The sequence below is a fragment of the Cupressus sempervirens genome, chromosome 2 (genome assembly GCF_028749045.1).
Source record: "Cupressus sempervirens isolate cs-2001-9-10 chromosome 2, ASM2874904v1, whole genome shotgun sequence".
In the NCBI taxonomy this organism is placed as follows: Eukaryota; Viridiplantae; Streptophyta; class Pinopsida; order Cupressales; family Cupressaceae; genus Cupressus; species Cupressus sempervirens.
This window is the reverse complement of record NC_143119.1, coordinates 367,571,396-367,643,484: the sequence shown is the minus strand read 5'-3', so window position 1 is coordinate 367,643,484 and position 72,089 is coordinate 367,571,396. Positions and strand designations below refer to the sequence as shown.

General features: G+C 33.5%; 2 protein-coding genes across 2 annotated transcripts; one reads left to right on the top strand and one right to left on the bottom strand.

The window, feature by feature from the left end:
* Positions 1 to 23,598: 23,598 nt before the first annotated feature.
* LOC149572655 (uncharacterized) lies at positions 23,599 to 24,615 on the bottom strand. The gene has a single exon (XM_089815866.1). It carries the CDS (start codon positions 24,613 to 24,615, stop codon positions 23,599 to 23,601), a length of 1,017 nt encoding a protein of 338 aa, XP_089671992.1.
* Positions 24,616 to 24,783: 168 nt separating this feature from the next.
* On the top strand, positions 24,784 to 25,800 carry LOC149572654 (uncharacterized). Its single transcript, XM_089815865.1, has one exon. It carries the CDS (start codon positions 24,784 to 24,786, stop codon positions 25,798 to 25,800), a length of 1,017 nt encoding a protein of 338 aa, XP_089671991.1.
* Positions 25,801 to 72,089: the final 46,289 nt, after the last annotated feature.

Here is a 72,089-nt window from a genome sequence, read left to right as displayed (position 1 = left end):
GAATTACATGCATCCAATCAAGTAACGGGAAGATTTAAGAGGCAAAATGGATGAATCATAGTCATTGATTCATACCTAACCCTAAGTCACCAAGGTTTTCTTGAGGACAAACCTAAAATTTTGATGAGTGTTAAAGGGAATGAATGAATGATCAAGGAGAGTTTTTCATTCACAAAATAGAGTATTCATGGTGACTAAGGAGTTATGAGTTGAAATTGCATTGTAGAATACGTTAAAGGAGAACAGAGGAAGGAAATAGTGAACAACATAGAGACATTTGATCAAGAACAATTAAGAATACATCTATTTAGAGGTGATCTGTCATCAAGCAACAAAGTGCTAACTACAGGATCAATACTGATACATTCTAACAAGTCAATTAGTTAAATATCTTAATAGATTAGTCCTACTAGGCTATACTAAAATCCTCTAACAATGTGCTTACTTTATTGTAAGTTGAAGTCCTTTAAGAAGGTACAATTTTAATAGGGTGTTGAAATCCTTTAATAGGGTAAGACCTAAGAGTCTTTGTAAGCTTTTAACATGGAAAACCTTTTATAGGATAGATCATGTTTCATGACCAAACATTGTAACCTTCATTGCATACACTTTATTACTATAGTAGTGAAGATTTGTGGGTGTCATCCCCACCTCAATTTTACCTTCTCATTAGAGGGTTTCTAGGTAATCATATATGGTGTCATATATGTGTGAATTCTTACTTGTTTACATGATTTAGATGTGCATGCTTTACATGGTATTTCAATTTACTTATTGAATGTACGAGATGGATGTGTGGTGAATATTTTATGGGTCAAAGTTTGAAGCACTGATTCACTGCCCCCCCTAAAGAAGTTTATCTTTCCTATTGTAATTCCAACAATTGGTATTACAGCCTTATTCTTTGAAAGTGAAGATTTTCAACTTTGAGGAAAGATCTTGGAAATGGAAGTCTACAAGTTGGGAAAGATCATTGAGAATTAGGAAATTAAAATACAACTCATTGTACATCAATTGAATGAAGCAAGAGAAGAATTAAAGAAATCTTTAAAGATAAGGAAGTAAATTTCTATTGAGGAGAATGACAAACATTATAGAGAGATAAACACTGCTAAGCTATTTGCTAATGGAGACTCCAAAGAATTTGATGTAGTAGTTGTAGATATAATGGAAAAGAATAGAGCCCAAGCTAAAAAAATCAGAGATCTCAAGTTAGAGAAAGAATCACAAGCCATACTACTATGTGAGGTGACTGAACAAAAAAAGAAAGATATGGAAGAAAAAGCCATGATTGAAGATTAAAAATGAGTTTTAACTGATAGACTAGAAGAGAAATCATCAGAGGTAACAAGGATTGCTAACATGCAATTGGATGCTTTGGGTCAATTCATGAATGCCAATTATGAATTGAATTTCAAGGACATTGAGATAAAAACACTTAAGTTATAGAATGAACAGTTGAGCAATGACCTAAAAAGAGAGAAGGAGCTTTTTGAAAGTTTCAATAAACCTAGTAAAGCCATCAGGTACTTTGAACAACTGATGAGATCCCCTAAACCTAACAAAGATACATCTAGACTAGGATACACAAGTACTAAGGAAGGAGAATCATCCAAAAGTGATGAAGAAAGGAGCAACAAAGGTAAGAATTCCAAACCTACTTGTCATAATTGTGGTAAGAAAGGACATACTACTAACGTGTGCATGAGAAAAAATGTAAATCAGAATGTTAAGTAGAAGGGCATGGTTCACTACCATAAGTGCAACAAACAAGGTCATCATGCACATGAATATAGAACCAAGGCCATGCACACTCAAAGATTTGAAGGATATTGTTATAACTATCAAAAGCATGGATATAGATCTTTTGAGTGCAAATTTGAACCCATGGGGTCATCAAAAAGGAAAACAAAGGTAAAGAACAATGGCAACTCTTATAATTGGGATTATAATAAAAGGTATAGTTTTCACTATTGTCAATAATATGGACATGTTCCTAAGAATTGTACTAGAAAACACTTTAGAAGTGACTAAAAAAGATAGTTGAGTCAAACCACATGTTTTAGTTGTTTGAAGATTGGTCACATTAGTCGATATCGTCCAACAAGGTGAAAGGCACCAAGTTGTGAGTTCAATAAAGGCAAAGGAAAGGAAGATATTGAAAATATCAAAAAAGAAATGAACATGACATGGAAGAAAAAGAAGGATTGTTGCACATCAAGTGGAGAAGGTATCACTTCACCCAATGGGTCAGGTGATCACAACTCATCAAATTAAGCAATCAAGAGATATGTGGGATTGATATTCAAAAGTTATATCATACATCAGTTCCAAAGGATATAGTTTTGAAAAGATTACATAAGCATGAATAAAGATACAAGGTGTTATTAGGAATCAAAGAAAAATATTTAAGATTTTCATGTTACTACCAAGCATGAAAAGTTTCCCATGATTGTCGAGTGAAACTCTAGTGAATGCCATGCTAATAAATTGGTTAGTTGTAGCCAAGTTTGTAATGGTTTCTGAATGAATAGAAATGCTAGTGGATGTCGAGTGAGTTAGAAATTAGTTGATTCCAAGCTTATAGCTATGTAAGTACACAACATTAATTATAGTATTTCAAAGGGGTATTTGATCAATTTCTTCTCATTTAGCATCATTAAAATTTGAGAGAGAAAAGAGAGCTAGAGGCAATCAGGAAATTCCATCTAGAGCATTTGCAAGAGATTTGAATAGCTATTCAACATCATTTCATCAAATTTTGCAAGGTATTTATCATGTGTTGAGCTATGCTACTTCTAATTGAGTAAACCATAGTTTTGTAAAATGGCATCTAGTTCTTTAGAGTCAAAAGATGTAGAGGGAAAAGAGGTTTTGAATATTCAATTGGTTAGCAAGGAAGTAAAACAACCTATTTTCAAAGCCATACTAGACATAACATACAAACAAGATCCCTCTAGTGCACTATTTATGATACCACTAAAAGTTCTAATGATTCAAGATGTCAAAAAGTGTTACAACTATAAGATTGGTAGTATTGGTGACATGAAAACCAGAGAAGCATATGGAAAACTAAGTGAAAATGGTGTGTTAAGGGAAGAATTCAAAATTTAACTTGTGCCTTAGATTTCCCTAATGTTTTCAAAACTGAATGGATCAGGATTATTTTGAGTAGGATTCACGATAGTTCAGTGTGGTTAGATAATGGGCTAGTCAAAATATCAAAGAGAATAATCCATAGGGTAATAAGGTAGCCAACCCCAAATCAACCAAAGACTATGAGAAGTGAATCCAAAGAAGTTATTGAAAAGAACATAGGGGTTATGTGGAATAAGAGGGTAATTACCATAGACATCATCATAAATCCTCTAATAGATTTTGTAGTAAGGGTAATTGCACATAAGTTTTATCAATCAAGAAGATTGAACTGTGTACCCTATATTGTAGTGGATATAGGTTACAAGATTATGAAGAAGGATCATACATATGATCTTGCCAAGCTACAACTACAAGAATTGATTGAAAACTTAGGAGCAATAAGGAAAATAGAGAGTGCTTAGTGTAAATTTGAATCTATTTTGATATGTATCTTCTTTTATGTTTAGAACACATTTCCTACATTTGGCATTATGGCATGGAAGACAAATATGTCTATTGTAGTTCAAATAGGAGAATTCATTAAATAGTTAGGTGAAAATTTTGAGTCAGTAATGACTAGTTACTTTGATGACTTCAAGCAATCCATGAAGAAGAGATTAAGGATTCTAGTGTCATTAGTGGAAAAACATTATGATGATATTTGTTTCCTAGTTGATGTCAATTATACATTTTTTCAAGTAGTAGCCCTAAGAGTAACATGGCTGAGGCCATTAAACTATGAAATTAATGTAGATGAGGCATCTGCAACAATAACAAAATTACTTGCAGAAGAAATAGACAAAGAAGCCAAATCATTTTTTAACTATGAGATGGCCAAGTCTAAGATTACTATGGAGTTAAAGACTACTATTGTCATCAAAAAGAAGGAGAAACTAGTAAAAAAATTGAAAGGAAAATTTGGTGAAGGTGTCAAGCAGGAAGAAAATGAAGAGGAAGAGGATGAAGATGAAGAAGACACTCAAATTAAAGCACCACTTGCATTGACACAAGGAAAGGTTGAAGATAAACAAGATGAAGAAACAAAAACTACATAAGGTGTTGAGGAAGAAAAATCTAAGGAAGAACCTATTCCTATTGATTAGAAGAAGAGAAAGGCTAAGGCACAAATAGTGATAAGACCCAAGAAGGTTATTAAACCAAGCTAGCCCAAACCTACAACACCTACCACAAGGGCTAGTGCATGTGTCACTGCATAAAAGGCTAAAGAGAAAGCCAAACCTATAGAGTAGGAAGGAGAAGCATAGAAAAGATCAAGGAGAAAATACATTTCTTAGGCTGAATCCAATGAGGAAAGATCTAAATCTGATGACAATAGCCAAATCCAAGTGGTGAGTCATAATCCATCTTTAGATCTAGACAACTTATGTAAAATGTTAGAAATAATGCATATTTATTATGATTTTCTCACATTGATTTTGAAAATCTTGGAAAAGTTAAAAAGAATCAAGTGGAGGAGGCAATATATGCCATGATGGTCAATTTGAAGAAAGCTCCTCTAGAGATTGCCAACTCCATACCTGAAAGCCTATATGAAAGAGTTGAGAAAAATCTACAATATTGTTTGAACTTAGAGAAGAAAATCAGGTAGACATCCCTTGCTCAAGTTATGCCTGAACTTAGCAAGGCACATATAACTAAAGCCATAAAGAAATATGTTGTTAGATTTGTTCCTAAATATAGAACATTCAACATATTACAGAATAACATAGAAGATGTAAGGAAGACTACATAGATGTGGAAAGTTACATATTGGATAGCTATAGTCAAATTAGGAGAACAAGAGCCTATTGAGGTTAAAGATGATGAAGATGATGACAATAATGAGGGAATAGTTGAGAGAGGTACTGAAATGAACATAGATGATTAGGCAATAGCTGAGAAAGAGAAACTACAAGAATAGAGTGAACAAGATACACATTTGCCAAATGTTGGACCTCAACAAATAACAAGTGTGAGTACTAAAACTATCATAGTAAAGGATGTTTCTAATCTGACTAATCAAAACATCAATCCTCTAATAGAGGAAGACTTGGAAAAGATACTTGATCAATCTAGACTACAAGCTAAATTGTGTGACGACCTTGTATTGGTGAATGTATATGAAATTTAGAAACCAATGACTAACACTACAAGGGAGGTGGTGAAAATACTAGAACCACCTAAAATTACCCCTCAAGTCACAAATGTAAAATCTTTAGAGAAAGTACTAGAAGTTAAACTAGAAAAGGTTGATACAATTGAAGAGGATAAAGTGGAAACTCAAGCCACTACTAAAACATAGAGTCAAACAAGTCAGATAGATTCATCTACACCTCCAACAAAAGTTCAAGGTGTAATTCAAGGTAATGTGGTAGAAAAGGACAAGCCTAAAGAGACTGAGTTGACACCTAAGTTGAAGGAGCTAGCAACAATTCAAGCACTAGTAACTTTACTAGAATTTGGCACTCCTTCCAGTCACACTCTTTAGAGGTTGAGCATAGATGCAAAACCTTTGCAATTCTTAGTGCTAAGTCCAAGTTCATCAAAGGGAGAAGTGGTAATAACATATGGAGATGTAAGCCTAAATGAAGAAATTATTTTTCCAAAATATGATTATGCAACAATGACAATTGAGTAGATTAGTATACTTCAGGAAGCCCTAGCTAGAAAGAAACATCAAGAATTGCTTAGATAGGAGCATAGGTAGAAGAATTTTTTTTTTGATATTAAAGATATCTTTTTTGGATGAATTTAGTCTACCTACTCCAAATGAAACAAAGCCACTTATTGAAAAATTGAAAAACATAGTGGAAAAGAGAAGTGATGCAGACCTCGATACTAATGTGAAATTATTAGAATGGTCTAAAAAGAAATTTCAAAGTAAAGTGAATGAGAAAATATCTAGTGATATAGTACTTAAACAAGTTGCATTGGAAACTAAGATATAAAGTGTGAAGAAGGTATTTGAGAACATTTTCTCTTTTTACACCAAACTATGTAATCCTACACTCTTCACAAAAGAGACAAGGAGTCACATTCTAAGCTTGGAAAGTCAAATAAATTCATCAAGTGCAAAATTGCTCATGACTCTAGCTCAAAGTGAGAAGCATTTTAAGACTTTATTGAAAATCTAGAGCTAGTTAGCCATATTATCTATAGAAGAAGCCAATACAAGGTCCAAATTGATAAGCATCCAAACTACATTGACTCCTCACATGGAGATTTTGCACAAAGAGTTAGGCTATCAGAAACTCTTATGAAGAAAGACCCCAATCTTTCTACATTAGATGGAATAGTTCACCTTGTTGCCGATTTGGCCATACAAATTAAATCTTTGGAGGTAGCTTGTGATAATTGGGATGCCACTCTTAAAATTATCCTTGAGGTCCATAAATCTTTCTTTGAAAAACACACTATTAGTGTATAATCCATTGACATCAGTGTCAAAAAGGGGAAGTAAGATAAGATTAGGGGGAGGAAGAGCTAAGCTAAGGGAGACTAAGAGCATGGGGGAGCAATCATGAAGTGAGAGAGTATTAGTTGAGGCACATCTACTCAGCAGGAGTAAGATTTTGAGTACAAAATAGATAAACCAACTTAGAGGGAGTTATTAGTATAAGTTGTTACAAAAGTTTAATATTCTAAAATTTTGTATAGAACCTGAATCAGAGTTTATGTTGTAGACACCTAAATTTGATTGCACTACTTTGGTAATCTAATTTAGCCATCTCTAAAGGCATCATTAATTAAATTCTTATTTAATTAATCCTTTGTCATCCCCTAGTTGATTAATTTAATTAATCATCTATAGTCCTAATTGATAAATCAAATAATCTATTATTTATCAATTAAATCCTTTTCTCCTATCTAATTCCAAAAATCCCCATTTATTAAATAAATCTATTTGATAAATGAAATCCTCAAATTCAAAAAAACCCTAACCTATCTCTAATCCTCCATTTAGCCTAATCCACCCCATCCACCCATACTAACCAAGCTTAGCCACTAACTCACCCACCCTCATTAATGCCATCCACTTGCACATCTCTAACATCCCTAATCTAATCCTAAACCCAAGCCTAATCTACCCCCTAATGTTGTCACATTCCTTAAACAAGTTTAAGACTTTCCTAATCCAAACCAAAGTCTCCCCTCAAAAAAACCCAACCACTAAGTCATGAGTGCTCTTACAAAACATAAAGACTCTTACAAGCCCACTCATGACTCTTACACCCATCTTCCACACTCTTCCCTCTTCCACACTCATTCCTCTTACATCCCTCTTACATACTCAACCCCACTCATCATGACTTTAACCAACCCTTTACCCTACCCTCTCACACTCATCCTCCTTGTGACAAGTGTCACCTTCCCATTGGTGCTAAACAAGCACAATCCATGTGCTCCCCTTTGAGTGCATCTTAGCCCTCCTTAAGCCTTCATCCATCCTTGCATCTAAGCCCTCCATCCCTCTACCCCTTAGCCTATAAATTGAATCCCATCCCAAGCCATTTCATCAACAATCTTTGAGCTAAAGTTACCATGCTATTTTGAGAACCAAAGCCATCAACCATACCCTTATAATGCCAAATTGAGAGCTCACAAAGCTACCAATTTGCCATTACCCATCTCCATTGAAGCAACTTTTGAGCATCTTGAGCATACATCCACAGCAAAAGGACACATCTACAGAATCAAGAAAGCATGGAGTGTTTTCTCTCGTGAGGTTTGCACTTCTTATTTTCTTTCTTAGTCTAAGCATATATATGAATTTAGTTTTTGGTTTGTGAATGTTTACTTTATTTTTTAATGTTCTTTGCATATTGATTCTAGTTCTACATATGTTATTCTCATAAGAATAAGGATATTAATGCATGACCAAGTGTTTTGACACTCATGTCAAAGGATGAGATTGTCAATCTTAGATTGCTTTTGACTAGTGAGTGTCTATACACTTAAGCCATTTACTTAGTTCATGCCAAAAAAGTAGTATATGTTGAGCACAACATGTATAAGATAGTGCATGCTGATTCAATAGTGAGTTATGAGTCACTCAAGTATCAAGCATACTATATATGTTGAGTGATTCAAGAGCTAAGCAAGTACTGCATACCAAGTCATTCAGATGTTGAGTAATATAGTTTTTTCATAGTTGTTTGAATTGACACAAACTACTATCTAAACTATTTTTGAGCCAACTTACAGATTAAATTATGATATTTTTAGTGATAAGGATGAATCTTAAGTTAGAATCCCTATGAATTACATGCCTCCAATCAAGTAAAGGGAATGTTTAAGTGGCAAAGTGGATAAATCATAGCTATTGATTCATACCTAACCCTAAGTCACCTAGGTCTTCTTAAGGAGACAAATCCTAAACTTCTAATAGGAATGAAAGGGAATGAATGCATGATCAAGGAGATTTTTACATGTGCAAACCAAAGTATTCATTGTAACTAAGGAGTTATGATCTTAAATTGCATTGTAGAATTAGTTAAAGGAGAATAGAGGAAGGAAATAGTAAACAATAGAGAGACATCTAATCAAGAATACATTAGTTCAGAGGTGATCTTTCATCAAGAAACAAAGTGCTAACTACAGGATCAATGTTGAGACATTCTAATAGGTCAATCAGTTAAATCTCTTAATAGAGTAGTCCTAACAGGTTGTACTAAAATCCTCTGACAAGGTGCTTACTTTATTGTGAGATGAATTCCTTTAACAAGGCACATTTTTAATAGGGTGTCCAAATTCTTTAACAAGGTAAAATCTAACAATCCTTGTAAGCTTTTTATTGGGCAAACCTTTCACAGGGTAGATCATGTTTCACAATCAAACATTGTAACCTTCATTGGATACACTTTATTACTGTAGTATTGTACATTTTTACATGTCATCCCCACCCCAATTTTACCTTCTCATTAGAGGGCTTCTAGTTAATAATATCTAGTGTCATATATGTGTGAATGCTTACTAATTTACATGATTTAGATGTACATGCTTTACATGATATTTTAGTTTACTTATTGAATGTATGAGACGGATGTGTGGTGAATATTTTATGGTTCAAAGTTTGAAGCATTGATTCACCACCACAAGAAGTTTACCTTTCCTATTGTAATTCCAACAATATCAGCCTATCAATTAAGGCTCAGTGTCATATCATGAGTATTCATGGATTTATTGCAGATTTTTAGTGCATAATTTTGGTATAAAAATATCAAGCTTGCCATTAAAGGCCTAAACATGCCTAGACAATACCTAAAGAATCGATAGGTGTGTACTTGTGCAAAGCCAAGCCTCTAGATCAAAAGTTGAGGAGTCTAAAAAGTGGTTAAAATAGAAAATTGGAGCAATGGTTCGAAATCTATGGCCTTTTGATATTGGGCCAATAGAAACATCCAAAATAAATGTTGTAGGTGTCTTTGGCTGACACTATATGTATTGTTAGGGTCTGTTGGCCCTAGGTATTAAGTTTGAGTGTGCAGACCCATCTTGGGTGGTGTAAAATTGCCTATCTAATAAATTCCCATACATTGTCTTGGATGACTCTTGGTTATAGTTTATAGCTCTATCTTGTATATTACTATGTTGAAGGTGCTACATAGGTTACCATATTGTAATTCTAAATTTTGTAATCCTACATTTGTGGCTATAATGAGAAGCCCATATTTTGTTCTCGCAAATTGTTGTTATTTATTTTTTTATGTTGTTTTTAATGTATTAAGGGGTGCACCTTCCATCAAGTGGTATTGGAGAAGGTTTTCATAACTATGTAAATAGATTGCCAATTATGAGGCAGTTGCACTAGGACTGCAGTTTGGAATGAGCATGTAGATAGATCATTGATTGTAAGGCATTTTTCCCTAGGGTTTTAGTGGAAGTGCAAAAATGCCTCCACAAAAATAGCATGGTGGAAGAGTTGTAGGTATTAAACTTGAGTGTTTTATAGCCCTCTAGAGGAATATGCAAGTATTAGAAGAACAAATGCATAGAGGAATAAATCTTTCCAATAGAGATGAAAGTCATGATGAGGATAAAGAAGAAAATGCTAAAGTAGATGTAGTTCTGAACCCAGAGGAAGAGAGGATTTTTAAGGCCATCTCCAAGATTGGAAAAAGACCTAAGTTTGAGTTTCCCACATTTTTAGGAAACCTTAACCTAGTGGAGTTGATCAATTGAATAAATGAATCAGAGGAATACTTTGAGTATGAAGATATCAAGGATCATCATAGGGTCAAGTTTGCAAAGAAAAAATGTAAGGGACACACAAGGATCTAGTGCTAGGAGATTCAGTTGCAAGGATATAAAAGAGGAAATGACAAAATCACAAGATGGAATTGGATGATAGATAAATTGAAGAGACAATTCATTCTCCTAGATTATGAGTTTGATATACTAAAGAAAATTTAGGGTTGAAGCAAGTAAGAAGATCTATTCAATTGTATACGAAAGAGTTCTACCAAGTTCTCATTAGAACTAGGCATGTTGAAGCTACTAAGAAGACATTTGCTCATTATTTTAAGGGGTTTAGGCAAAGAATTTAGGAGGAGCTGAGTCTAGTTTGAATGACTAGTATTGAGGAGGCATACCAATTTTTCCTAAGAGTTGAGGAGAATCTAAGCCAAAATTTTGATAACAAGAATAGTGGAAGAGGTCACAGTGGAAGATTTGGTGGCACTCTTATGGAGGTTGAAATGATGATAAAAAGAACAATCATGAGGTAAGTAGCAGAAGTCAAAAACAAAGGGGAAATAATTCTAATCATTTTCATGATAAAAATAATAGAGATTAGAGAGGAAGAGGTAGAGGTAAAGGGTCTAGAAGAGGAGGTTTCCATGGTAAATTCTTTCATTATGGAGAAGAAGGGCATAGAGTTTTGAAAATTGGATTATGAAGATATGTAATTATTTTCACTTATAGAAACACATGATGTAAATGCTTATAGGAAACCTCAGAAATAAAGATATTTAGCTTTTGGTACTTAGAAAATTGTCTAAGTATGAATTTGGTATACAATAGTGTATTGTTTTGTATGTAACTTGTTATTGACATCATATTATGACTACTAAAGTTAGATGGAGATTGTATACATGTTGATGGTGACGTGTATAACCTTAGAAGTCAGTACAGACTATATGGAAAAGAGATATTCATGTTTCACTAGTAAAACAAGACAATAAAATTAAAGGAAAGGAAACAAAATGTTTACAAAATAATTACTTGACCAATTAGGGTCAACATCATAGATGCTTACTCTGAGTTGGAAAAGTATATTGTGGTCTTAGTTGGCCTAGAAAAAAATTGTGAGAAGGCATCGTATTTATGAAAATGACATCTTGTGAATGAATAATGTAATTGTGGTGTAAGTTGTGTGAGTATTGTGATATGTAAACTTATTATGAAAGTGATATATGCGAAGTTTTGTAAAGCTTTTTTTTTTTAATCTAAGATCAAGCTATAGATCAGAGATTAGATGAAAAAGAAGTTATAGTGCCTATATTCTAGAAGTTTGATTACTTGTTTAGGTAGTGAGGTCTTCTTGTAATTGGAAGTGCATGTTTGAGAAGTGGGATCGTCTCACATCTATTGTACTACAACTCCCAATAGGGTTGGAATCTCCTAACAGGGATTCAGAGTCTCCTAGCAAGGACTCTCTATACTGAATTTTCTCATTGACTCCTAGCAAGGTCCATCTTCTAACAAGGAACTTATTTATTAGTATATTATCTAGTGGGTATCATCCCCACCAGGGTTTTCCCTTGGCTAGGGTTTCCCTAGTTAAAAAAATATGGTGTTATGAGTTATCTTTGTGCATGGTTACTATTACTACTCATCATTACTTTACTATTTTGTTATGTATGGCTTAAAGTAACAAATAATATCCAATTGGTGACTAAAGTTTGTAGATTACTAATTCACCCCCTTTCTTAGTAATTCCTACTTCTAACAATTGTATTAGAGCCTAGTTTCTCTGAAGAGGCTTAACAACTTGAGTAAGATCCCTATGGATATGGAACAGTTGATGAAGAACCTTGAAGAGGCACTTGAAAAAATTGATCTCATTACTAAAGAAAGAGATATGCTGAAGGATAGACATAAAGACTCCAAAGTATACATTGGACAATTAAATGAAAAGATTGAGCATCTCGAATCCAAGCTTGAATCTACTAAATCTAAAACTAGTGATGATGATTATTAAAAGATGAAGACAAAGTACAAAATCTTGAAGCATGAATTGAAGATTACAAATCTGAAGTTAACTTTGAGGAGTAATCCTAGCAAACCTAAAACTAATTTGAAGACTGAGAATGCAGATCTTAGAGCAAGTCTAGCAAAGAAGACATCTAAGCTTGAAACATTCAAAGAAGATCATGAAGAACTTTAGAATTACAATACTATTCTAAAATGTGAATTAACTTAGTGCAAGAAAAAACTTGAGAAGATTTATTCTAGCAAAGAAAATCTTGATGATTCAATGTCAATACAAAGACCTATTTATGATAAGACTAGTCTTGGTTATCTATTTAACATGTCTGCAAAGAAACTTAAGATTAGATCAGATCTGAAAGAAAAGGATATATCTAATGATAAGATTGAATCTAAGAAATCTTTTCATAAACCTAAAGAAGTTGCACAACACAAGAAAGTTGAGATATTGGATGAACCAAAACAACTGGAATCTCCTAAGGAAACTAGCTATGAATTTAGAGGTAAGTATTTTTCATGTAATGAAATAGGTCATATGAAAAGAGATTGTACATATAAGTTATTTAATCATGTTAAGTACTTTTATTGTCATAATTGTCATGGTATGGGTCATAAATAAATTGATTGTAGGAAACCAAAATATGATAATGATAGAAGAAATAGTAGAATATCTGGAAATACTAACCCTACAGATAGAAGAAGATCTAATGAAAGGACATTGAGAGAAGGAAGACCTCATGAATATAGATGACTAGATCATGTGTTATAAGTGCAACAACTTTGGACACATTGCTCAGAATTGTCATGCACCTGATGATCAACAAAATCCTAGAAGAAAAACACTAGTATCTCAATTATGCAACAACTTTAGACATACAAAAAAGTATTGTAAAATGGACAAGAACTTTGAAGATAGAAGGAATAATGGAAGAAACTTCAGAAATAGAAGGAATTATGGAAGAAATGTCAAAAATGATAGAAGGAACCATGAGAGGAACTATGAAACTAAGAAAGACAATGAGGAACAAAGAAATGTAGTCATCAAAGTTTGAAAAGAACTCAATGAGGCATTTGTAAAAGGATTAGACATCTCAAAATAAAATTTAGAATATGATGAGACAAGAAGATTGAAGTCAATTATCGAGTTTGATTCAATTAAGTTGAATTAAGCTTGTTCACAACATCATAATTTGAAAACTTCATCTAGAGATTGAACTAGAGGTAGTGAAGTTGGGAAAAGGTGTATCAAGATAAATTTAGATGGTATGTAAGCTCACTTATAATTTTGAGCTTATCTAAACTAGTTACAAAGGAATTAAGAGTTACTATAATTATAGAGAAAGTTAATTCTATAGAAGAAGATGAAAACTATGTTCTTACTAAGAATTTTGTGGAGTGAATTTTTGTGAGCATTGTCATGATGGGAGGAAGCCATAGTAAACCTTAGGTAGCATCAAAAGATCTAATAGGTGATTTCGAGTATTTATTTTATTTCAAAATACAATTAAAAAAATTTTGTGTTTGCAAAGTACACAATTAATGCAAGCTCAAGTTGAAGGAATAAATGGAGTACAGACTTGATTACCACTTCATTGTGATTACATCAAAAGCATAAAAGCAAATTGACAAGGCGATTTCAAAGCAAACCCTATTTTTGGAAAGAGGTAATTTATCATTTTTCTGTAGAATTTATTTGATAAAAGTTCATATTTGATAGAATCATGGATATGTTAGTAGTTATTAATGTTGAGAATGAGGACAAACTAAAATTGAAGGTTGTTTCTATGAAACCTGTAGAAGGAAACCCTAACTCAACATTATCCATTACTCTAAACAATGTAGTGTATTTGGAAGATATAGGAAGTTACCTTACTAGTAAATTTGAATCTATTGGGAGTGATTATATGAACAAGGATATAGAATTAGTCTTTAATCATGATATGACTATAAAACCCAGATTTGAACACTTGAAGGAAAAGAATTTGACACAAATGAGTGGATACATATCATACTAAGTAGAATACATGATGGAAAACTATGGATGGAAGATAGTGTAGTTGATATTTCAGCCAACCTTATTCATGAGGTAACTAGTCTTAGTAAACAAGGTAGTGTACCTATAGGTGAGAAATTAGTTAAGAAGAAAGTTGAGAGCTACACAAAGGCAGTTTATAATGGAAAGGCCATGGTGATTAGCACCATTAAACAAGATGATATAAGATTCCTGAGTATAATCATTACCTACTTTATATGTGCAAGTTCAAAGATTCATGAATTGTCAATCTGATTCATCTATACAGCATATAAGATATTTGTTGAGAAGGAACAAGTTAACTTTAGTGAAATTCTAAGAATGCAACTTCTTGAGAACCTAGAGAAGATCAAAAGGACTATGAATGATGTGTTTAGATTTCAGTCACTGATCAATTATTTATTTTTTCATGTTCTTAAGAGATTTCCATATTTTTCAGTCACAAAGATTATGAGCAATGAGACGTGTACAATGGAGAAGATCAAAGAAGTATGTAGAAGACACCCAACAGATAAAATATTGGGCAGTGGAAACTTGATAATAAAAACATTTTAGAATGAGATGGGATAGAGATCCAAAATTGCACCTACAATTGTAGACAGATTTAAGGAAGATACTTATGTTATGGTTGATATAGATTTTACTTTTATTCAAGTAGTAGAACCTCATGAAACATTTCTTGATCCCTTAGGTTATGAATTGAGTGATGAAGTAGCAATTGGATACATTGATTTATAGTTGAAGTCTAAGAAGGACAAAATTGAATATAGATTTGGAACTTATGATGAGATTACCCACTCAGCTCATTAGACATCTTTGGAGAAAGAATCTCACAAGAAGCTAGAAACTACTGTGGAGAAAGTTTTATCATAGGGTGGCATGACTGAGAGTGAGTCACAAGTAGTCAGACTGACTATAAGATGAGGCATATTGAATGTGCAACCCTTGTCAATATCTATTGCATAGACATCTTTGGAACATAGCATTCCTTATGTAGCAATATCAGATGTATAGAAAAGTGAGCCAAAAAGGAAATTAGAGAGATTAGTGGAACCTTAAAGACAAAAAGGGTCAAGCAACAAGCTGCTAGACTAGGAAAGAGACAAAAGCCATTATTGAAAATTGTTGAGTCTAGTGAAGAAGAAGAAGAAGAAGAAGCTAAACAGATAGAGAAGGTAACTACTTATAGGTAGTCGATAGAAAAAGCTCAGCAACCTTGGAAGCCAAAAATAGAGAAGATAAATTCAGCTATTGCTAATGAAGGAAACTTTTTTTAGATGAACAAATTTTATGACTTGTATAATAATTTTGAAAATGATCAAATTGATATCCCTACTGTGAGATACATAATAGCCAATAATCTAAAACTTAAAGATATTAAAGGCACAATAAACCAAAAGGTCTATGACAGACTCATTGAAAAGAAGGCATTAGCTCAAGAAGAGGACATGGAACTTTGAAAGTCTATGTTAAGAATAATATGCAAGATTGATGATAAAGAAGAAGTCAAGAGGTTGTTGAACAATCTAGAACATTACTTGAGAAACAAGGTAAGACCATTCCTATTTATGGTGGATGAGAAAGATAAGATAAGAAGTGAAACTATAGCAGCTATAAGTCAAATGATGATAGATTCAAATGCACCATCTTCACTAGCACCTAGAACCTCTAAAGTGTCAGTGAGAAGTGGCACAATGTAGATGGATCAGACCAATGTTACCATTAACATTGATGATACAAACCTATTTGAGATTTTTGAATAGAATGAACCTCACATCGAAGATATTGAAGATCAATTAAAGCAAATTGAAGAGGAAAAGAGGTTATTAGAGGAAGAGAAAAGGAAAATAGATAAGGCCAAGAAGAAATTAATTGAATATGAGAAAAGAAAAGATTAGTTCAAGAAGAAATGAAATAGAAAATAGAGGAAGATAAGAAGAAAAGATTAGAAGAAGAAGAAAAGAAATAAAAGAGAAGAGAAAGAGGAAAAAGAAAGAAGAGTCAAAGAGGCAGCTAAAAAGAAGCAAAGGGAAGATGACACTAAACCTTCTAGTTCATCTACTTCACCTTTTCTTGCTGACCCAAAAATTCATGATGATGATCAAACTGCCTTGATCTCATCTTTGTCAAAACTTATTTAGAAGAACAAGATAGTGAAGAGCCTGTAGAGAACCTTGATGGAGGTTATTGAGAGATTACATAGTACTCTGGCAATGTAGCACATAAAGGTAGATCCTAAATAGAGGGCATGGACAATGCTAAAATATTTTAATGAGGAATTCACAAATTTACTCAATGTTGTAGAATCCAAGGCATAAATCTCACATGATGCTAACTTGTTTAGCACTATTTGTCAGAATATTAAGAATGATTTGATAAATCTTGATACTTGTATTAAGGAATTTCGGAAATGTCAACAAGATGGAAATATATTGTACATAAAGTTTACTCTATCTCACAAGATGACTAAGGATATTGATAGTCAGATTGGAGAAAAAATGAGTTAGTTAGAGGCTCTATCTAGCTAGTTACATCATCCTACTAGTAAAATTGATGATTTTGAAGGACATGTGGCCAATAGTCATAATGATATTAGGAAACTAGAATTTTTTAAGGAAAATTTTTTGAAGGGAGTATCAGATTTTAGAGAGTCTATTGCTTTGAAAATATCTATTATTGAGAAATAGTTGGAGGAATGTGTCAAGGCCAATGACATTTAGTCTAACTTTTTATACTCTGACCTTAAAGCAATTGAGATTTCATCATATGCCCTATGTGGAATTCTCACCTCTAATGAATCAACCAAGGATACATGGAAAAAAGGTATGAGAAATCTTAAGGCAAGTTTTGATGATTGCATGAAGATACTATCAACTTAAGGTAGAAGAAAACCATTTTTTACAGTAGTTTTTGACAATTTTTGATATTCTAACCTTTGTCATTGATGTCAAAGGGGGTGAAGTACATAATAAAATTGTAAATTAGGTAAAGAGGAGAAAATAATATTGTTAATAATAAAATCATTTTTTAAGGGGGAGCATATGTAAGATGGACAAGTTGCAATAGTTGTAATGTTATTGTATTATTTTTTAAGTTTTTGATACATAACAAATTTTCCCTATTTTGTTGCCATCAATGAAAAACGGGGAGATTATTGAAAATTGGATAATGAAGATATGTAATTATTTTCATTTATGGAAACACATGATGTACATGCTTACAAGAAATTTTGGAAATATAGATACTTAGCCTTTGGTACTTAGAAAATTGTCTAAGTATGAATTTGGTAAACAACAGTGTATTGTTTTGTATGTAACTTGTTACTAACATCATATTATGACCAGAGAAGTTAGATGGAGATTATATACATGTTGATGATGATGTGTATAACCTCAAAAGTTAGTACAGATTGTATGAAAAAGAGATATTCGTGTTTCACCAGTGAAACAAGACAATGGAATTAAAGGAAAGGAATTATTTTGTTTACAAGATAATTACGTCACCGATTAGGGCCAACATCCTAGATGCTTACTCTAAGTTGGAAAATTATATTGTGGTCTTAGCTGACCTAGCAAAAAAAAATAATAGGCATGGTATTTATGCAATTGACATCTTGCAAATGAACTATGTAATTATGGTGTAAGTTGTGCAAGTATTGTGATACGTGAAGTTTTGTAAAGCTAATTTTTGATTTGAGATTGAGATAAAGATTAGAGATCAAACAAAAAAGAAGTTATAGTAACTATATTCTAGAATTTTGATAACTTGTTTGGGCAATGAGCTCTTCTTGTGATTGGAAGTGCATGTTTAGGTAGTGGGCTCATCTTGCATCTACTATACTACAACTCCTAATAGGGTTGGAATCTCCTAATAGGGATTCAAAATCTCCTAATAGGGACTCTCTATATTGAATTTTCTCATTGACTCCTAATACAGTCCATCCTCTAACAAGGAACTTATATATCAATATATTATCTAGTGGGTATCATCCCCACTGTGGTTTGCCCTTGGTTAGGCTTTCCCTAGTTAACAAAATAAGGTGCTATGAGTTATCTTTGTGCATGGTTAATGTTATTGTTCAACATGACTGCATTACTTTTTATGTTTTATTTAAAGTAACAAATAATATCTAGTTGGTGACTAAAGTTTGTAGATTATTGATTCAACCCCCCCCCCCTGACTCTTAGTAATTCCTATTTCTAACATAGAGAATTTGAATGTTCCCACTAGCAAGGAAGTATAGATTAGAGAGAAAAAGGCTAGGGTAGAGTTGCATATGTTGATGGAGATGCTAAATCATCAGATTCTAAAGATGTTGAAAGAGGAGAATTCCTACTTAATAGGAGAGTCTTGCTAAGTGGAGAGAATGAACCTAATCAAAGGAGGAGTTTGGTTTGCACCAAGTGCAAATTTAGAGAAAAGTGTTTTGATGTGATCATTGATGGTGAAAGTACTAATAATCTAGATCGTGAAGATGTTATTGATTGTAAACCTATATAAAGTTATTTACATAGAGGTATGGAAAAAATTGTTGCGAACCAAACAATTGTTCAATATCTCCCCTATGTAACATGATGGGATTATTTAGCTTCTATGTTCACAGAGACGGTAATAGTTAATGCACTAGAAAAGTTAGAAAATATTCAAATACCCAAAAGGGGTAGCTATATTAGAATGATTATGCTAGAGCTAAGTCATATAGCTTCTCATTTGTTATCACTTGGACCTTTCATGACTGATATTGGTGCACAGACTCCTTTCTTTTATATTTTAAGAGAGAGGGAAATGATATATGATTTATTTGAAGCTTCCACAGGTATGTGAATGATGCATAATTATTTCTGTATTGGAGGAGTAGTTGTAGATTTAACCTACAGTTGGGTAGATAAATGCTGCAATTTTTGCTATTATTTCTTTCCAAAAGTGACCGAATATGAAAGACTTATTACATGCAATCCTATATTTTTGAGAAAAGTTGAGGGAGTACGCATTATTAGTAGAGAAGAAGCAATAGAGTTGGAGTTTATCAGGACACATGCTATGAGCTTCTAGAATCCAATGGGATCTTCATAAAGTGGATCATTGTGAATGTAATGATGAATTGGATTGGGAAATCCAATGACAAAATGAAGAAGATTCATTTACTCATTATTTGCTTCAAATTGGAGAAATGAAAGAATCTATAAAAATAATTAGACAGGCCCTAGAAATAATTCTAGGAGGTCCCTATGAGAATTTAGATGTTTGACGTTTAAATAAGGGAAAAGATTTGAAATGGAAAGATTTTGAATCTTGATTTATCAGTAAAAAGCCTTCTCCTACTTTTGAGTTATCAAAACAAGAACATTACATGATAGTAGAAGCTTCCAAGGGGGAATTAGGAATTTTTTTTTATAGGAGATGATAACATTTTTCCCTAGAGATGGAAAATTTGACCACCTAGTCCCATGTCTATACCATATCACATGTGTCTAGGATCCTACATGTTGGAAGGATTTTGGCTAGTAGTCGTGTAATCGGTCACCAAAGCAATGGTTCTTGGTCATTGAAGGGGATTAGTTATTGTTGGAGCTCAACATTTTCTATTTCTTGACACTTGTTGTTGCTTGACATGTGCTAGTTTCTCGACAATGCTTGGGAGCTTTTCATCACTCAGTAGTGTGTTGGCATCAACTGGAGTTCTTATAAATTTTATCAATCATGTTGAAGCATTTTATGCATGTAGCATGTGATCATGACATGGATCAATCTAGAAGTTTTTGTGGACCTGTTCGAGTCTTGGTTGTCTCTCCTATGTGCATTTAATTTTTGTTGTAATCCTTTTAAGAAATTTTGATATTTAATATCTGTTGGAGGTTGAATTGTGGCTCAACATATATTTAATGTTAGGGATTTAATTTAATTTGTAATGAACTGGGCTGACTTGTGGTTTAGTTGGATATAAATAGGGAGTCTTATGGATTTCTTTAGTTATTTTCATCCAACTTGGAGAAGAGGGTGAAGTGTAGGAGAAAAATTTGAAGCGCTAGTAGCTAAGGCTTGGTAAAGCAAGATATTTCTTGGTGGGCTTGCAATCAAAAGTTCAAATTTTCTTAGGGTTTTCTTCTAGAGTGCGGATCTAGACTAGCTGGGAGTAGTGTTTGAATTTGATCTAAACTAGCTGGGAGTAGTGTTTGAATTTGATCTGGAGGGATTTTGTAGAAATATTATTGTAATTTTTGATGTATTTTTCCTAACTAAGAAGGCCTTACAGCTCGATACATTGCATGTAGTTATATTTATGAATAAAGTGTTGTGATTTGGTATCAGATTTTGCTTTGTTGTTGTGTGGTTATTTTCCAGGGGCTAGGAAATCTCCTTTAGGGATTCTCTTTCCTTACACTCCATCAACATTTTCTATCTGATGGTCAACATTCTCTATCTTTGACTTTTCATCTTCAATATGTTGCTCATCACCCACTCTCTATTACTTGAAAATTTGTATTTGCACTTAATCATTTCATGTTTGTTGGGAAAATGAGGCTTGATTTTATTGTTCATTTTGAGTGCTAGGAGGACTATCATCCACATAGATGAATGTATTGTAATCTTCAAGTTCTTCATTATATGAAATGTCACTTCTTTCTACAAACTCATGAACTTTTACATTTGTACTTTTCAAAACTTTGTTATTGTTAGAATTTAAACACTTATAATCTTTTCTCTTGGTGAAATATCCTAGGAATATACCTTCTTCACTCTTTGCATCAATTTTTCATTTCCTATTATCTTTAATTATATAGCATCTACATCCAAAGATTTTGAAATATTTCACATTAGAAGCATATCCATGTACCAAAGTTCAAAAGGTGTAGGATTTGTACCTTTCTTGACTTGCGCTCTATTTAGGGTATAGACAATAGTAGTAATAGCTTCTCTCATTACTTCTTTGATACACTCTTCTCCATCATTAATGTTCTTGTACAGTCCATTATTGATCTATTTCTCCTTTTAGCTACCCATCTTGAGGAGGGGTCCTTGTGTTGGAAATATATGGAGTAACTGAGAGGGGGGGTCAATTAGTTACCACAAAAACAAATCCACAAATCCCTTAGATGTCTTAAATAACTAGTTACTACTATCACTCGGTAGCCACATAGAAAAATGTTGTAACTTGGTAGATGAACTGTGTATTAACTTATACTGATCTTTAAGCATTCACAATTATTAACATGCATGTAAAAGGAAATAAAATGAACACAAGAGACACCAGATTTAACATGGAAACCAATATGGGAAAAACCACCAAGTAACTAGCTCCCAATTTTCACTCTTCTAAAGTGAGCTGTGTTAGGAGTCAACCCTATTAAAGGTTACAAAGCACACTGTTAGGTGTGACCTTGTTAGAGGATTTAATCACCCTACTAGGAATGGTCTTGCTAGAGGAGTTTAGAACAATTCAATGGAACTATCCACCTTGTTAGAAGATTTACAAAAATGGTTGTTAGACCAACTCTATTAAGAGATTTAGGAATTACTATTACAATGGTGAGAAAGTAACAATAAAGTGACCTGAATTAGATGCAACTGAACTTTGCTATTATAGATATCTATTCTACTTCACTAGATCCTCTTTGATCAAATACAACTTTTCTGCTCCTCAAGGATATCTAATCCTTCTTCAAAATTTTCTCTCCTACACAATTAACTCACTTGCATGCTCACTCACTCATCCATCCATATATGCATGCTTTTGAATTCACAACTTGACCTTTTATTTATACATTTTAGATTGTTAAGTCAGCTCATTTACAAGTTACATTTACCAATACAAAATACATTAGTTGGATACAAACATTACATGAAACAATTAAACTTTATTTATAATGTTTATTTTCTGGATTAGATTGTGTAGAGATTTTTCATCAACGTTTCGAATCACACTACGTGATCCATCATCAGGAAGAGAGAGCAAGAGATGTCAAATTATGCAAGAGGCAGATTTAGCATAGGGTCACAATTTAAGGAGACCAGGAAGAGAGGGACTGCACACTCCCCAACGCCAGTCAAAAGAAGTCAAAATAAAAGATAAAAAACACCCAAAACCAGCATGGGGGAGACAAAACCACCCCCGACATAAAGAGAAGGCAACAATAGAGACCAATAAAAATGATATGATGCGAACATGTTTAGAGGGTGTTTTAGAAAGACTACCCATTAGTAATAAAAAGTACCAACAAATAATGCGGGGGAATAACCAAAAAAAATAATAATAATAATAATAATAATAATAATAATAATAATAATAATAATAATAATAAAAAGATAAAATAACGGAAAAATTTTTTAAAACAATAGAACAAACACCTCTCAAACTATATGCTAATGTAAGTATGTAAGCGTATAAAACAAACAAGCATCCAGATATCAAAGAGCTCCCCTCCTAAAATCGAAATTGAGAGAAAATATATAAATAACCATATACACTAACGACTAGGCGGGCCATAAATATAACAACGAACTAAACAAAAACAAACAGGTGGCACCAAGAAACATATATATATATATATATATATCTATATATATATATATTTTAATGTATATATAATAAAGTATATATACAAATGTATATGTCTATATATATATATACATAAATATATATATATGAATATATATATGTATATATATATATATGTATGTGTCTATATATATGCACATATATATATAAGAGTATATATATATGAGTATATATATATATATATATATATATAGATCTATATATATATATATATATATATATATATATATATATATATATGTATGTATGTTTATAAATAATGAGCACACAACACGACAAGAAGAAGACCACCGCAAAAATAAATGAAAAAATAATAAACCACCCCCAACCCCAACCCATGCCAGGAACTGGTTACAAAAGATACCACAAAGCAAGGGAATGAAGGGCAAATATATAAATGAAACCAACCAGCGCAAAAGTGACAAGGGAATCGACCCCACACGAAGGGACAAAAACTAGAAATGCCAGGAGATAATGCGGAGGAGAGAAGAGAAAGAAGAAACATCAAAGACACGAAAGAAGAAGTGGCCAACCTGGGGTAACGTGTAAGGCACCCGAGGAGAGGAGAGGGGGGGGGGGGAGGGGATAGGAACCCAGGAGAGAGGAGCAGCAAAGCAAGACGGACGGAGAGAGAAAGAGCTAAACCAACGCAATGAGGGTGTTACTCCGCATAAGTCACCAGAGGATGCCACGAGGGGTTGAGAAGCCATCCATCATCACGATTGAGGTTGATGGGGTGGTTAATAATTTCAACTGCTTCTTTAAGCTTCCTCTTAAAATAGTTGTCCTCGTGGGAAATGATTTGCGTGTCCTCCAAACATATGTGATGCTTGGTCAAGGAGGAGTGTTCAGCAAGCGCCGATTTGTACACCCTATCATGTCTAATGTCAGCCACATGCTCCTTGATACGGGTGTGGAATGAGCGGCCTGTTTCGCCAATATAGGGTGTACCACATGAGCAGACCACTTTGTAAACCCCTGAGTTGGCGAACGAATCTATGGGGTCTTTGATTGGTGGGACACGATTCTTGAGCTTGAAGAGGGGCTTGAAAGCAACATGTAACCCATTTTTGGACAGGATCTTGGCAATCTTATGGGAAATGCCTTCCACGAAAGGGAGGGAGGCAAACAGAGAACGAGGGGGGGGAAGAGAAGGGGGCGAGGAGGCAAAGAAGAGGGACCTAGCTTGGTTTAGGGCCCTAGAAATTTGCCTAGAAGAATAACCATTCAGCCGAAAAACTTGGCGAAGGTGGTTGAGCTCAAGGTTTAGATGATCAACATCACAAATCCTATAGGCTCTTAGGGCCAGGGTCTTGAGAGTGCTAGTTTTATGGCTAGGATGGTGGTGGGATGACGGATGAATGTAAAGGTCGGTATGGGTGGCCTTTCTAAACACACGGCGGCCGAGGGAGCCATCTGATTTCTTGATGAGCAAAACATCAAGGAAAGGCAATTGGTTGTTAGACTCTAGTTCTTTGGTGAAAGAAATGCAGGGCGTCAAATTGTTGATGTGCTGGTGGAACTCTTCTAACTTGTCCAGCCCATGAGGCCAACAAATGTTAGTATCATCTACATATCTTTTCCACCATTTAGGTTGAAGAGGAAAGGAACGAAGGGCCACCTCTTCAAAATGCTCCATATACAGGTTGGCGATGACCGGGGAGAGAGGGGAGCCCATGGCCACACCATCAACTTGTTCGTAGATGACTCCTTGAAAGGAGAAAAAGGTTGACCTTAGGCAAAGCGCAAGACCAATGCGGAGATTGCCAGTCTGGTCGAGCTTTGCCTAAGGTCAACCTTTTTCTCCTTTCAAGGAGTCATCTACGAACAAGTTGATGGTGTGGCCATGGGCTCCCCTCTCTCCCCGGTCATCGCCAACCTGTATATGGAGCATTTTGAAGAGGTGGCCCTTCGTTCCTTTCCTCTTCAACCTAAATGGTGGAAAAGATATGTAGATGATACTAACATTTGTTGGCCTCATGGGCTGGACAAGTTAGAAGAGTTCCACCAGCACATCAACAATTTGACGCCCTGCATTTCTTTCACCAAAGAACTAGAGTCTAACAACCAATTGCCTTTCCTTGATGTTTTGCTCATCAAGAAATCAGATGGCTCCCTCGGCCGCCGTGTGTTTAGAAAGGCCACCCATACCGACCTTTACATTCATCCGTCATCCCACCACCATCCTAGCCATAAAACTAGCACTCTCAAGACCCTGGCCCTAAGAGCCTATAGGATTTGTGATGTTGATCATCTAAACCTTGAGCTCAACCACCTTCGCCAAGTTTTTCGGCTGAATGGTTATTCTTCTAGGCAAATTTCTAGGGCCCTAAACCAAGCTAGGTCCCTCTTCTTTGCCTCCTCGCCCCCTTCTCTTCCCCCCCCTCGTTCTCTATTTGCCTCCCTCCCTTTCGTGGAAGGCATTTCCCATAAGATTGCCAAGATCCTGTCCAAAAATGGGTTACATGTTGCTTTCAAGCCCCTCTTCAAGCTCAAGAATCGTGTCCCACCAATCAAAGACCCCATAGATTCGTTCGCCAACTCAGGGGTTTACAAAGTGGTCTGCTCGTGTGGTACACCCTATATTGGCGAAACAGGCCGCTCATTCCACACCCGTATCAAGGAGCATGTGGCTGACATTAGACATGATAGGGTGTACAAATTGGTGCTTGCTGAACACTCCTCCTTGACCAAGCATCACATATGTTTGGAGGACACGCAAATCATTTCCCACGAGGACAACTATTTTAAGAGGAAGCTTAAAGAAGCAGTTGAAATTATTAACCACCCCATCAACCTCAATCGTGATGATGGATGGCTTCTCAACCCCTCGTGGCATCCTCTGGTGACTTATGCGGAGTAACACCCTCATTGCGTTGGTTTAGCTCTTTCTCTCTCCGTCCATCTTGCTTTGCTGCTCCTCTCTCCTGGGTTCCTGTCCCCTCCCCCCCCCCCCCCTCTCCTCTCCTCGGGTGCCTTACACGTTACCCCAGGTTGGCCACTTCTTCTTTCGTGTCTTTGATGTTTCTTCTTTCTCTTCTCTCCTCCGCATTATCTCCTGGCATTTCTAGTTTTTGTCCCTTCGTGTGGGGTCGATTCCCTTGTCACTTTTGCGCTGGTTGGTTTCATTTATATATTTGCCCTTCATTCCCTTGCTTTGTGGTATCTTTTGTAACCAGTTCCTGGCATGGGTTGGGGTTGGGGGTGGTTTATTATTTTTTCATTTATTTTTGCGGTGGTCTTCTTCTTGTCGTGTTGTGTGCTCATTATTTATAAACATACATATATATATATATATATATATATATATATATATATATATATATATATATATATATATATATATATATATATATATATATATATATATATATATATATATATATATATATATATATATATATATATATATATATATATATATATATATATATATATATATATATATATATAGATCTATATATATATATATATATATATACTCATATATATATACTCTTATATATATATGTGCATATATATAGACACATACATATATATATATATATATATATATATACATATATATATTCATATATATATATTTATGTATATATATATATAGACATATACATTTGTATATATACTTTATTATATATACATTAATATATATATATATATAGATATATATATATATATGTTTCTTGGTGCCACCTGTTTGTTTTTGTTTAGTTCGTTGTTATATTTATGGCCCGCCTAGTCGTTAGTGTATATGGTTATTTATATATTTTCTCTCAATTTCGATTTTAGGAGGGGAGCTCTTTGATATCTGGATGCTTGTTTGTTTTATACGCTTACATACTTACATTAGCATATAGTTTGAGAGGTGTTTGTTCTATTGTTTTAAAAAAAATTTCCGTTATTTTATCTTTTTATTATTATTATTATTTTTTTTTTTTTTTTTTTTTTTTTTTTTTTGGTTATTCCCCCGCATTATTTGTTGGTACTTTTTATTACTAATGGGTAGTCTTTCTAAAACACCCTCTAAACATGTTCGCATCATATCATTTTTATTGGTCTCTATTGTTGCCTTCTCTTTATGTCGGGGGTGGTTTTGTCTCCCCCATGCTGGTTTTGGGTGTTTTTTATCTTTTATTTTGACTTCTTTTGACTAGCGTTGGGGAGTGTGCAGTCCCTCTCTTCCTGGTCTCCTTAAATTGTGACCCTATGCTAAATCTGCCTCTTGCATAATTTGACATCTCTTGCTCTCTCTTCCTGATGATGGATCACGTAGTGTGATTCGAAACGTTGATGAAAAATCTCTACACAATCTAATCCAGAAAATAAACATTATAAATCATGGATTGTGGAAATCTGATTGCATTAAACTTTATTTTCCAAAACAATGAAATCCTTCATTGGATGACCCTGCTCAGTAAACACTACTCCATCTAAAAAATCCTTTGGAGACCAAGTGAACTTGGTAGATACTAACTTTCATTTTCTTTCCTTGTGAGCTTGGTAGAAACTATCTTCTACCATAAAATCCTTTAGCACCTGAGTGAGCTCAGTAGAAGTTGTCTCCACAATGTAATATTTAGGAATGCTCAGTAGAATTTGTAGTTCACTTTGCTAACCATCTAAGCTTGGTAGACCTTTTCTTTTTCTTTGATGACCAGCTTAGCTCAGTAGACTCTATCTAATAATTGATATTACATTTGTGTAACATTAAAGACAACACACAATTAAATAATCATATCGAACACCTTGGTGCTAACATCTATCTTTTAATTCCTCTATCATTGCAAAATGTATTGAACTCATTTGACATGTATTCACGACCTCTATCAGATCTCACAAACTTTAGACTCTTCCTTGTTTCTTTTTTAGCTCTGGCTATATACCACTTAAATAACTAAAAAGTATTAGATTTAGCTTTAAGAAACATCAAAATCATCATCCTAGAGTAATCATAAACAAATAGAATGAAATAATATCTCAACGATAGATTTTTAACATCAATGGGTCCACATAGGATAGTATGAACCAATTCCAAAATATCACTAGCAGTGTATGTTTTACTCTTAAAACTAGACTTTGTCATTTTTCCCAATTGACATTGTTTACACATGGCATTGTTAGGCTTCTTTAGTTTAGGAAACCCTCTTTCTTCATTTTATTGATATTCACCAAATTGTCAAAATTCACATGAAATAGTCTTTTGTGACATAACCAAACATCTTCTTGTTGTGCAAACAAGCATGTCTCATTTGATAAATCCAAATAGAACAAGTTACCTCTTGTCTAATCGCCAATTCCAATAAGCTTACCATTGGCATCATATATCTTGACCTTTCTATTATGAAGTTCAACTCAGCTACCTGATTTTTTTAGCTATGACACACTCATCATATTATAGTTAAGTCCTTCAACCCAGTAAACATTGTCACATTTTATCTTGTCAGCTAGTTGAATAGTATCTTTACCCTTTACAACACATGGGATATCATTACCAAGTTTAACACATGTACCTTTGTATGGACCAATATCTTGAAATTTATCTTTATCACTAGTCAAATGATTAGAGCATCCATTGTCAATTATCCATCTATTACTATTGTTTATACATAAGATTAATGTCAATTTTAATCTTCATTAGAGTCTTCTTTCATAGTAACATAGACAACTTCATCATCATTACTCTCAAATTCATTATTAGTTTCTTCTTCAACAATATAAAAAGATTTAAATTACCTTTGTCATCCTTGTTTCTCTTATAGTCTTTTTCATCTCTTCATCCTTTCTACTTGATTTCCATCTTTTCATTCTTATCCTGTCTATCAAGACACCTAGTAGCAATATGACCAACCTTGTTACAATTTTTTAAAAAAGGCAATTTACCTCTATATTTTCCTTTTTCCCTTCCAAATAATTTTGCAATTAGGGCTTCAATTTCATCAATCTCATCATCAAAACTATCAATGTCACTATTCACATGTTTTCCTTTTCTTTTGCTAAGAACTAATTGTACCTTAAATGCAAATTCAATAGTAGCAAGTGTGTAGTTATCAAAGTTAGACATTTAAAAAGTAGTAAGTCTACCAATAAGACCTTCTTAGTTCTTGAGTTGCAGAAACTCTAATGACATATATAGGGAGTAGAGTCTTCAATACCTTTCTTATTACTATTTCAACTTTGTTTTCTCCATTTGCACCATAACTAAAATTAACAACCTCTTTGACTCTTATGTAGTATTGCATTGTGTTCTCACCTTGCATTGTGTTCTCACCTTCCAATATTCTCATGTCATCAAATTTTCCTCTTAGGTTTTCTAATTTGGCTCTTAAGACATTATCCTCATCTCCATATATGGTTTTCAATTTATCCCATGTTTTATTTGCACTGTCACAATATTTTAAGTCATCAAACTCCACATAGATTAGGGTTGAGGCAATCTCCAACATTGCTTGGTTGTGTTCTTTCTTGAGCTTTAGTTGTTCAACTATCAGAGGAGGGGTTGTTATCTCTACATACTCAATATCCAAATTTTTGATAGCAACATCACTGATACTAGATATATGCAACCTCATCAAGGTCTCCCATGTAGGAAAGTTATCATTGTTAAGCTTGGGTACATCTCTCTTATGAGTCATGATCTTTGGTTTTAAGTACCTTCAAACTTTTCTCTGTAAGCACTGATCTTTGATACCATTTATTAGAATTTTTTTAGAATAACTAAGAGAAGGGTGAATAAATTACACAAGCTCCTTAATTACCCCTTGACCAATCAAATATAAACACTCACTATTTTTTTTATCTTGTTGTTACTTGGTCGCTACTGTAAAAATATTGTCTTAAACATAACATTTTTTTCTTAATAAAAACATCATCAAATGTAAAACATATAAAGCATTCAACACATCTTTGACACTAGGATTTTATGTGGAAACCTAATTTTGAAAAAATACTAGCTACATGTCACCACTTCTTCACTCTTTCAAAGTGAGCCTTGTTAGGAGCCAACCTTATTAAAGGTTTACAATACACACTATTAAATGAGACCTAGTTAGAGGATTTAATAGCCCTGTTAGGAGTGGCCTTGCTAGAGGACTTTGATCATTCCATTTAGAATGTCACCTTGTTAAAGGATTTACAAAGATTGTTAAGTCTTTCAAATGACTGTTATGTCAACCTGTGTTAAAAGTATTTCAATACAAACTATTGATAATGATTAGAAAGAAAACAATAGGTTTCTATCTGTATTATTATAACTCGCTTTTGTAGGTTTACATCTCAATTTGGTTCATGTGCTAATTCATTGCTAAGCCTCCCATTTTCATCTCTAATCTTGATTCACTTGGAAAATCTTTAAGCAATCAAAACTTCTCCTTTTACCAACACTTAAGCCATCTACTCAAATTCATTCATCAGTGGTAGCAACATCTATGTGAGTAATTCTCTCTAGCTTTGTATTCACACACACTATTGTATTTACCCTTGTGTGGCTATGATTCACCTTTCTTTGTATATCTATCTCTTAGATATGCATCACCTCACCATTTTATTCATCCTTTTGCCTCTTTAAATAGGTAATTCTTGCTTTACCATTTTCCATGATCACCATAGATCTTACGGTTTATGATCAGGTTCAATTTGATTCATTCTATCTATCCATCTTCATGATCATCCTCTAGAAACTTCTGTAGAATCTATGTATTAGGTCTTTACCTAATCTTCTCCTCGAATTTAATGATCCAACTCATCAATCTTATCTTCAATTTGGTTTACATCTCCTGAGAAATCATTTGAGTTCACTAGATCTAACAATTTCCTAGGGTGAAAGTATGGCCTATCCTCAACCTTAATTTCCAATAGGAATGATCCAAATTGATTAAGCACAAGAAAGTGATCAATGCAAAAATGGATCATGTAATGGAAAAGAAAGAGAAAGTAGATTTTTTGGTCTTCCTATTTGAGAAGTATGTGATTAAATCTTAAAATAGGTAAAAGACAAATACTAACCTTGAAGTAGAATAATTCTCAAAAATGTTGATTTATGGTGTTTGTATACAGTTTTAGGGATCTCTGCAATGCTTTATGGACTAAAGATGTTGAGACAGAGAAAGCCTAAAAAAAATTTATCCTTTGAAGGGAGGTTGACCTTGATCTTGATAGAGGGGTACAATCTTACCCCATGGCACAAATGTACCTCAAAAAGTCGACCTTGACCTACATTGCTCTAACAAATTTTTTAATCATGGATCCTACAAGTTCAACAAAAAGGGTATCCATATTTTCTCTTCAATTCATTTTTTAACATTTGTATCTACAATAAAATGGCCTTTTTTGTTTGGATGGGGGGTTTTCCTTGGTTAAACCCCAGTTTGGAATTCACCTTGGAATTGAATTGAAATTGCAATATGTATAAACAAAGTAAATAGAACTATTCACCTTGCTTATATTGAAATCCTTTTAGAGGATTTGAATCCTTGAATCCATAATTGTAGATGCTCCAAATGAATTTAGAATTATATGTATACGTCTTAAATAAATGGCATTAGATCTTCAACACCAATCTTGAATGTATCTTTGCATAGAAAAGGGCTTGAATAAATGTGGATGGAGAAATCTTCAACAAGATGGCTCCATAGAGATTGAATCCTTCAATAGCTAACAATGGACCTCCTTGATGAATTGGATCCTTGAACACTTGAATCCTTGAATGCTAGTAGATCTTCACTTCATAGAATAATGGATGTAGAAAGGTAATAGTTTGCCCAACATCACCATGCATCTTATGAAAAAAGTTGATGTCAAAATAAGGGAAGAAGGTTTCCTTATATGTAGATCTAGGGCATAAACTCCTAGAGAAGGCTGACCTGGGAGCATTAAATCCAAGTTAACCTTAACCCCTAGAAATGAACCCAGATTAAATGTAATTTAAGAGTGTACCATTTTTAAACTCGAAATAGCCAACCCAGAAGTGGGAAAAAGAAACTTTCTCAAGACTAATGTCCTGAAATGCCTAGAAATTGAAAAATAGACTTGGGGTCAAGGACAAGGTTGACCTTTCCCTAGGTCAAGGTTGAGATCGACCTTGACCTAAAAGGTGCTCCTTGACCCAGAAATCAGAGCCCTCAATTTCATAGAGAAAGTTGTCAGAAATAGGCTAAAAATGGAGAGAGAGAGAGAAGCATAATAGGGGGAAACAGTGAGATCCAAGCAAAGACCCATTCAAGGCGCTTGACATGACCCCAAACCACTTACTTAGAGGGCTAAACACTATTAACATAGAAGTTCTTTCATTTTAAGATGATATGTATTTGGCCCCCACTTTAACAAGAGTATGGACTTGATGCAAAGTTTTGGTAAAGTATATCATAATGAAAAGATAATCTAATTAGAATCAAAGGGACAAAGATATCCTCAAGCCCCCAAAGACTCAAGTATTCCTCAAACATAAGATCAAAATAAGAGAGACATCTCTAGAAAAAGAGAAAAAGAAAAAGAGTGTGATTACCTCACCCAATGAGAACTTATGTCCCATTGTGAATCACACAAAGAAACTGCACAATTGGAAAGATGGAATTGAACTGCCTAGTGAATGTGGCTACTCACTAATCAACCCATCAAGGATTTACTCTCAAGAATATTCTATTCTACAAGAGTAAAACCAAAAGGAAAAAAGAGATCCAATATTATGGACACCTTCAACCTTAAGGGATCAGAATATATTTGAAACTAGACAGATCAAGAGATCCTAAAATATAAATCCATGTTTTAAGGATTAGTCATTAATCTAAAAAGGGAGAAAAGGTATTTTGAAAAATTATATATATGTATTGAAAATTGTGTGTGTGCAATAAGGGAGAAGAGTGTATGCCCCCATGTTAAAATCATTGCTAACACTTTAATAGGAGCAATGGCTTTGATAGAAACATAAACAACTCTATTGATTACGTTTCCACTATGAGATGCCCCCAAATGAAGCAAAATCAATAGAAATAGTACATAAACATACATAGAACATAGAAGGGATCTACCTACTATGGGGTTAGTATGATCATAAGATTACAAATGAATTGACATCATTCACCAAAGAAAGTAGAACTACAATCATAGGAAAGATCACATAAGAGATACGAAGGAGAATCCTTTTAGACCATGACTTGGAGACCAAACAAAATCAATGCTACCAAGTCATGGATCCAAGGAGATTACACAAGGAAACATGTACAAACAATAGCATAGGTACAACATAACATGCAACAATGTTCATATGGAAGAATAAAGATACATTTAGAGGAATAATACAATAGGTTCAAGTCTTTTATCACCTTGTACTAATAGAGAAACTAAGATTGTATAAAGGAATCTAACAATATTTAGAAAACACATCATAGGTGAAATACAATACAATAGACAAACACAAAAAAAAGGCTACCATGATAGACTTATCTGATCAAGTTTATTTCCTACTCTCCCTATCTTGTTGTATATCATTTAGGGAAGGTGGCTAACTCACAAGAGGGACTATATTCAACATAGTAGGAATGATAGCTAGTTCCAAACAAGGATCCTCTTGAGAATCACTATGTTTGTTAATAGGTGTAATTATTAATGGTGAGAAAAGCGTATTAGGTAAATCAATGTCAATGTAAATAGTTTCATATTCATCATTAGCATCATCAATATCATTGAGAGTATCATCTTCATCTAGATTAATAAAAATTGGATCTAAGATATGAATAGAGTCATTAGAATCATGCAACTTAACATCATTATTAGAAAAAAATTCTTCTAACACATCATTCATAGTTCTATCCAAAGAAGGTAAAGAGTTTTCAAGAATAGAATTATGAGCTTTAGCTTGATCATGACACTTCTTATGTCATTTATTAGTAAATTGATTACATTTTGTCTTATGAAATGTGTTGAGAACTAGGAGGAATAATTACTAGATCCTTCATAGGTTCTATAGGATTGTGAGGAGATTGACAATCAACAAGAGGAGTTTGATTAATAGATGTAGAAGCCATATATAAAGGAGGTATATAAGGTGTAGGAAAAAGACCATGATTAATATCTATAGGAGGTAAACTTAAATAAAGAATCTTATGATGATTACAAGCTTGATATGAACAAAAAAGATGATCAGGTTGAAAAGGACATGAATTAAGTAATGAAGGCCAAAAGAAGTCGATGGTAGCAAAATCCCTAGGCCTAGAAGTATGATATAAACTATGATTAACCATCTTCACTTTGTCATCATAAAAAAACTTAAGACATTTATGAATAGGTGAAGAAACAACATGCATAGAATTTAACCATGGTAAACCAAGCTTAACTTGAAACTGATCAAAAAAAGAAACAACTAAAAAGGTAGTGTTCACAATTTTTCCACAAAGTTCAACTAGTGAATCAATAGAACCAAATGATGGATAAAGAAAAACATTAAAAGTTTGAATCCATACATCTAATGTATCATAAAAATATTTTCTTGTGTAATCGCTTTAACTAAGGAGGTAGAATCAACAAGACAACCATGAGTGGGTATCTCAACAATCTTAGCATAAATATAAAGGGGACCATTAGGAGCTTTAATAGTCTTAGAATCATCAAAGGAAATCAAAATTTTGCGAGGTTGTTTTTTCTTAGGTTGTTGTCAAGTTTTAGGTTGAGGCTTCTATTTAGGCTTAGGTTTCAGCTGAGGTAAAGTTGAAACTTGAGATTGAAGTAGAGATTCAGATTGAGGTGGAGATATAGATAGAACCACATGCTCCACTTGATTAACAACATGATTAAGATCATCCATCTTTGAATCATACACAATATCCATAGAAGATGGTTGAGCAATAGTATTAGTATCATATGTAGGTAAAGGATTCCTATAGATTTGTAGATTTTGATTAGGAGGAGAAACATATTTATTCTCACAACCATCAAAATTATCAACATATAAAGCATTAGAATCAATTAAGTCCTAGATCTTATGTTTTAATGAATAACATTTCTTAATATCATTACCATTTTGACAATGATATTGACAAAAATCTTTCAGATCAAAAGATTTAGATGCCATTGTGGCTAGTAAAAGAGGTCAAATAGGAGGTGAAGTAATCATATTAGTAGTTAACAATGTATTCACAATAGAATGTAAAGATTCAAAAAGAGGAGTAAATTTTTTATTTAACCAAATATCAATGGCAATAGAAGTGGCATTATGAGATGAAACAACAACTTGATCAACAACTGCATTTGATTTTTTATTTATCTTGACATAGTTGTTTAATTTTTGAACTTTATTTGGATTAGGAGCAACTTCAATTTTATTAGTTTTATCAATAGAAATAAGAGCCATTGGAGTGGTGCTCTCAAATTGACTCACTTGTAATTTAGTAAATTCAATAAGCACAAGGTTTTTGAAAAGAAGTAAATTCAATAAGTAGAATCTTATCTCTAATATCCTTTTGTAAATTTGAAATAAACATGTGTAGAATAATAATGTCAGGAATAGGATAGGAAATTTGAGCATGAAAATGCTTCAATCCACCAATAAATTTAATCAATTTTTATTTAGAATTTTGTTTACAATACATCAAATTAGTCAAAGACACTTGCGAGCCAATGTTGTTTTGAAATTATTGAATAAAAACATTGGCAACTTGAGGAAGTGAAGTAATAGAAAAGGGAGTCAAGGAACAAAACCATTGTAAATATTTCTCATGAAAATTTTGAGCAAACAACTTAGCTAAATTCCTATGATCATGAGCTTAATCACTACAAAGGATTTGAAATGCTTCAACATGATGAATAGGGTATCCCTTAGCATTATAATTCTCAAAATGAGGCATATTGGATTTTTGAGGAGTGGAAGTATGAATAATATCCCAAGACAAAGGACTTCCCATGTCACAAGTAGGAATACTAAACTTGTTTTGAGTCAAGGATGCAATTTTTTGTTGTAAAGATGATACAATTTGAGCCAAAATGATAATTGTTGAATCATTAGAAGAAATAGGAGAACTGGCAAAATTAGAAATAATAGGAAAAGTGTACAAAGCTTAAGGAATGGAAGACATAGTTGGAGGAACACTAGGAACTATAGTTGGCATAGGAGTAGACTAAGTAAAATGAATATAATGATAAGAAGGTTGTGATGTAGGAAGAGACATACAAGGAACACTTGTAGGGATAGAGGGAACCATTTTAGTTACCAAAGAAGGAGTACAAATAGGAACACTAGGAAGAGGAAAAAAAGAAGATTCTACATGAGTGACAGGAGGAAAGAACCCTAAATCTTGAGCTTCTTGAGCTAAAGGTTTAACATTGGAATGCTCAAGGTGAGTAATACCACACAAGAGATTAACACCTTGGTTACTATCACAAAGAACTTTCCTAAGAGCCTCTATAGATTGAATAGAATCTTGATTATATTTTTCTTGAAGAAGCCAATTACCCATTTTATCAAATTCATTTGAAAGTTTTTGGACTTCTCTAGGGAGGAACTCTTAAAGCATCATCCTTATCATGAGATGAGTGAGAAGAGTTTTTCTCCATAATAGGATTAGAATTAGTATGAATCAAAGTCTCATCTAGAATCTTAAGGAAAGGAGAAGAAGGCTTAGGCTCAAAGGTACCCATATATCTATGATTGCATCTAACCCTAAGATTAGAAGTAGGACTAGAAGTAATAAAGCTAATAAACCAATGTAATGTAAATGAACTAAAATAAGAAAACATAAAGCATAAATATCTTTGTATTTTGAAAGAAATTTTGCAATTTTTTTATATTTTTGAATTTTAAAATGCAAGAATATAAACTAAATCTAATCTCAATGCAGTAAAAGACCTAACAAATATGAAATGAAATATAACACTGAAAAATACAATAGGGTATCTAATTCCACACAAGAAAGGAGGGTAAACATGTTGGGTTCACCAAAATGAATACGGTTAAAATAGGACCTATCCTCAACCCTAATCTCCAATAGGAATGATCCAAATTGATTAAGCACAAAAAAGTGATCAATGCACAAGTGGATCATGTAATGGAAGATAAGGAGAAAGGAGATCCTATGGTATTCCTATTTGAGAAGTACGTGCTTAAATATTAAAATAGAAAAAAGAAAAATTCTAACTTTGAACTAGAATAATTCTCAAAAATTCTGATTTTTGGTGTCTATATATAATTTTGGGAATCTATGCAACCTATTCTAGATTAGAAATGTTGAGATAGAGAAAACCTAGAAAACTTTTGTCCTTTTGAAGGGAGGTCAACCTTGACCCTAATAGTGGGGCACAATCTTACCTCAAGGCACAATTATACCCCAAAAAGTCAACTTTGACCTGCACTTCTCTAAAAAATAATTTGTTCACAGATCCTGTAAGTTCGACAAAAAAGTTATCCAAATCTACTCTTCAATTTTTTGTTCCACACCTGTATCTACAAAAAAATGTTTTGTTTGTCTAGATGGGGGGCTTTCCTTGGTCAAACTCCAATTTGAAGTTTATATTGAAATTAAATTGAAGTTGCAATATGTACAAACAAGGTAAATGGAACTATTTTCCTTGCTTATATTGAAGTCCTTGTGGAGGATTTGAATCCTTGAATCCACAATTATAGATGCTCCAAATGGATGTAGAATTGTATGTAGGATGTCTCAAATCAATGGAATTAGATCTTCATAATGGAAATATTCAAGATATGATATGTTATTGAGAGGGGAGGGGTGAATCAGTAACCTCAAAACTTTAAAACAATTTAGCACTTTAACCATATATACTATTCTCAATTCATTCATCTAATCTACTACATATATGAGAGAACAAACATTTATAACACATGTACACAGTGATTTAGTGATCCAGAAACCTTCCAAATAGAAAGTAAAACTAGGGTGGGGTTGATACCCACAAAACCTCGTTACTATAGTATGAAGTTGGCCTATTAAGGCTTACGTTGACTACTTCTGGTGATCTGCCCTATTAGGAGCACAAAGGACTACTAGGTCCACCTTGTTAGAGGATTTACAAACATACACTGAAGTATGCACTCTGTTAGGAGATTTATACAAAGACTGTTAAGTCTAACCTGTTAAAGGATTTACAAAATTGATTCACCTGTTAGGATGAAATAGTGGATCTACTTACAAACTTGATTTTCTGATTAGATCCTTTAATTATAGATCACCTCTTGTGACTGATGAATCTTTACTACTCCTTGTAGACCTTGTTGAATACTCTACTCTGCTACTGATTCACTTTCATTAAAAAAAAAATTATATCTATTCATTCACCTCTCTTATCTTTTGCAAATGATATATTACATTACATATATACCATTCCAATAATTACAATTGCAAGGTCGACTAAAAAGAAAGTGAAAAAAACATTACTGAGTTAGCCAAATAGTAGAAAACTTGAGTTCTTCAATCTAATTTGGTGACCTTCTAATACTTGACATCCACTGCATTACTCAGCATCATCATGCATTTGATAGAAGTAGAAGCTCGGTCCATACTAACCACACATCGTAACTTCAAACTCGATAACCATTGGAGACTCAGTAGATATAGTGTCACTCGATAAAAATTGCTCCTTTGTTTTACCTTGATTTCACTCAGTAAACATTATACTTCCATTACTCGGTAAACACTCTACTCTCATCACTTGGTAAATATTACACTTTGATCACTTGGTAAATATAACACTTCCATCACTTGGTAAACATTGGATTCCCATAAAATAGTCTGACTGCTCAATAGATACTAAGATGCTCAGTGCAAACTGTGAAGCTTGGTGTAAACTGTGAAGCTCAATGTAAACTGTGAAGCTCGGTAGATACTATTGGGCTACACACCCACTTAGTAGCTTCATGAATGCTCGGTATGAACTACTTAAGTGATGAACCTGCGAGCTAACCACTAAATGCTCGATATACACTGTAGACTGAGTGATGCACTCGATAATCATTCAGAATCAAGTAAGTGTTGTCACTAATGGAAATAATAACTTAATGCCAACAATCTCCCCCTTTGGCCTTAGTGAAAAAACACTTATGAGCCAAAATATATTGTACATAACCTGACTCATTGATTTTTGGTTTTTTTTTTAATTTTTAAATTGATCTTTGTAGAACTGATGCATGTACATTTCTATATATTTTCTTGATGGCTTATAATGTATATATAAAGATTCTTATGTACACATGCTAACTCCCCCTATCACTTATAGTGATACCTCTCCTCATTTATTATGCTAAATTTTTGAATCTCTCCCCCTTTTTGACAGTAATGCCAAAGGACTACATATATACAATTTATATGGCTACACCAAAGTGAGATAGAAATTCTTGATGTACCTTAAGGATGGTTGCAAAAGTACTATCCCAATTCTACTACAAAATTTGACAGGTGGAGAGAGCAATTTGAACTTTTCCTGATAATTGGATCAACTGATCAACCACTAAGAAGTTTTGATCTTGGACCAATGTTTTGCAATGAGCAAGATGTTTCTGCATTGTGTCCATGATAGGAAGCATCATGTTCTAGATGTCTATGAGTGTAGACCGGATCCTAGCTTCCTCTCTCAATAGTTCTGCTTGTACATCTGACAAATATCTAATTTTGGTGTGATGGGAGGTTGTGGAGGAGGAGTCCATCTTTAGATTGGATGAACTTGATTGCATAACAATGTCAATTTTATTTAACTTATCCTTTATTTCTTTAGTAAAACCAGAAACATCAAAAAGTTTAACAAAAAGTGATGCTGCATTATCAAAAGAATTTTCAAAATTTCTCAAAAATGTTGACAATTCAACTTGCTTTATTGCTATCTTTTGAGCAATATGCTCTAGCACCTTATTATCAAATTTCTTTTCAACTTTCTCAATACGGTTCTCTTGTCTGGAAGAATCCTCATTAAATTTCTATATAGCCTCTTCTAATTGGATCAAAATGTGTTGAGTAGAATCTACTTCAACACCTATAGAATCTATAATTATATTCTTAGCATTTTCAATTATTTTATATTCCTTATCCTTTTCTGATCTTAACTGTTTCTACGTAGCTTTCATTTCTATGAGTTGACTAGCTAACCTCATCTCTTCAATGGTAGCATTGTCATAATCAATCTTTGGAATCACTATCTCTGTGTCTAAGTCAATGTCTTCTCCAATTTCCTTTCTAGTGATCAAAATTTTTAATGGATTCTTTTGTTTGACTTCTATGATGACTGGTTTGGCCTTAGGAACAGACACAACAATGGAGATAGAAGGGCTAGCAGTGAACACTGGGATATGACTTGAGGATTGAATGCTAATAGGAGTACTAACTAGATCAAAAACTTAAAAATTTACCAAAAATGGTATCATACTTGGTAAAGTACCCATAGTAAAATTTGAACTAATTGTAGTGGAAGTGGATACATATGATACTAATGGAAACAAAACTATAGAACTTACTAGAATTGATGAAAACAAAATTGTGGAACTTACTGGTACATTCATTGCTGATGAAGGAATTGAGGAGGCTAGCTTGGTAGCTAAAGAAGTGATATTAGATGAAGTGCTTGGCACATCTATTTTAGATACCTGGAGCTGGGAGGAGGTTGGTGAAGATTGAGCAATTGATGTGACTCTTGTGCTCACAATCTCACTTGCAGAAGCTATCTCCAAAGTACATGTAACTATCTTTGGTGGAGAGTGAGGAAGGGATGTAATAACTTCTATTGCAATTTTTACTAGATCTTCTTCATCTTTATCTTCCTCATGTGCTTCTTCCTCCTTGCCTTCTTCCTCTTTTTCTACCATTAGTGCATGTAGCTCTCCTAGAGTAATTGTGATGGATGGAGTGCTATCAAAATCATCACTGTCACTACTGTCATCATCCTTAATTTCAACTGGATCTTCACTAGGCTTTTGCAGATGATAGATTTTCTTCCACATGTTTGTTGCATCATTTACAGCATGGTCAATGTCTTTAATTAAGATCAAACATGTGTGAAGTCTAATCATCATTTTACCTTCATGTTTCTTCATAGCTACCTTAATGTCTAGTCCAGTGAGACTCGGTAGAAGATTCTTCAGGGATTGCTCATATATATCTTTGGCCATTTGGGTGGCTGACTCCCACCTAGGTTGCAATCTCTCCAACAGTTCTTTGGAGATTTGAGGGGCGAGCTGGTCTGGGGAGTATTTCCATTTTCCCATCTTATTGAGTACAAGTTCCTCAATCTGCATTTTCTCAGCATCTGTCCTTGTTTCAAATTTCAATGCCTTGAAATTTCTGATGCCAGCTCCCTCTTCCAATTTTTTTAGTCTTTCCTCAAATGTGAGTGGAGGCCTAACAAGTATAGGTTCCTACTTGCCTTTTCTAGTTCTTCTAGAGAATACTGTAGTAGGCTTCTTTTTAGGTTTGGTAATAATTGCCTTATCTTTCTTTTTTGACAATTCCTCTTCATATTCATGTTCTTTTTCTTTGCCTCCTTCTTCTTCTTTATCATCTTCTTCATCCTCACCTTTTCCTTCTATAAGCATAAGAGGGTTATTAGCAGTTTTCAACTTAGCTATCTTCCTCTTTCCTTTGCTTATAGATTGGGGTAGATTGATTTCAAGCTCAATTCTAGCCTTTTCCTCATCATATATTCTAAAAAATGGATGTTTTGGGTCTACTGGCTCATTCACCAGTGTTTCAATAATGTCCTTGGCCTCATCAATATTAACCTCATAAGGAAGAGGTTTTTCCCATGCAACTCGGGGTCTGACTGCTTGAATGTATACTTTATCACAATCAACCATAAAGCATACATCATCTTTGTAGTCTTCAACCAATTTTGGTGGAATTTGAAACCTATTATTCATCCTTTCCTTGAAATCTTTAAAATAATTATCAATGATGCTATCAAAATTTTCACCCATTTCTTCTACAAACTCATTAATCTGATAATGAATGGGAATATATTTTCTCCACACTATAGTTCCTTTAGATGGAAAGAATTTTTGAATATAGAAGAATAAACCAGTCAATAGAGAACCAAATTTATAGGGATTGTTCTTTGAAGTCCTTATACTATCCATGTTCTTGTTTAATTGTTTCAATAGTAATCTTGATAGGTCAAATTCAAGGTTCTTCTTTACAATTTTGAAGGCCAAATCCATAGCCTCAAAGCATACACTATTCAGTCGACTAGAGCTATAGATTTTTTGGGCAATGACATGAGTGCCAAATCTTAGTTTGACATCAGATACAGTGCTAACCTTCAAACCTCTACCATCCCATTCAGCTAGGGTTTGCTTTTGTAACTCATCCCATCCTAGGGTTTTGGTAACCTTCACTTTGTTGACCATAGGGAGACTTGTGATTTTGTGAATCATCTTCTTTATAATTAACACTAGCTGCTCTAACCATAGTTTCCCATTGTGCAACTGACTCAAGATATACCTAATCCACTTGGTTTTGAAGCTTCTTAGCATATGCGAGATATGAGTCAAGCCTTTGGTTTCAATATGCTTATGCTCAAGTTTCAAAGAGCCATCAACACTCATTTCTCCTAGGGCATTGTCCATCTCTAAGTTTCCAATCTCTTGAATAGAACATTTAAAATGTGTAAGGAGTACCTTTGGTGGAATTTGAGATTGAACACCATTAGGGTCAAGTGATTCTGCAATGGTCAGAACAATTTTGAAGTTGGGCGCTTTCCATTTTGTACCCTTTACCAGCATCTCTGAACCCTTCTTTGCCTTGGTGTCATTACTACTCCTGAATGCCACTGATGCTTGGTAAAAGATAGAAATTTTTCAAACAAATTTGTTGCTAGAAAATCACTTGGAATCACTCGAAATTGCTTGAATTGTACCTAAAAATTTCTTAGCTTTGAAATTGCGATGACAAATGAAATCAAATTCTACCCTTTTGATGAAATTTTTTTCATTAATGCTTGGTATGAAGGCAGCTGAGATGACATAGTGCTTGATAGGTTGTCATTCACTTTCTTGGTAGAAGTTTGCAACTTGGTGATTTGAACAAAACCTTTAGTTACTCTCGACCTAGCTTGATAAGGTCTTCAACCAACTTTCCTCCATAGATGCAACTTGGTGAAAGATACGCTTTCTTTGATTCTTGTGTATCTAGAATACTGATTTGATCATTTTTATTTCTTTTATTTTGAAACTGCTTGAGATATCACTTAAAGATGCAATTCTATATCCTCCCTTATGAATCTAATTGAAATTGATGCAGTTACTCACTTCTTGAGTGACATTGCCATCATTTGAACTATCTTGCTCGGTAGATTTTGGAATCCATTGTTGCCTCATATGCTTTTGGATGTTGTCATCTTTAGCTTTCTTTTCATCTTCAATTATTCCTATATTCATGCAATTCTTAGCTATATGACCAAGTTTAGTGCATGTATAACATCTTACTGTTGTATCTCTTTTTCTCAAGTGATGCCTTGAGCAGTCTTTGCCAATGTGTCCATATTCTCCACAATAATGACATCTGCACCAGCTATTTTAGTCCCATCCAAATATTTCTTTAACAAGTTGTTCGGCTAGATTGAATGATTTGGATATGCATTGGAATGCCTTGTGACCATGCTTCTTGCATTTGTGACAATTTCCTTCAAATTTTGGTTTCTCCTTGCATTCATTAGCTTTATGACCATGTTGACTGCAATTGTAGCATTTACCATTGAATTTACCTTTTCCATTACTCCAACACTTGTTTGATGTATGACCTAACTTATCACAATGATTACAAGTAGGTTTTTGATTCCTTTGGGCACCTTGTTTGGAGGTTTCACCTTATTCCTTATAACCAAGTCCAGCTTTACCTTTTATATATGAAAATTCTGCTCATTTTGTTGATTTAATTGAGTCATGTCTGCTTGAGATTTCATCATTCTTTCATTGAAATGCTTTTCAATTATTCGGTCATTTTCCAAAGTTTCATTGATTTGTCTTTCATATCTCAATTTTCTTTGTAAGCTTTCATTGATTTTTCTTTTAGTGTTTAAATCATTCCTCAGACTTTCATTTTTAGATCTTAGATTCATAATTTCTTCATTTGCATTAGATAGTTGATCCACAAGATCTTCATGCTAAAGGAATTGAATATTTCTTGTCTCTAAGTCTTCATTTACCTTGTTTCTCTATTCCAAAACTTCACACAGCCTGATTGATTGGATTTTTTGTTCTCTTTTAAGCTTTCTTACTTCTTCCTGTAGAGAGCCATTCTTTGCTAGGAATTCCTTGACAGCGTCATTGGCTTCATCTGAACTGCTTGATGGTAAAAGGTCTTCAATCTTTTCTTCAACATACTGATGGTGATTCATTTGTCTTGCAAGTTCCTTCCTTCTCTTCAGGGATTGAGAAAGATGCTCCTTTGCTTCTTTGAGTTGAGCCATGGCCATTTCCAAATCTAGCTTTTCATTTTCAATAGCTTTGTCAAGTCTGAATATCTCCATTGTCCTTAATCTTTGCTCAAGCTATCAAAATTTATCCTGAGAACCACAAAGCTTTGATACCAATTGTTGAAAATATTCAAGATATGATATGTTACTGAGAGGGGAGGGGTGAATCAATAACTTCAAAACTTTAAAACAATTTAGAACTTTAACTATATATACTATTCTCAATTCATTCATCTAATCTACTACATATATGAGAGAACAAATATTTATAACACGTGTACACAGTGATTTCGTGACCCAAAAACCTTCCAAATAGAAAGTAAAACTAGGGTGGGGATGATACCCACAAAACTTCGTTACTACAATATGAAGTTGGCCTGTTAAGGCTTACATTGACCACTTCTAGTGATCTTCCCTATTAGGAGCACAAAGGACTACTAGGTCCACCTTGTTGGAGGATTTACAAACATACACTAAAGTATGCACTCTGTTAGAAGATTTATACAAATATTGATAAGTTTACCCTATTAAAAGATTTACAAAACTAATTCACCTATTAGGATGAAATAGTGGATCTACTTACAAACTTGATTTGATGATTAGATCCTTGAAGTATAGATCACCTCCTATGACTAATGAATCTTTACTACTCCTTATGGACCTTGCTAAATACTCTGCTCAGCTACTAATTTGCTTCCATTCAAAGCTTTTCATATCCATTCATTCACCTCTCTTATCTTTTGCAAATGATATATTACATTACATATATACCATTCCAATAATTACAATTGCAAGGTTAGCTAAAACACAAGTGAACAAAACATTACTGAGTCAACCAAATAGTAGAAAACTCAGGTTCTTCAAGCTAACTTGGTGACCTTCTAATATTCAGAATCCACTACATTACTTGGCATTGTCATGCATTTAGTAGAAGTAGAAGTTCCATCCATACTAACAACACATCATAGCTTAGAACTCGGTAACCATTGGAGACTCGATAGATATAGTGTCACTAGGTAAAAATTGCTCCTTCATTTTACCTTGATTTCACTCGGCAAACACTATACTTATATTACTCGTAAACACTGTACTCTCATCACTTGGTAAACATTACACTTGCATCACTCAGTAAACACTAGATTCCTATAACATAGTTTGACTGCTCGGTAGATACTGAGATGCTCGGTGTAAACTATGAAGCTCAGTGTAAATTGTGAAGCTTGGTAGATATTGCTAGGATGCACACCCACTCGATAGCTTCATGAATGCTCAGTATGAACTACTTAAGTGATGAACCTATGAGGTAATCACTGAATGCTCAGTATATACTGTAGACTGAGTGATGCACTCAGTAATCATTTAGAATTGAGTAAGTTTTGTCACTAATGGCAATAATAACTTAATGCCAACACTTCAACACCAATATTTAATGTATCTATGCATAGAAAAGGACTTGAGTGAATGTGGATGGAGAGATATTCAACAAGAGGGCTCCATAGAGATTGAATCCTTCAATGGCTAACAATTAACCTCCTTGATGAATTGGATTCTTGAAAAATTGAATGCTTGAATGCTAGTAGATCTTCACTTCATAGAATAATGAATGTAGAAAGGTAATAGTTTAGTTGATATCACCACACATCTTATGAAAAAATTAGATGTCAAAATGAGGGAAGAAGGCCTCCTTATATAGAGATCTAGGGCACAAACTCTTAGAAAAGGTCAACATGGGAGCATTAAATACCATTAACCTTAACCCCTAGAAATGAGCCTAGATAAATGTAATTTAATAGTCTAACATTTTCAAACCCAAAACAATAGACCCAGTAGAGGGAAAGGAAACTTTTTGAAGTGTGATGTCCTAAAACTCTAGGAAATAGAAGAATAGACCTAGGGCAGGGACAAGGTCGACCCTACCCTAGGTCAGGGTTGAGGTAGTCCTTGACCTAGGTTAGGGTAGAGTTTGACCTTGACCTAGAAGGTTAGTCTTAATGAAGAAAGTCAAGGTCCTCAATTTTACAAAGATAGTTGTCAAAAATAGGTTCGAAATGGAGAGAGAGAGAGAGAGAGAGAGAGAGAGAGAGAGAGAGAGAGAGAGAGAGAGAGAAGTAGATTAGGGGGAAAATAACTAGATCTATGAAAAGCCCCATTCAAGGCACTTGACATGACCCTAGACCACTTACTTAGAGGGCTAAACACTATTAACATAGAAGTGCTTCCATTTTCAGATGATACACTTGGCAATCTCTAAATTTTTACAATTGGTCATTATTTAATTACTTGGTTACTGTAAAACTTCTGGCTTAGCATCAACTATCTTTCTTAGTCGATACTAATGCTTTGTCAACACTAGATCTTCGCAGCACTAACTATAGCTTAGTTGACACTAGAATCACTTGACATTTATTAGCCATTTACTCTATTGCTTGGCTTACCTTAACTTTCTTGACATAAATAATAAATTTTCTTTATCAAAGTCTATCCAATCAAATGTCCATTGTAGCTTCCTTTTAATAACTCAACCTTTCCTCTAGGTGCTATTTTTGTATAAAAAAATTCAAATCCTCTCAATCAAATAGACATGACATTTTGATTAGGTAGGAATATTGTTGAGAATTGGCTAATGGAGTTATGCAATTTTTGTCATTTATGGTAACACATGATGTACATGCTTATAAGACACCTTGGAAATAAAGATACTTAGCTTTTGGTAATTAGAAAATTGTCTAACTATGGATTTTGGTATACAACTACGTATTATTTTGATTATAACTTCTTGTTGATGTCATATTATGACTAGAAAAGTTAGATGGAGATAGTGTAGATGTTGATGATGATGTGAATTACCTCGAAAGTCAGTACAAATTCTACAGAACAAAGATATTTTTGTTTTAAGTGAAACAAGACAACAAAATTGAAGGAAATAATTATTTTGTTTACTTTAAAAGCAATAAATGTGAAGTTTTTCAAAGATATTTTTTGATCTGAGATCAAGGTAAAGATCAAAGATCAAACAAGAAAGATCTAATAGTACCTATATTCTAGAACTTTGATTACTTGTTTGCGCAATGATCTCTTTTTGTAATTGGAAGTGTATGTTTAGGTAGTGGGCTCATCTTGCAATTACTGTACCACTACTCCTAATAGGGCTGGAATCTCCTAACAAGATTCAAAGTCTCCTAACAGGAACTCCTTATACTACATTTTCTCATTGACTCCTAATAGGGTCCATCCTCTAACAAGGAACTTATATATCAATATATTATCTAGTGGGTATCATCCCCACCAAGGTTTTCCCTTGGTCATGGTTTTCCTAGTTAACAAAATATGGTATTATGAGTTGTCTTTGTGCATGGTTATTTTTACTATTCAACATTACTTTATTACTTTGTTATGTATGGTTTAAAGTAAGAAATAATATTCAGTTGGTGACTAAAGTTTGTAGATTATTGATTCACCCCCCATCTCAATAACCCCTATTTCTAACAATTGGTATCAAAGCCTAATTACTTTGAAGAGGATTAATAGCTTGAGTAGGATCCCTATGGATATGGAATAGTTGATGGAGAACCTTGAAGACACACTTGAAAAAATTCATCTCCTTACTGAAGGAAGAGATAAACTAAAAGACAGATATGAAGACTCCAAAGTACATGTTGGACAATTAAAGGAAAAGATTGAACATCTCAAATCCAAGCCTAAATCTACTAAATCTGAAACTAGTGATGATGATTATTCAAAGCTAAAGATAGAGTACATGATATTGAAGCATGAATTAAAGATTACAAATCTGATGCTGACTTTGAGGAGTGATCCTAGCAATGTTGAAATTGATTTGAAGACTGAAAATGTAGATCTAAGAGTAAGTCTAGAAAAGAAGACATCTAAATTTGAAACATTGAAAGAAGATCATGAAGAACTTCATAAGTACAATACTATTGTGAAAGGTGAATTAACTCAGTGTAAGTAGTAGCTTGAGAAGCTTTATTCTAGCCAAGGAAAGATTGATGATTCAATGTCAATACAGAGACCTACTTATGATAAGACTGGTCTTGGTTATCTATTTAACATGTCTGCAAAGATCCTGAGAGTATATCAGATCCAAAAGAAAAAGGTAAATCTAATGATAATATTGAATCCAGTCAATATATTAATAAGCCTATAGAAGTTAGACAAGATAAGGAAGTTGAAATTTTGGATGAACCAAAGCAAGTGGAATCTCCTAAGGAAACTAGATATGAATATAGAGGTAGGTGTTTTTTATGTAATGAAATAGGTCATATGAAAAGAGATTGTACAAATAAATCATTTAATCATGTTAATGATTTTTATTGTCATACTTTTCATGGAATGGATCATAAAGAAATTGATTGTAGAAAACCTAAGTATGATTATGATAGAAGGAATAGTAGAATGTCTAGGAATACTAACCCTGCAGATAAAAGAAGATCTAATGAAAGGAAATTGAAAGAAGGAAGACCTTATGGGGAAAGAAGATAGATCATGTGTTATAAGTGTAACAACTTTGGACACATAGCTCAGAATTGTCATGCACCTGATGATCGAAAAAATCCTAGAAGCAAAACTCCAGTATATTAGTTATGTAACAACTTCAGACATACAACAAGGTATTGCATAATGGAAATAAAATTTACAAATAGAAAAAACAATGGAAGAAACTTCATAAACAAATGGAATAATGGAAGAAATTTCAAAAATGGCAAAAGGAACCATGAGAGGAACTCTGAAACTAACAAAGACAATGAGGAAGAAAGGAATGTAGTCAATGAACTTTGAGAAGAACTCAATGAGGATTTGTAAAAGGATTAGACATCTCTAAAGAAAAGCTAGAAGATGATGAAACAGGAAGATCAAAGTTAGTTATTGAGTTTGATTTGATTAAGTTGAATTAAGCTTGTTCACAACACTAGAGTTTGTAACTTCACTCAAAGATCGATGTATAGGAATCAAAGTTGATAAAAGGTGTATCAAGTTAAGTTTAGATTGTATCTAAGCTTGCTTGTAATTTGGAGCTTATCTAAAAATATTATGAAGGAATTAAGAGTTATTATTATAATAGAGTAAGTCAATTCTATAGAAGAAGATGTAAAACTATATTTTTGCTAAGAATTTTGTGATGTGAAGATTAGTAGAGCTTTGTCATGGTAAAAGATAGCTATGGAAAACCTCGTGTGGCATCTGAAGATCAGATAGATGTTCTTGATAAGTTATTTGATTAAAAAATGTAATTGATAGCTTTTTCATGTTTGTAAAGTATGCAATTAATGCAAGTTCAAGTTGATGGAATAAATGGAGTACAAACTTGATTTCTAGTTCATTATGAATACATCCAAAATAGAGAGCACTCAAAAGTGACTTGTTAAGTTGATTTTGAAGAAAACCCTTATTTTGGAAAAGGTATTTTATTATTTATCTGCAGAATTTGTTCAGTAAAAGTTCATATTTATTAGAATCTTGGATATCTCAGTAGTTCACAATGTTGAGAATGATGACAAACCTAAGTTGAAGATTGCTTCCATGAAACCCATAGAAGGAAAACCTAGTTCAACATTATCCATTACACTAAACAATGTAGTTTATTTGAAAGATGAGGGAAGTTATCTTAACAAAAAGTTTGAATCTATTGGGAGTGAATACATGAGTTCAAGGATATGGAATTAGTTTTCAATCATGATATGACAATGAAGCCCAAATTTGAACATTTAAAGGAACTAGACCTATTAAAATATCATTCCTACCATGAATTGGACATATATGAGTAGACATAGATTATATTAAGTAGGATACATGATGGAAAATTATGGATGCAAGATAGTATGGTTGATATTTCACCTGACCTTATTCATGAGGTAATTGGTCTTTGTAGACAAGGCAGTGTACCTATAGGTGAGAAAATGGTTAAGAAGAAAGTTTAGATTTATACCAAGGTAGTATATAATGGAAAGGCTCTGGGTGATCAATACCATTAAGCAAGATGATGTAAGATAGCTAAGTAGAATCATTACTTAATCCTTATGTTCAAGTTGAAAGAGTGATGAATTGTCAGCCAGATTCATCTATGCAGCCTACAAGATATGTGTGGAGAAGGAACAAGTAAATCTTAGTGAAATTATGAGAATGCAACTACTTTAGAACCTAGAAAAGATCAAAAGGAATATGAATGGTATGTTTAAATTCTATTCATTAATCAATCGCATATTCTTTCATGTACTTAAAAGATTTCCATATTTGTCAGTCACAGAGATAACTAGTAGTGAAAGATGTACAATGGAAAATATTACTAATGTATGTAGAAGACATCCAATAGATAAGATGTTGGATAGTGGAAACTTGATTATAAAGACATTTCATAATGAAATGAGATAGAGATTCAAAATTGCACCTACAATTGTAGATAGATTTAAAGATGACATTTGTATTATGGTTGATATAGATTTTATGTATATTCAAGTAGTAAAATATCAGGAAAATTTTCTTGATCCCTTAGGTTATGAATTGAGTGATGATATTGCAGTTGGGTATATTAATTTATTGTTGAACTCAAAGAAGGATAAAATAGAATATAGACTAGGAGCCTATAATTATATTACCCAGTCAACTCATCAGGCATCCTTGGAGAAGGCTTCTCAAATGAAGATATAGTCAATTATGAAGAAAGCTTTATCAAAGGCTAGTATGACTAAGAGTGAATCATAGGCAATCAGGCAAAGCATGAAGCAAGGTATACTAAATGTGCAACCTTTGTCAATATCTATTGTAGAGACATCTTTAGAACAGAGCATTCCTTATGCAGCAGTATTTGATGTTTAACCAAGTGAGCTAGAGAGAAAATCTAAGAGATTAGTGGAAGTTGTGACCACAAGGACAAAGAGGGTCAAGCAACAAGCCACTAGAATAGGTAAAAGGCAAAAGACATTATTCACAATTATTGAGTCTAGCAATAAAGAAGAAGAAGAAGAAGAAGTTAAGAAAGTGGAGAAGGTAGCAACTTCAAAGAAATTAGTAGGAAAAGCTCAACAACCTTGGAAGCTGAAGATAGAAAATATAAATTCAGCTAATTCTATTGAAGGAAACTTTGTTTAGATGAAAAAATTCTATGATTTGTATAATAACTTTGAGAAAGATCAGATTGATATCACTACTGTGAGATATATTATAGCTAATAATTTTAAGCTCAAGGATATTGAGGGCATAGTAAACTAGAAGGTCTATGACAAACTTATTGAGAAGAAGGCACCAACTAGAGAAGAAGATTTAGAACTTTAAAAATCTATGCTAAGGACTATTTGCAAGACTGATGATGAAGAAGAAATTAAGAAATTATTGAACAATCTAGCACCTTACTTAATAAATAAAGTGAGACCATTTTTCTTTATGGTGGGTGAGAAAGATAAGTTAAGAAGTGAGATTGTAGTAGCAATAAGTAAAATGTTAACAAAATCTAAGGCAACATCTTCATCTACACCTAGAAGCTTAGAAGTATCAGTAAGTTGTGACACTATGTAGATAGATTACACCAATTTTACCATTAACATTGAGGATACTAACTCATTTGAGAGTTCAGATCCACCTAAATCTCATTCTAAGGATATTGAAGATAAACTAAGGCAAATGGAAGAAGAGAAGAGATTATTAGAAGTAGAGAAAAAAAAAGTAGAAGATGGCAAGCGAAAAATGCTTGAAGATGAAATAAAAACAAAAGAAGAGGAGGAAAAAAATGATTAACTGAAAAAGAATTAAGAAAGAAAACAAAAAAAGATGAGAAGAAGATATTAGAAGAGGAAGAGAAGAGGGAAAAAGAGAGAAAGGAAAGAGAAAAGAAAGAAGAAGAAGAGAGAACAGTCCAAGATGTAGCCAAGAAACAAAGGGAGGATGACACTAAACCTTCTAGTTCATCTACTCCACTTTTTCTTGCTAGCCTAGCAATTGATGATAATGATCAAACTAATTTGATCTCATCCTTCTCAAAGGTAATTCAAAAGAATAGAATAGAAAACCTTGATGGAGGTTACTGACAAACTACATAGTATTCTAGAAATATAGCACATAGAAGAATATCCAGAATAGATGGCATAGGTAATGCAAAAATCATTTGATGAGGAATTCACTATTTTTTTGAGTGTTGTAGAAGCAAAGGCACAAATCACACATGATGCTAACTTGTTTAGCACCATTTGTCAAAATATTAAGAATGATTTTTGATGTCTTGATATTTGTATCAAGGAACTTTGGAAGTGTCAATAGGATGGTAAGATACTATCCATTAAGTGTAATCTATCTCATAAGCTAACTAAGGACATTGACACTCAGATTGGAGGAAAGATAAGTGAGCTAGAAGCTCTATATAACCAGATACAATGTCCAACTTGTAAAATTGATGATTTTGAAGGACAAGTGGCCAGTATTCAAAGTGATATCAAGAAACTAGAACTCTAGAATGAACAAATTTTCAAGAGAATTTCAGATTTCAGAGAGTTTATTTCTCTGAAAATATCTTTTGTTGAGAAATAGTTGGAAGAATGTGTCGAGGCAAAGGACATTTATTCAAACTTTTTGTATTCAGACCTTAATGTAGTTGAGATTGCATCATATTCCTTATGTGAAATTCTCACCTTAGATGAATCTACCAAGAAGACATGGACTAAAGGTATGGATAATCTTAAGGAAAATTTTCATGCGTGCATGAAGATTCTATCAGCTTAAGAAAGGACAACTTTTTTGACAATGAGTGGAGAATTTTTTGGATAGTTTTTTTAACATTTTAACCTTTGTCATTGATGTCAAAGGGGGAGAAGCACCCAAGAAAATTGTTAAGGCTAGAAGTACATTGAGAAAATTGTTAAGGGGAGAAGTACATTGAGAAAGTTTTTGTTACTTAGCCAATTTTCCCTATTTTGTTGCCATCAATGCCAAAGGGGGAGATTTTTTATAATTGGCTAATGGATTTATGTAACTATTGTCATGTATGGAAACACATGATGTACATGCTTACAAGAACCCTCAAAAATAAAGATACTTTGCTTATGGTAATCAAAAAATTGTCTAAATATGGATTTTGTTATACAATAGTGTATTGTTTTGATTATAACTTGTTGCTGACATCATATTATGAGTAATGAAGTTAGATGGAGATATTATACATGTTGATGATGATGTGTATTAGCTCAAAAGATAGTACGGACTATATAGAATAGATATATTCATGTTTTAAGTGAAACAAGATAGTCGAATTGAAGGAAAGATCTATTTTATTTATAAAATAATTACTTGTCCAATTAGGGTCAACATCCTAGATGTTTACTGTAAGTTGAAAAGTGTATTTTGGTCTTAGCTAACCTAGCAAATTTTTTTGTAAAAGCATAATATTTATGCAAAGGACATCTTGTGATGAAAAGTGGAATTGTGTAGTTGTGATGTTGAGCAATTATATGCAAACTTTTGTGAAAGTGTGTTGGAATTAAAGATAGAGTAACTGAGGGGGTGGTGAATCAATTACTCACAAAAATTAATCCACAAATCTTTTAGATGTCTTAATGATCTACTTACTTCTTTTACTCAGCAAACAACTACTGTAACTTGGTAAATTAAACTATTACTTTCTTTTCAAGCATTCATGAATGTAACTAAAAATAAAGTGAACACAAGAGACACTAGATTTAACGTGAAAGCCCAATATGGGAAAATCCACTAAGTAACTAGTCACCAATTTTTCACTTTTCTGAAGTGAGCCCTATTAGGAGCCAACCTTGTTAAAGGTTACAATAAAAAATGTTAGGTGTGACCTTTTTAGAGGATTTAATCACCCTGTTAGGAGTGGCCTTGGTAGAGGTCTTTTAGAACAATTCAACTGAACTGTCACCTTGTTAAAGGATTTACAAAATGGCTATTAAACCAACTCTATTAAGAGATTTGAAATCATTGCTACAATGGTTAAAAAGCAACAGTGAATTGACCTGAACAAGATGCAACTGAATTTGCTGGATACAGGTCTCTGTTTAGCATCATTAGATCCTCCTTGATCAAATATGGCTCTGATGCTCCTCAATGATCTCTGATTATCCTTTGAATCTTCTTCCACAACAATCAATCTTCATATCATATTAATTCCACATTCTTCCACATCATACTATTTTGAATTCGCAACTTGACTTCTTACTTATATCATTCAGGTTGTCAAGTCAGCTCATTTACATGTTACATTTACCAATAAATCATTCATAAGTCAGCTACAGATATTATTCTTAAACAAATAAACGTCCTTTACTGGCCGACCCTGCTTAGTAAATACTACTTCCAAGAATTTTTAGAGTTAACCTTCTTGACTCGGTTAACACTACAATATCTTAAAATCCTTTGGTTGCTGAGTTTTAGTAGGTAAGAACTACTTTTACCAAATTACCTTTGATGACTGAGTGAACTTGGTAAGAGGTTTTTCTATCATATTTTCTTCGATTACCGAGTGATCTCGATAAGAATTGCTTTTGTCATGTTCTCTTCGATTATCGAGTGAGCTCGGTAATAACTAAATTTCTTTAATTACCTTGAAGGCTTGGAAACAAGCTGTCTACTTGATAGACACTACAAGCTATCTTTACTAACCTTTTGGGTTTAGTAGATACTGTCTATTGCCTTGCTGACCTTCTGAGCTCGCTAGACACTATCCTTTGCTTTGTTGACTTTCTGAGTTTGGTAGGTACTATCTAATGACTGATATGACATCAAAGACAACACACAATTGAAAAATTGTATCCAACAATCTCTCTCTTTGGCATTAATGGCAACACAACATATCATAGTAGAATGAAATTTGAAAACAAGTCTTTTAATGACAAAACTCCCTCTTACATATAATCTCTCCCTCTTACACAAACTCTTATTATTTGAAAATTTCAGAAAGATATGACAATATATATTCTCCCTCTTTGACAACAAATGCCAAAGATAACTCAAAACAATTGAATAGCATTGTACCTGATGTACTAATTCATGTGCAATGTCTTCATTGGTTTGTTGCATCAACTGATAGATCTTCAATTCTGTTCCTATTGATGCATCACTAAAATTGTATTTTAGTGAGCTTCAGATAGGGGAATGACCCCTAACTTACCTCTTAGATACAAGAATGCATCCTTAGGTAAAGGCTTCGTGAATATGTCAAAAATTTGTTCCTTTGTATGCACATATTCCAATCTTATTTCCTTTTCTTGCACCAATTCTCTAAAAAAGTGATATTTTATAGCAATATGCTTGATTTTTGAATGCATCATTGGATTCTTGGAGATGTTAATTGCACTTGTGTTATCACAAAACATAGCAACTGGTTCTATGATTTCTTTCTTCATATCTTTCAATAATTGTTTAAACCACACAATGTTTGAGCAATTTACTATTGCTACAACATATTCAGCTTCTGCTATGGATTGAGATGGACAATTTTGCTTTTTTCTTGTCCAAGAAACCAACTTTTTTCTGAGAAAGAAAGCTCCTCTACTTGTTATCTTTCTGTCATTGATATTTCCTATCCAATCTAAATCAGTAAACATCTTTAAATCCATTTTTCCTCCAAGTTTATACCATAATCCATAATCTTCAGTTCCGTTTAAGTATCTCATGATCCTTTTAATTGCCATCATGTGATTTTCTTTTGGTTTTGCTAAGAATCTTGCTATAATTACTACTGCAAGGAAAATGTCTGGTCTTGTGTGCACTACATACTGCAACTTTCCAATCATAGATCTATATAATGTTTGATCCACTTCCTTTGATTCATCATCCTTGGTTAGTTTTAATCCAGTACACATAGGAGTCCCAACTGGTTTGCAATCTTCCATACCAAACCTTTTCAATATCTCTTGCATGTATTTAGATTGAGTGATGTAGATGCCATTCTTATTCTGTTGAATTTGAAGATCAAAAAAGAATTTTATCTCACCAAATGTCGACATTTCAAATTCCTTGTTCATTTGTTCTAAAAATTCTTTGCAAAGATCATCATTTTCGGTGAACAAAGTATCATCTACAAATATTTCTGCCAAAACAATCTTATTATCTAATCCTTCCTTTATGTACAAACAGTTGTTGTCATTAGTTCTTTGAAAACCAATCTGAATAAGATAGTTATGCAATCTTTCATACCATGCTCTAGGGGCTTATTTCAAACCATATAATTCTTTATGCAACTTGTAGACCATGTCCTTCTTATTTGGATCAACAAAACCTTCAGGCTACTCAATGTAAACTTCTTCCTCCAATATGCCATTGAGAAATGCTAACTTGACATCCATTTGATAAAATTTGTATCCTTTGTATGCAACATATGCAAGAAAGGTTTTGACATCTTCCAATCTTGTAATAGGAGCAAAAGTTTCTCCATAGTCTACACCTTCTTCTTAAGAGTATCCTTTGCATACCAGTCTAGCTTTGTTCCTTAATACCTTACCATCTTCATTTAGTTTGTTTCTGAATACCCACTTTGTTCCAATCACATTCTTGTCTTTGGGTCTAGGTACAAGAGTCCATGTTTTGTTTTTCTCTATCTATTCTATCTCTTCATTCATAGCTTTAATCCAACTTTCATTGTCTAGTGCATCTTTGACATTTCTAGGTTCAAAATTAGTAAGTAAACAAGTGCCTTTCAACTTACTTCTTGTCATTGTTACTTCTAATTTATCACCAATGATCTGATCTAGTGCATGATGCTTTCTGACATATTTGGCTAACATGGGCTCCTTACCTTTTGAATGAATTGCATTGTTATCCTTCTGTCTCTCAACTTCTGGTTCTAATTCAGGTTGCTTGGGCTTGGTAGATGCTAACTCGATAGATTCTGTTTGCAGCTTGGGTTCTTATAGCTCAGTAGATGCTGACTCAGTTTGAACTTCTTGTGACTCAGTTAATGAAGACTCTAGATTTGAGGATTCCTTATTGATTGGTATACTTGGTATTATATCAGGTTCAATTTAAACAAATCTTTTGTAGTCTTCAGGTTCCTTTTTTCTTTCTTCTTTTGTTCTTTCTACAAACTCATCAACTTTCACATGTGCACTTTCTATAACTTTGTGAGTAGATAATTTCAAACATCTATATGCTTTTCTTTTGCAAGAGTATCCCAAAAATATTCCTCCATCACTTTTTACATCAAATTTACCTTTTCTAGATTCTTTCAAAATGTAACATTTTCTTCCAAATACCTTTAGATAACTTACATTGGGTTTGTAGCCATACCATAATTCATAGGGTGTTTTGAATGAGTCCTTTTTCAACTATACTCGGTTCAAGGTATGAACTGCAGTGCTGATAGCTTTCTTCTAGTATTTGATAGCAATGTCTTTCTCAATCATTAAGGTTCTTGCACAATCAATTATAGATCTATTCCTTCTTTCTGCTATTCCATTTTGTTTAGGAGTTCTAGGTACTAAAACCTATCTTTTGATTCCCCTTTCAATGAAAAAGTTATTGAACTCATGTGAAATGAATTCACCACCTCTGTCAGACCTTAAGCATTTTAGTCTTTTTCTTATTTCCTTTTCTACTTTGGCCAAATACCATTTGAACTTTTCAAATGCTTCTGATTTCTCTCTAAGGTACATGACAGTCATCATTCTTGAATAATCATCAACAAACAGAATGAAGAATTTTTTACCAGTATAAATTTCAATGCCAATAGTTCCACGCAAATCAGTATGCACAATTTCTAGAACTTCTTCAGTTTGATAGTTCTTGCTTTTAAAACTAGTCTTTCCCATTTTACCAATTTGACAATTCTTGCATAGACCAACCTCAAGTTTCTTTGTGTCAGGAATACCTCTTACTTTCTTGAATTTACTGATCTTTATTAAGTTATCAAAGTTTACATGACACAACCTCTTATGCCATAACCAACTTTCATCAATTTGAGCAATGAAGCGTGAACATTCACCAAGTTCAAGATAAAATAAGTTACCTTTTGTTTGACTGCTAGATCCAATCAGCTTTCCTTTGCCATCTAGAAATCTTTCTTTTCCATGCATGAATTCTACCTTGAATCCATTATTGAGTAGTTGTGCCACACTCAAAAAATTGTGTTTTAGTCCTTCTATCCAATATGCATTATCACACACAAGTTCCTTGGTTAGAGAGATTCTTCCTTTTCCTCTTATACAATAAGGTTCATTGTTACCAAATCTTACACTGTCACCATCATAGTCTTAAAAGTATTCAAACTTAGTTTTATCACTAGTTATGTGATGAGAACAACCACTATCTATGATCCATGTATCATTTTTTCTCATATGAGAAATTAGTACCATTTCCTCATCATTATCAAATTCATCTTTTAAAGCAATGTAGACAATTTCATCTTCTTCTTCATTATTAGAATCATTAGAATCTTTTTCCATAAAACATTTTTTCTTACCTTTATCCTTGAATGATTTGAAGTCTTTCTTGCCATTGTACTTGTTGCCTTTCCTCTCATCTTTGTTCTGCTTATTTGGGCACCTAACAATAATATGTCCAATTTCTTCACAAGAGAAACAAATTAGAGGAAATTTACCTTTGTATTTTCCTTTGCCTCTTAAATATTTTCTTGCTAGTAGAGCTTCAACCACTTCAAGATCATTGTCTAAACTTTTTTTTGATTCTTCATCACTTTTTGATTTTGGTTCCTTCATCTTTTTCCCTTTTTCTTTGAGTGAAAGCTTGGCTTCAAATGCTGATTCAACATTCTTAGCAATTAGAACATAGTTGTCATAGTTGTCTAGCTCAAATGTAGTCAATCTTCCAACTATGGCCTCTAAATTTATTTTATGATTTTCCTCACATCTCCTTTCTTTAATTGTAGAAACTTTGATTGCAAAAATAGGAAGTAGAGTTCTAAGAACTTACTTATAACTGCCTCCTTACTGATATCTCCTCTAGATGCTTTGATTGCACTAACACATGCTTTAACTCTTTCAACATACTTTGCACTATTTGATGACTGATATGACATTTGTGTGAAATTAAAGACAACACTTATCTATATCAGTATAACTACCGAGCTCATCACTCAGTTAAGCAGTTTACACTGAGCCTTGCAGTTCACATCGAGCATTCAAGTGTTAACCGAGCTGAGTATAGCTATCAAGTGAATGTGCAATCTAGCAGTGTCTATCAAGTTACAGTGTTCACCTAGCTTCACAGTGTTTACTAAGTGATGGAAGGATAGTGTCTACCAAGTGATGGAAGCACAGTGCCTACCGAGTAATGGAAGCACAATGTCTACCAAGTGATAGAAGTGTAGTGTTTACCAAGTAAATGAAAGTATAATGTTTACCAAGTGAAAGCAAGGTAAACGAGGGATTCAATTTTTACCAAGTGATATTATATCCACCAAGCCTCCAATGGTTACCTAGTTCAAAACTATGTCAGGTGATTAGTATGGATTGAGCCTTCACTTCTACCAAGTGCGTGATGATGTTGAGTAATGCAGTGGATGCCGAGTATCAGAAGGTCACTGAGTCAGTTCAATGAACTCGAGTTATTTACTGTTTGGCTGACTCAATAATATTTTGTTCACTTGTGTTTTAGCTGACCTTGAAATTGTAATTATTGGAATGGTATATATATGTAATGTATTATATCATTTGTAAGATGTATGTAAAAAAGAGTATCAAGAGAGACATGTAATATTTTGAGAAGTGTAAATGTGAATCAGAAGAAGAGCAGAATATTCAACAAGGTCTACAAGGAGCAATAATGATTCATCAGTAACAAGAGGTGATATATACTTCAAGGATCTAATCAGAAAATCAAGTTTTTAAGTAGATCCACTCTTTCATCCTAATAGGTGAATCAGTTTTGTAAATCCTTTAATAGGGTAAACTTAACAGTCTTTGTATAAATCTCCTAACAGAGTGCATACTTAAGTGTATGTTTGTAAATCCTCTAACAAGGTGGACCTAGCAATACTTTATGCTCCTAACAGGGCATATCACTAGAAGTGATCAATGTAAGCCTTAACAAGCCAACTTCATACTACAGTAGCAAAGTTTTATGGGTATCATCCGCACCCTAGTTTTACTTTCTATTTGGAAGGTTTCTAGGTCACCAAATCACTGTCTACATGTATTATGAATGTTTGATCTCTCATTTATGCAGTATATTAGATGAATGAATGGTGAATGGTATATATGCTTAAAATGCTGAAAATGTTTTAAAGTTTTGAAGTTATTGATTCACCCCTCCCCTCTTAGTAACCTATCATATCTTGAATATTTCCAACAATTGGTATCAGAGCTTTTTGGTTCTAGAGATAAAGCTTGACAGCTTGAGAAAAGATCAAGGACAATGGAGATATTTATACTTGACAAAGCTATTGAAAATGAAAAGCTAGATCTGGAAATGGCCATGACTCAACTCAAAGAAGCAAAGGAGCATCTTTCTCAATCCTTGAAGAGAAGGAAGGAACTTCTAAGACAAATGAATGATCATCAGTATGTTGAAGAAATGATTGAAGAACTTTTACTATCAAGCAGTTTAGATGAAGCTAATGAGGTTATCAAGGAACTCCTAGCAAAGAATGGTTCCCTGTAGGAAGAAGTAAGAAAGCTTAAAAGAGAACAAGAAATCCAATCAATTAAGCTATGTGAAGTTTTGGAATAGAGAAACAAGGCAAATGAAGACTTAGAGGTAACAAATAATCAATCCCTTCAGCATGAAGATCTTTTAGATCAACTATCTAATGCAAATGAAGAAATTATGAATCTGAGATGAGAAAATGAAAGCCTAAGGAATGATCTGATCATTGAAAGACAAATCAATAAAAGCTTAAAAAGTGACTTGAGATCTGAAAGACAAATCAATGAAAGTTTGGAAAATGACTTGCTCACTGAAAAGAAAATCAATGAAAGAATGATGAAATCTCAAGTAGACATAACTCAATTAAATCAGCAAAGTGAACAAAATCTTCATAGACAAAAAGGCAAAGCTGGACTTGGTTACAAGGAAGAAGGTGAAACCTCCAAACAAGGTGCCCAAAGGAATCAAAGACCTACTTGAAATCATTGTGGTATGCTAGGTCACACATCAAACAAGTGTTGGAGCAATGGAAAAGGTAAATTCAATGGTAAATGCTACAATTGCAGTCATCATGGTCATAAAGCTAATGAATGCAAGGAGAAACCAAAATTTGAAGGCAATTGTCACAAGTGCAAGAAGCATAGTCGCAAGGCATTCCAATGCAGATCCAAATCATTCAGTCCAGCTAAACAACTTGTTAAAGCAATCTTTGGATGGGATTACAATACCTGGTGTAGATGTCATTATTGTGGAGAATATGGACACATTGGTAAAGACTGCTCAAGGCATCACTTGAGGAAAAGAGACACAATAGTAAAATGTTATACATGCACTAAACTCGATCATATAGCTAAAAACTACATGAATATAGGAAGAGTTGAAGATGAAAAGAAAGATAAAGCTGAAAACATTCAGAAGCAAATGAGGCAACAATGGATTCCAAAATCTACCGAGCAACATAGTTCAAGTGATGGAAATGTCACTCAAGAAGTTGGTGACTCCATCATTTCCAATTAGATTCATAAAGGATCTAGAACTGTATCATCAAGCTATATCTAGAGTAGTTCCAAACGCAAGAAAGTAAAATGATCAAATCAGTATTTTAGATACACAAAGAATCAAACAAAGCATATCTTTTGTTGAGCTGCATCTACCGAGGAAAGTCGGTTATAGACCTTACCAAGCTAGGTCGGGAGCAACAAAAGTTTTATTCAATCATCATGTTGCAAGCTTCTACCGAGTAAGTAAATGACATCCTGTCAAACACTATGTCATCTCATCTACCTTCATACCAAGAATTTATGGCAATTTTTTTGTCAAAAGGGCAGAATTTGATTTCATTCTTTATTGTGATTACAGAGCTAACAAATTTCAAGTGAATTCCAAGCAACTCCAAGAGATTTCAAGCAATTTATTTAGAATTTTCTTACACTTATCAAGTTGCAATGGCATTCGGGAGTAGCAGTAGCATAAAGACAAAAAGAGGTTCAAAAATGATGGTAAAGGGTATAGAATGGAAAGCACCCAACTTCAAAAAATTTCAGGCCATTGCAAAATCACCCCGAATGGAGCTCTATCACAAATTCCACCTAAGGTACTTCTTATCAATGATATTCGTACTCATTACAAATGTTCTATTCAAGAAATTGGAAACCTAGAGATGGAAAATGCCCTAGGAGAAATGAGTGTAGATGTCTCTCTGAAACTCTAATACAAGCATCTTGAAACCAAAGGCTTGACTCATATCTTGCATATGCTCAGAAGCTTCCAAACCAAATGGATTAGGTATATTTTGAGTCTGGTGCACAATGGGCAACTGTGGTTAGAGCAGCCAGTGTTAATTACAAAGAAGATGATTCACAAAATCATGGGTCTCCCTATGCTCAGCAAGGCAAAAACCACCAAAACCCTAGGTGGGGAGGAGTTATAGAACAAAACCCTAGCTAAGTGGGATGGTAGAGGTTTAAAGGTCACCACTGTATCAGATGTTGAACTAAGATTTGGCATTCATGTTATTGCCCAAAAAATCTATAGCTCTAGTTGACTGAACAGTGTACCTTATGAAGCTATGGATTTGGCCTTCAAAATTGTAAAGAAGAACCTTGAATTTGATTTTGTCAAAATTATTGTTGAGACAATTGAATAAAAATATGGATAGTATAAGGACCTCAAAGAATAATCCTTATAAATTTGGCTTTTTATTGATGTGTCTATTTTTCTATGTTCAAAAATTCTTTCCAATTTTGTATCAGATAAATGAGTTTGTAGCAGAAATGGGTGAAAATTTTGATAGCATTATGGACAATTATTTTGAAGATTTCAAGGAGAGAATGAATAATAGGTTTTAGATCCCACAAAAATTAGTTGAAGACTATAGATATGATGTATGGTTTATGTTTGACTGTGATAAGGTATACATTTAGGTAGTCATACCCCAAGTTGCATGGGTAAAACCTCTTCCTTATGAGGTAAATACTGATGAGGCCAAGGATATTATTGAAGTGTTGCTGAATGAGCCAATAGGCCCAAGGCAACCAATCTTCTAAACATATGATGAGGCAAAGGCCAGAATTGAGCTTGAAATCAAGGTACCCTAGGCCATAAGCAAAGGTAAGAGAAAGATAGCAAAATTAAAAACTGCTACTGGTCCTCTTATGCTTACCAAGGGAAAAGGTGAGGATGAAGAAGATAATGAAGAAGAAGGAGAAGAAGAAAAACTAGAACATGAATCTAAAGAGGAACAACCAAAGAAGGTAAGGTAACTATTACCAAACCTAACAAAAAGCCCATTGCAGTATTCTCCAGAAGAACCAGAAAAGGCAAGCAGGAACCTATACTAGTTTGGCCTCCACCCACATTCAAGGAAAGGCTTAAACAATTGGAAGAGGGGGCTTGCATCACAAATTTCAAGGCATTGAAATTTGAAACAAGAACTGATGTTGAGAAAATGCAGATTGAGGAACTAGTACTCAATAAGATGGAAAAATGGAAATACTCCCCGAACTAGCTTGCCTCTCAAATCTCCAAAGAATGATTGGAGAGATTGCAATCGAGATGGGACTCAACCACCCAAATGTTCAAAGACATATATGAGAAATCTCTAAATAATCTTCTACCAAGTCTCATTGGAGCATAAATAAAGGTAGCAATGAAAAACCATGAAGGTAAAATGATGATTAGATTTCACACATGTTTGATCTTACTTAAAGACATTAAACATGTTGTAATTGATGCAACAAACATGTGGAAGAACATCTATCATCTGCAAAAGCCCGATGAAGATCCAGTTGAGATCAAGGATGATGATAGCAGTGACGATGATGATTTTGATAGCACTCCATCCATCACAATTAGTCTAGGAGAGCTGCATGCACTTATGGAAGAAAAAGGGAAAGAGGAAAAGGAGGAAGAAGCAAATGAGGAAGAATAAGATCCAATTAAAATTGTAGTAGAAGTGATTGCATCCCTTCCTCACTCTCCACCAAAGATTGTTACATCCATTATGGAGACAGCTTCTACAAGTGAGATTGTGAGCACAATTGCCACATCAATTCCTCAATCTTCACTAGCCACCTCCCAGCTCCAGGGATCTGAAATAGAGGTGCCAAGCACTTCATCTACCAAGCTATCTGTCACTTCTTTAGCCACTGATTCAACCTCCTCAGCTCCTTCATCAACAACAAGTGTACCAGTAAGTTCCATAATTTTGTCTTCATCAATTCCAACAAGTTCTACAGTTTTTTTTTCCATTAGCATCATCTATATCCACTTCCACTCCAATCAGTTCTACTATGGGTACTCTACCGAGTATGATACCATTTTTGGGAAGTGTTTTAATTTTTGGTCCGGTTAATACTTCTATTGGAATTCAATCCTAAAGTCCTATCCCAATTTTTATTACTAGCCCTTCCATCTCTACTACTGTGTCTATTCCTAAGGTCAAACTAGTCATCATAGAAGTCAAACAAAAGCATCCATTAAGACTTCTAATCATTGGAAAGTAAATTGTAGAAGATATTGACTTAGACACAGAGATAGTAATTCCAAAGATTGACTATGAAAATGCTACCATTGAAGAGATGAGGTTAGCTAGTCAACTAATAGAGATGAAAGCTATGCAGAAGCAGTTAAGGTCTAAAAGGGATAAGGAATATAGAATAATTGACAATGCCAAAAATATAATTATAGATGCTATAGGTGTTGAAGTAGATTCTACTCAACACATTTTGATCTAGTTGGAAGAGGTTGTATAGTAATTCAATGAGGATTCTTTCGGACAAGAAAAAATTATTGAGAAAGCTAAAAAGAAATTTGATAATAAGGTGCTAGAGCATATTGCTCAAAAGATAGCAATAAAGCAAATTGAATTGTCAACATTTTTGGGAAATTTTGAAAATTCTTTGAATAATGTAGCATCACTTTTTGCTAAACTTTGTGATGTTTTTGGCTTCACCAAAGAAATAAAATATAAGTTAAATAAGATTGACATTGATATGCAATCAAGTAACTCCAAGCTAAAGGTGGACTCCTCCTCCACAACCTCCCATCACACCAAGATCAGATATTTGGCAAATTTCTGGTAGAATTATTGAGAGAGGAAGCAAGGATCTGGTCTACACTCATAGACATCCAGAACATGATCCTTCCTATCATGGACACAATACAAAAACATCTTGTACATTGCAAAACATTGGTCCAAGATTAGAACTTCTCAGTGGCTAATCACTTGATCCAATTATTAGTAGAAGTTCAAATTGCCCTCTCCACCTGTCAAATTTTGCAACAAACTTGGGATAATACTTTTGCAACCATTCTTAAGGTACATCAAGAATTTCTATCTCATTTTGGTGTAGCCATATAAATTGTATATATGCAGTCCTTTGGCATTATTGTCAAAAAGGGGGAGAGATTCAAAGGAAAGTCATCACTATAAGTGATAGGGGGAGTTAGCACAACAATAAAGTTTGCATCTGTACATAAGCATATTTGTATATGCAGCAGTTCTACAAAGATCAATTTTGAAAAACCTAAATTCATTCAGTCAAGCTGTGTACATATATTTTGGCTTATAAGTGATAGGTTATTGAGAGGGGAGGGGTGAATTAGTAACTTCAAAACTTTATAACATTTTCAGCATTTTAACTATATATACCATTCACCATTCATTCATCTAATCTACTACATAAATGAGAGATCAAACATTCATAACACATATACACAGTGATTTGGTGACCTAGAAACCTTCCAAATAGAAAGTTAGTACGAACTATATAGAATAGAGATATTCATGTTTTAAGTGAAACAAGATAACAGAATTGAAGGAAAGATCTATTTTGTTTATAAAATAATTACTTGTCCAATTAGGGTCAACATCCTAGATGTTTACTCTAAGTTGAAAAATGTATTGTGGTCTTAGCTGACCTAGCAAATTTTTTTGTAAAAGCATAATATTTATGCAAAGGACATCTTGTGATGAAAAGTAGAATTGTGTAGTTGTGATGTTGAGCAATTATATGCAAACTTTTGTGAACGTGATATATGCAAAGTTTGTTAAGCTATTTCAAGATCTAAGATTGAATTGAGAAAGATTCTATAATCCAAAATTCTAATTACTTGTTTGGGCAATAAGCTATTCTTGTAATTGGAAGTGCATGCTTGGGCAGTGGGCTCATCTTGCATTTACTCTACCACAACTCCTACAGGGTTGGAATGTCCTAACAGGGATTCAAAATCTCCTAATAGGGACTCCTTATATTAAATTTTCTTATTGACTCCTAATAAGGTCCATCCTCTAACAAGGAACTTATATATTAGTATATTATCTAGTGGGTATCATCCCCACCAGGGTTTTCCCTTGGCCAAGGTTTCCCTAGTTAACAAAATATGATGTTATGAGTTCTCTTTGTACATGATTATTTTTATTCTTCAACATTACTTTATTACTTTGTTATGTATGGTTTAAAGTAAGAAATAATATTCAGTTGGTGACTAAAGTTTGCAGATTATTGATTCACCCCCCCTCTTAGTCATCCCTATTTCTAACAAATATGTCTTATCAATATATTTTTCATCAGTGACAACACAAAAACTAGTCCAGTTGTAAGTTTCCAACAATTATAACAATAAAAAAAAGTTCACATTTTAGGTTCAAGAGCACACTAGATGCTATGTTTTGTTTTTTTTTTCCACAAAAAGGACCACATTTTAATTTCCCCTATCTCGAGGAATTGATCTTCCATTTTCAACATAAATATGTAGTTTAGAATCTAGATTCAGAGTACTAAAACTCTTGGTGTTTTTTGATATTGAATTTTAGGTCTAACCATCTTCAATTTCTCATTAAAGTTTAGAGTCTTATGATTTCATAAAAAGTGGCATCATGTACCTCCTTTTTCATTCCCTATCTTTTGTCACCTATAGGTATAGCTCTAATCTACATTATATTCAAGCACTAGTTTGATTATGTCATTTTATATTTAATAATTCTAGTTTCTTCAAAAGTTTTTCATGCCTAGTCTATCCATTTTATTTATTCTTGGGATGATTATATTCAAGCACTAGTTTGATTATGTTGTCTTTTACAATTTCATGCTTGGTCAGGAGTGTGGCTTGACTTTCCTTTTAACTATAGTTCATCTTTTTTGACCTTTTAATTATCTCAATATGTTTCTTAGTGATTTATATCCATTCTTATAGACTACGGTTTGATGTGTCATGTCAATTATTTATTGCGGTATCTAGGCATGTAATATTTTTTCACAAACTATTAATCAATATTTTGATTGTCAGTATCTTGTGAATATATATGTATTAATGTATTTATATGTGTGTGTAGGTGGGAACATGTATGAATACTTATGGTTGTATTTATGCATTCAAGGTTATCTTGTACTCTAATGAGTACAATACATTAGAATTACTAAATATTTATAAGTATTACAAATTTATGATATTAGTCATAACATATAAATTAGTACTTAAGGGTGGAATACTAAATAGGTTATAATTTTTGTGTATGGGTAATAGAGTATGTATTTATAAATTAAATATATTTAATTAATAAATCTTAGAAAGTTACTCTACACATATTTGTACATTGAGTTTTAATTAGGTTAAGTATATATAGTGAGAAAAAATAAGGAATATTAAATTATAATTTTTACTATGAATTATTAATGTATTATTTATGGAGTGAAATAGTAGTAAATTAAGAGAAGGTTGTATTATAACATTTGATTTAAAAACCTACACACACACACACACACACACACACACATAAATACTTACACATACAAATATATATTGTTGAAGTTGATGAAAGATCAACCCCACAGCTGCCAAGAATCACTTGCATGCAAACACCTGTCACAAAAAGAGAGGAGCATAAGATACAAAGGTCAAAAATTTCAAATCAATAGATGAGACATTCTTTATCAGTAAAAAGAGAGATTTCTATTAATCAAAAGTCAAATGGATTAGTAAAGTACAATGAGGGATCAATTTTATAAAAGAATATCCAAAGCCCTAAAAGGTAAAACCTAGGTTGAATTATAATATTTAATAAAATAATTAATTATTAGATGCCTAATGTCTAGCTTAAGTAGAATAGAGTTAATTAGAAAATTTCTAATTACTCTAACAACCTCCCTTAAGATAAACTTAGTGAGTAGCTACTACTAAATGTAGATTTGGGTCTTAGCAATAAAGCCTGATGAGGTACCCAATCATGAAAAAATATTAATAAAGAGGAGAAATAGATAAAACCAAATGGGAAATGTCATACTCCAAGAAGAGGTGGGAAAATATTGAAAGACTAGTGAATGACTAAAGAAGCCTTCAAACTAGAGAATGTCCAAGAAGATAGGAATAAAAGAATGACCATGTAGAACACCATTGAACCATGTAGAAGCTACAAAGCTCTATCAAAAAGTAATTCCTAATCTAAAGAACCTCTACTAAAATAGAACTTGACTAGGTGGAGAAGGCTATAATCTACATGAGTGCTCTTAGAAGACACTACTCAAATCAAGAGGCACACAAAGAAAAACAATTGAACTCAAAGATATAGATGGCATGAAATGCCAAATCCCAAAGATATGATCTATCAAACATGGAAGGTTCAAAACCAAGTAGGAACAAAAAGAAGAGTAGATATATGCTAAATGATCCTTCTAACCAAAATCCATAGGTACCCAATGACTACATCTACCTAGTACATAGAAACAAATATTGAATACATAGCTAACTCCATCAAACCATGGAAGCATGAGAAACAAAATAAAAGAACCCTAATGACAACAAGGATTGGGTGACATGTATTGGAATTACAATAGGAAAGGTAAACTTCTAAGGAGGGGGGGTGAATTAGCTATTTAAACTTGGACCCATAAAACTTTCACCACAAATCCACCTCATACATTCAATGTGTAAACTGAAATATCATGTAAAATATGTAAGCAATTAAACATTCATACACATATAACACCAGATATGATTACCCAAAATCCCTCTAAGTGACAAGGTAAAATTGGGGTGGGGATGAAACCTACAAATCTTCACTACTGCAGTAATAAAGTTTATCCAATGAAGCTTACAATGCTTTGATCATGAGACATGATCTACCTTGTGAGAGGTTTTTCCTATTAAAGGCTAACAAAGATTTTTAGGTCTCACCCTGTTAAAGGATTTCAACACCCTGTTAGAAGTGTGCCTTGCTAAAGGACTTTAACTCATAGCTAAGTAAGCACCCTATTAAAGAATTTTAATATAGCCTATCAAGACTACTTTGTTAAGAGATTTTGACTAAAATAAACTATTTAAATATCTTAACATTGATCCTTCAGTTAGCACTTATTTTCTTGATGACAGATCACCTCTAAACATTTGTCATCCTCATCCTTCTTGATCAGATGTCTCTTTGTTGTCTGTCATCTTCTTTTTCTCTATTCTCTTTTAACTGATTCTATAATACAATCTCACTTCATAACTCCTTAGCCACCATGAATGCTCAATTTGCCCATGCAAACTTCTCTATATTCTACTTCAACACCTTACACACTCTCTAGAGAGTTTAAGGTTATTCCTCCTTAAGAAGACTTTGGTGACTTAGGGTTAGGTATGAATCTATGGCTGAGATTCATCCATTTTTCCACTTAATCCTTCACTTTTTTTTATTGGCTACATGTAATTACATTTGGAGTACAACTTAAGATTTGTCCTTACCTTGAGTCAGCTCAAAAATGGTTTACATAGTTGTTTGTGCCATTACAAACAAATATGTCAAAATTGTCTTACTCGGTACCTAAAGTCTCTAGTGCTCATCATATGCTATCTTTTATATTGAGACTCGACATTAGTATCACTTGAAATTCACTACTCACTCAACTCCTCAGTCATTTAGCATATACTATCTTCTCAAAACTTGAGTGCCTTAGCACTTGAGTGGCTTAACACTCACTGTTGACTTGGCATGCACTATAATATACATGTTGTGCTCGATGTGTACTACTTGTTTGGCATGAACTAAGTAAATAACTTAAGTGTGTTAATACTCACTTGCCAAAACCAATCTAAGATCAATAATCTCCCCCTTTGACATGAGTATCAAAAACACTCAAGTGTGCATTAATATCCTTGATCTCATGAACATAACATATCTATAACTTGGCTTATGTACAAAATTTTAAAATTACAAAATTATTTAACAACTAGTATACCTCAAAATTTGATAACTACCCTTGAGTTGTTGTGTCTATTTTGTATCCAAAATTATGTACTCCTGCTAAGTAAATGTATCTCAACTGATACTCTTGGACTTCATGTTGGTCTTTTCATGATCCCCCTTACCTTAATATGTCTTTTTCTGGTTCCTTTTCTTTCTTTCCCTCTTGTTTTATGTCTTTATTACTTCCCTTTTTAACACTTATATCAATGGGCTATACACTTAGTGTGTGTTTTTTCGAGAAATATTTATGGACATCTAGGATTATCTTGAGAGCTACATCCCAATTCTCACATGCTACATCCAAAGACTTGATTTGGATAGCTAGCTTAGTAGCAAGGTGGACTAGACCATCTAATGTAGAAAATTTTGGGTCTTTCTCCATTAAGGTTTCAGCATAGCCTAGTTCCTTGTGAAAAATTTCCATATGAGGGGTTAGAGTGGTTTGGATGCTAATCAATTTGGTTCTTATGATGGCTTCATCTACTATAAATGTAGCTAATTGACTCTGGGTTTGTAGCAATATTCTAAAGTGCTTTTCATTTTGAGCTGGATTCATAGGTAGTTTTGCACTTGATGAATTGATCTATTTTCCTAGACTCAGAATGTGAATTTTGGTCTCTTGGGTCAAGAGTGTTGGATTACACAATTTTATGTACAATGAAATTTTTTTCTCAAGTACCTTCTTCACATCCTCAACCTTAGTTGCCAATGTAACTTGTGTAAGTGCCATGTCACTTGATATCTTTTCATTCAATTTGCTTTGAAACTTATTTTCTAACCATTCTAATAATTTTTCATTTGTATCTAGATCTGTATCACTGACCTTCTCCACTATGTTTGTCAATTGTTCAATTAGTGGCTTGGTCTCATTCTGAGTTGGTAGACTAAATGCATCTAAAAAGATGTCTTTTTTATCCTACAATGCCTACTTTTGCATGTCCTCCCTTCTAAGCATTTCCTGATGCTTCTTCCTTGATAGGGCTTGCTAGAGTATGCCTATCTATTCTATAGTTACTATATCATACTCATACTTGGGTAGAAAAATTTCTACATCAAGGCTCACATCTCCATATTGTATGACTTCTTTTTCCTTTGATGAACTTAGGCTTGGCACTAAGATTTGCAATGGTGTTGCATCTGTGGTTGGCTTCTGAAGAGTGTTAGTGGAAGGAGTTTGAGATGTTGGTAAGGTTACCAAGGCTTGTATAGCTACTTTCTCCTTCATTCTAGGTGTCAACTCTATCTCTTTAGGCATTCCTTTAACTTCCACAATGACTTGTGATGAACCTTCACCTTGTGTTGTAGGTGTATATAACTTTATCTGACTTGTTTCTTGTTATTCTTTAGTAGTGACTAGTGTTTCCACTGTATCCTTTGCAATTGTATCAACCTTTTCAAATGTATCTTCTAGTATTTTGACCAAAGGTTGCACATGAGTGACTTGAGGGATGATAGAAGGTGGTTCTTGTCGATTC

Coding starts and splice junctions, on each gene's coding strand:
- LOC149572655 (XM_089815866.1), bottom strand. CDS start 24,615: ATGGGCTCCCCTCTCTCCCCGGTCATCGCCAACCTGTATATGGAGCAT.
- LOC149572654 (XM_089815865.1), top strand. CDS start 24,784: ATGGGCTCCCCTCTCTCCCCGGTCATCGCCAACCTGTATATGGAGCAT.